The sequence below is a fragment of the Staurois parvus genome, unplaced genomic scaffold, assembly GCF_062004578.1.
Source record: "Staurois parvus isolate SC_StPar_1 unplaced genomic scaffold, SC_StPar_1.0 ptg000403l, whole genome shotgun sequence".
Lineage (NCBI taxonomy): Eukaryota > Metazoa > Chordata > Amphibia > Anura > Ranidae > Staurois > Staurois parvus.
In genome coordinates this window covers 852,794-924,882 of record NW_028318199.1, presented here as the reverse complement: position 1 = coordinate 924,882, position 72,089 = coordinate 852,794, and the positions used below count along the sequence as shown (strand labels likewise).

General features: G+C 43.1%; 1 long non-coding RNA gene across 1 annotated transcript; it reads right to left on the bottom strand.

Annotated features, from left to right (window-relative positions):
* Positions 1-18,697: 18,697 nt before the first annotated feature.
* Positions 18,698-22,919, bottom strand: LOC149455101 (uncharacterized). The gene is made up of 2 exons (XR_016314099.1): positions 22,758-22,919; positions 18,698-18,823 (listed from the first exon to the last, which is right to left on the bottom strand). It is a non-coding gene; the product is annotated as an uncharacterized LOC149455101 (long non-coding RNA).
* Positions 22,920-72,089: the final 49,170 nt, after the last annotated feature.

The window sequence follows — 72,089 nt, the reverse complement described above, 5'->3', positions numbered from 1 at the left end:
TTCCCTCTTACCCCAAGTCACGGCTGCATGTGCGCGCCTTGGTTAGCTAGTCACTGTGGGCGTGAGCGTGTGGGTTGGATCCGTGACAGCCCATTTTTCGTTCAAAATAATAAATCGGACGATTTTCACACTGTTAGTGGGGCAATGACATAAGCCAATTTTCACAGTTCCTCCTCATTTCTTTTATCGGTCATGCTGGAAAATGTGTGAAAAACGGACGATTTTTGCAATCATTGGTGGCAACAGAACGACCAATGTTTCGTTTTCGGACAAAAAAAAAGAAAAAAAAAAAATCGGCCGATAAACGAACAGTCTATGGCCTGCATAACCCCATTGCATAGATGTGCAGCTTCACAGGCAGGGTCAGGGCAACCCTCAGGCATGTTATTTAAAGAAATATTACATTTATTAATGTTGCTCCTAAAGCTGGATTTTTAAAACATGTTTTTTGCTTAGGTACATATTTCCCAGGGCAGTGCCCAGTGTCATTTTTTGAAAATCCTTTTCCTATTAACTTCCTTTTTACTATTAACTATTAATTTCCATTAATTTTTAATATTCAGCTCCCATTGATGTTAAAGGGATTCGGATTTGGAATGACTTTCAGTGATGTTCACAGAGCCTTCATAGAGTCTTATCAGAAATGCTTGTATCATATTAACTATCCACAATAATTGAAAAGGAAATATATAACAACTCAAGTAACACCATATTTTAGTTATATTTTAGCTATATACTAGCTATGTATTTGTTCCAGCATTAATTTATTGCATGGCGGGATATAGAAGGGTGCTGGGCAGGGGCGGACTGAACTCATGGGGCCCCCGGGCAATAGGGGATCATGGGGCCCCTGTTCCTCGCCAACACCCAAAAAAGCCTATGAAAAGGTACCAGGGGCATCTCATGGGGCCCCCTACTGACCCCGGGCCCTCGGGCAGTGCCTGAGTATTTGAATGGTCAGTCAGCCCCTGGTGCTGGGGTGTGCTGCACCCCCCCAGATTTCACTTGTGCCCCCCAGGCTGACCACCCCATGGATATTCTGCCTGGCCTCTGAGCTCCTCTCCTCATTCCCGTACTTAGGGCTGAGAGGTCAGCCTGCAGCAGGGAACTAAAGTGAAAAGTCTAGAGAGAAGTCATAGCAGCAGGGAAGAGAGAGTGGGGAGGAGATGCCGGCTCTGCTCTACTCTCCTCCTCCTGTCATAACAGTGCTCTTCCATGTAGGAGGTAGAACAGGATTGTGAGTTCAGACTGAGCATGGTTTGAATACCTGCCCCTATCCACATTTCCTTCTGCCAGGAGATGGACAACCCTTGGAAGACATAGGGGGCGAGTAATCAAACTGTGTGTGTACAGCCTGATGTAAGAGCAATCCTGTGTTATCTGTTGCATGATATGTCATAAGGGGGAGAGCACAGCACAGGTGACCTCCTCCTGACCCTGTAGCGATTTCCCGCCCATAAGTTTGGGGGTGGGGTGGAAATTACAGATGGGGGAATTGTACTGGGACCACAATGGGAGAGGAAGTAGGAATCATTTGTGCTTGGGTTGGGATGAGAGATGGGGGTTATTTCTGCTGAGAAATGTAATTTGGTATGGGGGGATTTTTGATTGGAGAAGGAATGGAAGGGGATATGTGCTAGGAGGGGGGATTCGGAGCATTTGTTTGACCCCCTGTACCCTGCCCTGCTGACCCCTGTACACTGCCCTGCTGACCCCATCCTCCATCCTACTTACCCCTTGTCCTCCATCTTGCTGACCCATGTACACTGCCCTTCTGACCCCCTTTCCACTTCCCTGTGACCCCGCTTCTTTGCCATACTGACTCCTGTCCTCTAGCCTGGTGACCCCTGTACACAGTCATACAGACCCTTTTCTGCCATGCTGATCTCAGTCCTCTGCCCTTGTGACCCATGTTGTCCACCCTGCTGACTCCTGTACAGTGCCCTGCTGACCTGTGCTCTCCACCCAGCTGACCCCATCTTCTGCCCTACTGACTCTTTTATACTCCCCTGTTGACCTCTCATCCTATGACCTGCTGTACACTGCCCTGCTGACTCCCTGTCCTCTGCCCTGCTGACTCCTGTACACTGCCCTGAAAACCCACTGTACTCTGCCCTACAAACTGTTCACCCTATCCTCCCCCCTGCTGATCCCCTGTACACTGCCCTACTGACTCCTATATACTGCTCTGCTGACCTCACGTCCTCTGCCCCCGACATTTGTTTACTACATTGCCACATCATACAGGCTAGATCCGGCTCTGCTTTATTGTCCTGTTTTTTTGTAGGTGGTTGACCCAGTTGGCCATTGTTTTATTTACTAAACAAAGTCAGTTTACTTGTGAACCTGTGTTTAGTTTGTCAAACTCTGTAAAATGCAGGGCCAGAGAAGCAATATGATTAATTACAGTAAACTTCAGCAGTGTTAAGTAATAATGCTCTGTTTATGTATGGGTTTACACTGAGATACAAGTCAGCCACATAAAACTTGAAAAACTAGAATGTCAAGTAATAGCTATATGCTGAAAACCAGGGGGATACAGTATTTACATCACAAAGATCTGTTAAGTAATGTTCTGTTTATGTATGAATAGTTTTACACTGAGATACAAGTCAGCCACAAAAAACTTGAAAAACTAGAATGTCAAGTAATAGCTATATGCTGAAAATCAGAGGGGTGTTTACATCACAAAGATCTGTTCTAGGATTTTTACACTTCTAAAATTTATCTTACTGAAAATATTCTTGAACATTAACCACTTGCCCTCCAGAGGATTCCCCCCAACCCCCTTCCTGACCAGGCCATTTTTCCATTATGGAAACTGAGAATTGCGTGGTCATGCAACGCTGCACCCAAATGAAATTTACATCCTTTTTTTCCACAAATAGAGCTTTCTTTCAGTGGTATTTGATTGCCTTTGCATTTTTAATTTTTTGCACTTTAAAAAAAAAAGACTGACAATTTTGAGAAGAAAAATTTTTTTTTACTTTTTGCTATAAAACATGTCCAGTAAAAAAAATTTTTAAATCAAATTTTGCCATAAATTTAGGCCAAATCATATTCTGCTACATGTCTTTGCTTTAAAAAAAATCCCAATACGTGTAAATTAATTGGTTTACGTGAAAGTTATAGCGTTTACAAATGGCATTATATATACTGGGATTTTTTTTATTTTTACTTATTTTTATGGCGGCAATCAATGTCTTATAACGGGACTGCAGGACTACTGCGGCGGGCATTCTGACACTGGAGGGAACTTACTTGGTGTCACTGACATCCCCAGTCACACCAATACAGTGATCAGTGCTAATAAAAAGCACTGACACTGTACTAATGGCACTGGGCTGGAAGTGGTTAACATGTGGGGCGATCAAAGGGTAAACGGTGTGCTGTGTACTCTTTTACTGTGGGCTGTGTGTGTGCTTTTAACCAACAGGGCAGAGAACTGTATTGTTTACATACAGTTAGTTCTCCCCCTCCGTTGGTAATGCTCCGCAATCACCAGGTGCCGGCAAGTAATCAGTGGCCTGGACCCGGTGATTGACAGCTGAGGCCATGAATAGCCAGTAATGGAAATTCACGTGTATATATACGTGATTTTGTGCATCCCTGCCACCCTTTAGCATTATATCTGCTATAGGGCGGCGGGAAAGCAGTTCATTTTCTCTTGTTTCAGCAACGTCAGATTTACCCCATATTTATAGAATAATTTCTGTTGACAGTAGTTAACCATAAAGGGGTTTTAATTATCCTTTCTCATTACATAACAAAAATGTTTCATGTTTGAGAAGTGAATCAGCTTATGGAAGTCTAGGGAAAAAAGTTGGCTTTGGAACTGAACCCTTTGTTTACATTAGTGTGTTTTCAGATGTGGCTTGCATAGTTGACATTTCAAAAAAATTTCTAGGGACACTTTTTTTACTGTGCATTCAGCAAGCCATTATAGGTGGAGAATGTCTTTTAATTTATTAATTTAATATGGGCGTGGTTCTACAAGATGCATTCTGTTAACCTTATGGCATACTTTAAATAATCAAATATACAGTATGAGACCTGTTGTTATCATGGTTAAAGAAAAGCAAAAATATACAAAACAAAAAACACTGGTACATTGACATGTACATTGATCCCAAGGTTTTAAAGGAACACTGCAAGCAGTGGATGGTATTCCAGGAGAGGGGTGTAGAGGGTATGACAGTGGGCTGTATGACCAGGAGAGGTGTGTGGAGGGTATGCCAGTGTGCAGTATGTACAGGAGAGGAGTATGGAGGGTATGACAATGGGCAGTATGTACAGGCAAGCAGTGTTGAGGGTATGACAGCAAGCCATATGTGTGGGGAAGCAGTGTGGAGGATGATGGGTAATAAATGCAGGAGCAATGTGAAGGGTTCAGGGGAGTTAGTATGGACAGTAGAGGAGTGAGCAGTATGTATAGGAGAGTGGTATGGAGGGTATGGTGGCATGTGCAGGAAAGGAAAATGGAGGGTATGCTGGTGGGTATTAGTGCAAGAGTGAAGGGAATGATGGCAGTCAGTGCAGGAGATTAGTGTGGAATGTATGACAGTGTATCAAATCCAGGAGAGCAGTACAGAAAACGAATGCAGCCATCACATGATTGATTGTTGATAGCACACCATGCAACTGGAAATGCATGGGCCAAACTATATGGTGCAGCAGCCCCTGTGGTTTGGTGTTGCATGTTTTTGGAAAAGATTCAGTGGCTTCTTTTCTGTGTTGCCCACAGCTCATTGTAATGAATAGGCTGCCTTACACATGACGCTTGAAAAACAGCCTTGCATTTGGTTGCATCTGTATGTGTGATCCAAGCCTAACTGTGAGTAGTTACAAAATAATAATCCTTGATAAACATAAATTGTTCTCTAAATAGTGTTCATAAAATTGTGCATCCATGCAAACAGCTCCGCTCTCTTTAACTGGGGGCTGTTATTCTTTATCTACTCAGTTTTTAGTTTATGTGCTCAGTTTACAATTTTCATTGTACATAGTTTGGATAACACAGGGTTAAATAGCAAAGCCATAAATTGACTTCACATTATCTGGACATACAGAGTGCTTTGGATGCCAACTGTATATAGGCACAATGGCCCTGATTTACTAAAGTGAATAGACGGCATCTAGGCACACGTCCTTAGGCTAAAGTCTACTTTTCATTGAAATCCGTCTACTTTTAGATAGCAAAGACATGTACTAAAGAAAACATCTAACAAATAAATGCTAAAGCGAATTTACTAATGGACACAATAAAGGAATCCGTCTAAAAAAGCAGACATCCTAGAAGCATGTCTAAAGGAATGAAAAATCACTGTAGAAACATGTTCACATTGAAAATTTGCTTTCCCAAATATCTGGACTTCACTTTAAAGAATATATTCCTTTTAAAACAAATTTTTCAGTGGGTAAAAAATAGATTTTTTTTTAGGGGATTCATGATTGTCAAGAAATAGACGCCTTTCCAATGTCTATGCACTGCTAGAAATGCGCATGTGCAGAACAAAATTTAACCGTCTACCACAGGCGCTCTTCTTTTGGACTGTCTTATAGTAAATCTCTGTGTGGAGTCTTCTGGAAGACAGCAATCATGACCCTCAACTGAGTTTCAGAAACAGCCTTTTTTTAGTCTTTTTTTGGGTGGTGGTGGCAGGCATCGTGATTGAATTTGGATCTACTGCGGGGGGCATACTTTTAGTGTTTTCTTTTAATGAACGACTTGTAAAAGGCTGTCTTTTTTCACACTACACTTTTTTTTTTTTGTGAATGGGTAGCAGTACCATGTACCCCATACTCATTCACATGGGGGAGGGGCTGGGATCTGGGGGCCCCCTTGCTAAAGGGGGCTTCCAGATTCTGATAAGCCCCCCACCTGCAGATCCACACAACCACAGCCCAGGGTTATGGGGAAGAGGACCTTGTCCCCAACAACACGGGACAAGGTGCTTTGGAGAGGGGAGCCCCCCTGCCCCAAAGAACCCCCTTGTGTTGAGGGCATGTGGCCTGGTATGGTTCGGGGGGCTCTCACTCATCCCCCCCCCTTTCCTTACCTGCCGGGCTGCATGCTTGGATAAGGGTCTGGTATGGATTTTGGGGGGGACTCCACACCATTTTTTTAATTCAGTTTGCCGTGGGGCTTCCCCTCAAAATCGGAACCGAAGGGCTTGGTATGGATGGAAGGGGGAACCCACGCCGTTTTTTTTTTATTTCTTAATTTTTGACCTTTGTTCATTTTTAGATTCAGCTGTCAGTGGGGAACCCTGCTTACAACTGCAATATGAGCACATGCTTTTAAATACTAAAAGGCCACATGACTTGATAAAACAACTCATGTAGTATTTTAATAGCGTTGTTTAGGGTATGCAAACGGTTTAAATAAAATGCTGTGCAGGATCCTACCGCGTACTTGGATACGGTAAGATTCCATGTAGTGAATTGTGCCCATTGTGAGCACTCCCCCCCACCCACACTCTCTTATTCTCTTTTACTTTGGAATCTTAGCTCTTGGCTTGACAAACCCTTCCCAAAAGAAGAAGATTGCTAACCAGCAATATCAAATAAATCATTAGTCCAGGCCCTTATCTTGCTTCTTATCCTTTATAATGATTTTCTGTGATGGTTTTACATGACATTTATTCATATTTCTGTACATTTCGCTCGAAATGTTGTGAATTTGATATATCATATTTCGAAGATCTAGATAATATTTATTATTGTGCCTAAAATATATGTCCTCGTATACCTCCCCAATTGTAACTGTTGAAATTTGTGACAAAGATAAATCTCCACAGCGATAATCTCACAACTTGTAATTCCCATTATTAATCATTTGTAAGCAGCGTTTCGGGTTTCTAATATATTAATTTTTTTTGCGACACATTTAATGAATGCTGGTACATTTCTGGAAGCATATATTTTCTCCAGTATACTGTATATACTTCTGTCTGTACTGTCCTTTGCATTGATCATGCACAGGGACTTATGTCTGGCATATATCTTTATACACTAACCATGCCTAGCGCCATTTGAGACATGTTTCTTGTTACACTAAGCATTCCCAAGGACTTTGCCATTTCAGAGTTTGTGCCTTGTGTAACTTAGCATGCTTATGGACTTTGAATTTGGAGAGATATTACCAAAATGGTGGTCTAACTGCACTTTTTTTAGCAACATTTAAAAATAAGCTTAAGCCGGTTGGTTCCCTCAGCTGTCCACAAGCAGCACAAACCAAACCAGCGCTACTGGAAAACTCAAACTTAAAATGAAAAGGAATACAAATGTTATGCTGTTTTACTAAATGAGATGTGTTGGGTATATGTATTGCAATCTCATATGTTCACAATATTATCCCCAAAAATGTGTTCGCCCCTGTCAATGTTTGTCGGGTTCACTTTGCAATAGTGGTGTCACCCTCTCTTTTTATTTACAGCTTTTTACAGCTGATTTTGGTACACATAGCACATTTTGGAGGATAATAGGACAATATTAGTATTACAATCCTTTGTAGTGGGATACATAGAACCAAAACACATCTGAATTGGCAATCTAGCACAACATTTGTGCCACATTTGAGATATCTGGCCTGTTACACTGACCTTGCCCAGGGACGTAGGGTTGATTCACACCACAGAAATGCAGTCTGGATGTGTGTGACAGCACAGTGGTTAAGTGGTTAGCACTGCTGCCTCAGAGCACTAGGGTCGTTGGTTGGAATCCAAGGCAATGAAGTTGCATGTTCTTCCTGTGTGGCTGCCCTCACACAGACATGCTCGCAGCATCTTTGGCTTAATTAAAATACACACCAAAACTACAATGATCATGTGTTTATGGTTTAGGAGCATCTGCTGATACTTGCCTTGTTTTTAATACAATACTTGTTTTTAAACAAATGTCAATTGCTCTGCTCTTACAACGCCTAACTTGAATATCATTTGCTTGCTTATTTAGACCAAAATGCAACTTTATGCCAAACGTAATCAGAAATGTATGTGTGGGGGACTTGGGGAGGTGTTGGTTGTGATATTTGCACTTTATTATGCTTTTATTTAGATATTTTGTTCTTGGGACTGTTTTGTGGATAGATAATCCTGCATCTAACCAACTGATGGTGTGTGCTAAGTTTTTATTGCCCTGAAAATGTTGCCCGATTCATATTACCCGTTTGTTTTCTACTGTACCTTGTTAAAGTACTGTTCATAAGGTGTGATCTTTTATATTGTAAGCTCTTTTGAGCAGGACTGTTCTATTTTAGCAACATAAATTCTATTGGTTTCTTTTCCCCAAGAAATTGAATGTACTTGTTGCTGCTGTCAAAATAAATGTTGACTATGTATTGCATCAATAAACCTTTGCACTATATATTTGATTTTTTTTGTTGATTGCATGTTCTAGTTGAATGTATTCACACTCACACCACTTTTTTGACTTATATAATAGTATGCACAAATATTTAATTGCACATATGTAAGTATTTGCAAACACCCAATCAAAAGCACCCTATTGCACCACAAAATTGAATGTTATATACCAATGAATGCAGCAAATGGATAAGTAGTGTTCAATGTGCAGCTAGCCATTATTTTGAAACAATCCTAACAGTAATTTGTGACTTAAATGTGCTGCAAAAGAACATATTTTCACCAATGTCATATCCACAATCGTACATACAGGGAAAACCGCTCTGGTGTACAACAAAGTGCCAGAGAGACTGCCAGACCGGAAATACGTCATCACGTTTGCGAAAGGACATTCGCGTGCACCCGGAAGTAGTAGTGAGAGCTGGAAAGACAGATTTGCTAGAAAAAGATATGGTGATATCTCTGTTATCTACAGAGGAGCTGCTGCTCATTTGCAAAGTAAGTGTGGCCATTGCTCTAATGTTCATAGCATGTGGGGGTGATGTGATAGGCAGATGCTGTTTTGTTTTTTACAGGCCAATGTGTAGATTTAATCCAAATTAAAAGGTATGAGCTAATAACAAACTTATACAAAAGTGTATGTCATCATCCAAAAAACATTAGTGTTTTAAATAAATTAGAGTGTCCAAACATAAATTAGTGTCCAAAAAAATATATATATCTTCAGTGACTTGAACCAATTGTGAGAAATCCACCACCAAAGGAGATTAAATGAACTCACCAGAGCTAATGGCTGGTCAGATTATAAACCAGCAACAGCGCTTGTGCTCTGGGAGCAATGAACCCGATGTCCAAATTGATGACCCTTGATGACGTCGGTGTGACGAAACCGGTTGGGCGTAGCCTATTTGATGTGGATGTTAGAGAGCCTTGCTGGTCTGTGCTGTATGGGAGAGATCTGCGGTGAGCGTTAACTGTATCTCAACCCTTTTTTGCGATTGAAGCTGGTGTCTGTTGGACACCTTGTTTGTGAGTTTCCTTATACCTTTTTTATTAAAGAGATAAATGAAAAAAACGTATTGCACCATTATGTTCTCTTTTTTGTCCCTGAGTGTACTGCATGCTCTCATGGAGGTATGAGACAGAGTGGAGAAGTTCATCATAAGAGCTTGGGCTGCAAAGTTGTTTGGCTGTGATTATTATCTGGAAGTATCTGAAACATCACCATATCTATTTGGACATCGGGTTCATTGCTCCCAGAGCACAAGCGCTGTTGCTGGTTTATAATCTGATCAGCCATTAGCTCTGGTGAGTTCATTTAATCTCCTTTGGTGGTGGATTTCTCACAATTGGTTCAAGTCACTGAAGATATATATATTTTTTTGGACACTAATTTATGTTTGGACACTCTAATTTATTTAAAACACTAATGTTTTTTGGATGATGACATACACTTTTGTATAAGTTTGTTATTAGCGCATACCTTTTAATTTGGATTATTGTTGCCAAAATTTATTTTGGGTGGGATATGCTGCTGACACTTTGGTGTTTTTTGTAAGTGGCGCTTTTTTCTTCTTTTTTAATTTGGCAATGTGTAGATTTGCGGGGGCTAGCTGCACATCACTTAGTGCATGTGTGCATAGACACCTTACTTCCTGTTTATCTGCACATTAGCTCTCTGGTATTAGTCACAGATCTTAAGCATCCCAGCACCTGGGCCTTCATGTTTAGACTTGACATAGGTGTGTATAATGTACGCATATGCGCCAAGAGCACTTTTTCTTTGTGCTCCAGGCACATTTCCCAGGGCCTCAGCCAAAGCTCCCAAGCATTTTGTTCAAATTGGCAGTTTCTGCCAAAAAAAAAGTAGAACAGGCTGCATTTTTTCTGCACAGAACTATACGCATCAAAAAATGCACCAGAACACTCCAGAAACGCACTGGAATGTACATGTCCCTAATTAAATTGAAGAAAAAGAGGGGAAAAAATTAAATGGAATGCATAAAAATCGCACTGGAACACGTCAAAAAGGCACCGGAACAAGCTAAAAATGTGTCAAAAATACGCATTCAAAAATGCATCCGGAACACATCTACACTGCGTTTTTATAGTGTGAACCAACCCTTAGGACTTGTTCACACCATTTGTGCTGTAGAAACGCATGCAAGAGCATGCATTTTCCTGCAAAGCAAAGAAATGTAATGTCCTTTGCAGATGTGCGCAGACACCATGAATGCTTAATTGCACCTCTACACATCTAGTAAACACAGATGCATTGACAGCCACCAAAACGCATGTTACCACACTACTGTGTGGTTAAGTGCAACACACATTTAAAATAATATGCCTGCAGTATTTTTGCATGTTCCCACATGTTAGGCAGCCCACTGAAATTAATGGGATGAGGAGAAAAAATTGTCAAAAATGCCACATTCACACAGGTCCTCTGGCCTGTACAGCATGAATGAGTGGGTTGCTGATGTGGTTGGAGCCACCTGTTACGCTATGAGGAAACAGCAGCTGTATGAACACAGGTTTTAATCTGACAGGTGTGGGGAAGTGGCCCTGAATGATTACTGTCTGTGTTCAGGGCTATACACCAGCACCCATATGCCTGTCAAATTAGGACCTGCAGAATTTGCATAGTGTAACATAGCTTGCCTGCAAATGGCTTCAGCCACATAAACAAACTACTGATTCACACTCTACAGCCCACAGCACCCATGTGAATGAGCCCCAAGACCTAAATTGCACACAGAGCTTTATTTATTAACTCAGTACAGTTTCATTATTTAGATTTAACAGGAATTTTGTTGGGATTGTGTACATTAATAAAGTTTTTAGTGTATTTTTACCATAAATATAATTTTGATATTTTCTTTGGCAGTGGGGGGGGGACCTGTTAGGTAGGCTGCAGTGTGAAAAAAGACAGGAGACAGTCTTTGACAAGTCCTTTGTTAAAAGAAGGAAAATAAAAGGATGTCCCCCGAAGTAGATCCAACGTCAATCACAATGTCCGCCGCCGCTGACCTGAAAAAAGAAAAAAAAAAAGTTCCACTCCTGATGCTGGCTCTCGGCCGTCTGACTACTCCGCTGGCTTGAGAGTTCTTAAATATGTAATGTGACCCCGCCCCGTGTGACATCATTGACCGGAGCATGCTGGGTCAATGATGTCACATGGGGCAGGGTCACATTCATGATGGCCCTACCGCTTTACATATTTAAGAACTGTTAAGCCAGCAGAGCAGTCAGACAGCCGGGAGCCAGTGTCAGAAGCGGAACCTTTTCCGTTGGATCTACTTTGGGGGACATTCTTTTATTTTTCTTCTTTCAATAAAAGACTTATCAATGACTGTCTCCTGTCTTTTTTCTGTGAATGGGTAGCGGTACCATGTACCCCATACTCATTCACATGGGGGGGCAGGGATCTGGGAGCCCTCTTGCTAAAGGGGGCTTCCAGATTCTGATAAGCTCCCCACCCGCAGACCCCCACAACCACAGGCCAGGGTTGTGGGGAAGAGGCCCTTGTCCCATCAACATGGGGAAAAGGCACTTTGGGGGGGAGCCTCCTCCACCTCCATGTTGAGGGCATGTGGCCTTGTATGGTTGAGGAGGGGAGACACTCACTTCTTCCCCCGACCTTTCCAGACCTGCTGGGCTGCATGCTCGGATAAGGGTCTCGTAGGGATTTTGGGAGGGACCCCACGCCATTTTTAAAAAAAAATGTTGGCATGGGGGTTCCCCTCAAAATCCTAACCAGACCCAAAGGGCATGGAATGGATGGAGGGGGGGACCCCATGTAATTTTTTGTAATTGCCTGCTTTTTTTTTTTTTTTTTTAACATTCAGCTGTCAGTGGGGAACCTAGCTGACAGCTAATTACTCATAGGTTGTTAGGGACTCGACGAACCATTTTTCTCTATTGGTGAATAAAAAATGCAAAAGCTTAAAATGGCTAAAACACTGTGCAAAATCACGCTAAAAAACCCTATGCTCAGATGTGAATGGAGCCTTAGAGTCCAGTGCATTAAAGTACAGTGCGTTAAAGTGTACATTGCTTTACAGAGTACAGTGCGTTACACTGTACAATGTGCTACAGTATACATTGCATTACAGAGTACAGTGCGTTACAGAGTACAGTGCGTTACAGTGTACAGTGCATTTAAAATATTGTATGGCGTTTTTTCAGTTTTGGGCCATTCAAAATAAAATAAGTGCGGTGTGCATAGAAATTTGTTCTTATGCATTTCAAACTATAATCCGGCCCCCTCCAATGTGAAGGTCAGTGAACTGTCACTGTTGTATACATTTTCGGACCCCTGGTGTAAAACAGGATGGGCCAATTAAGTAGAGAAGGATACATTTGTCTACAGGTAATAGTGTTGTATAGCACATTATTTATTGTTTGTAGCTAAGAATGTGAGACATGTATTCTCTAACAACATTGTAAACTTATCTCTAGTGAAGTTGGTGCTCTGAGAGAATGATGGATTGCCATGTGCATCCTATTTATAGTAACTTCGCCATTGGCGTCCATACGTGCGTTATTGCTGGGCGGGTATATATATGCGCGAGTGCGCTCTCAGCCCCCGTGGGTGAAGATGACGGATGAGGATAAAGTATTTGTACACTGCGCTTACTGTCAGGAATGGACTTGCCAGTAATGGTGGGACTCACCTGCCTTGTGGGCTGCAGTACCAGGGCTGGCCAGCGGGTGCTCCCAGCAATCAGAGACTCAACCCTGCAGCCAGCCAAACACCTGAAGCTGATTATGCAGGTGTATTTAAGGGATGGCCAGACCTGCAGTCTCTGCCTTGGTGTGTGGTTTTCCTGGGCCCCTGTATCTTGTTATTGGAGGTGGTGCTGCCTGAACCCTGTAGAGTTGTGATCGCCCACGGAACCTTCCCCTTGCGGGGTTGTCCTGTGTCGGTAGGAGTATGGCAGCGGTGCCACCAGATGCCCCTAACACCATTCGGGTGTTAGTTTCAGAGAGTCGCCGTGCTGACTGCGGGCTCTATTATATCCAGAAAAAGATCATCATGGATTTACTCGGAATGCCCATTGAAAGCATTTTTTGTCTGCAAGCTTTCCCATCTAGCGGGATGTTTGATGTGACCTTTTTTCGGCTGGCGGACCTGCAGACGTGTATGCTAAGACGGAATGAAAAGGCTGATGACCCGCAATTAGAGGGAATTCCTTTTCTGAGGAATGAGTCCAAACACCGGATGCCATTGACTGTCCAAATGTACAATCCATTTGTACGAGAAGACGAGGTGAGGACCTTTCTGCATAAATATTGTTCATTTGTGTCGGTTGGAGTGAACCAAATGAACATTTTGGGAACCTTTAATGGTCACCGCCGTTACTATGTTCAACTTAAGAAGGATGATGGAGGCATTGGCGGCTGCATGCACCCCCCTCAGGCTTTCTCCATAGGGGCTAATAGGGGCGTGCTCTGGTACCCGGGGCAGCCGCAATTCTGCAGGGGCTGCTTCTCCTTTGGGCACACCCGGGATCAGTGCGATGTTGGAATTGTCTGTAGGAATTGCTATCGTCCCGGACATAAAACGGCTGAGTGCCAGGAGGGCAGAAAATGCCATTTGTGCAGAAGCGAGGAGCATTTGGCCCGGCAGTGTCCCCGGCTGAATGTGCCCTCTGAGGACTCTGGTCACAATATCAGTGGGGCGGTTGGTGGGAGGGCCCCCTCATATGCTGAGGTGGCTAGGAGAGTGACCTGTGCAGAAACAGTGGAGGTTCCTGCAGAGAAGGAGGAGGCAGGTCAGGCAGAGGTGCCCAAGCCTGATGATACTGCAGTGGAAGCTCAGGTCCTGGCAGTTGGGACCTTTGAGCCCCCGTTGTTTACTGAAGTGGAGGGTGGTGGGGCGATGAGTACAGCTGATAGAGTCCTGGCAGTTGGGAACGTTGAAACCTCGCTGGCTACTGTGGTGGAGGGTGGTGGGGCAATAAGTCTGGCTGATTGGGTCCTGGCAGTTGGGACCGTTGAGCCCCCGCTAGCTACTGCGGTAGAGGGTGGTGGGGCAATAAGTACAGTTGAAGAGATGGACTTGTCCTGCGATACCCTGAAGAGGAAGCAAGAGAGTCAAGAGTCCTTACCTGCTTCACAGAATATACTGGAGTTTCCAAGTCTGGAGTTAGACTCTGATTCCTCTATCCAATCGTCGGAGTCCTTTGCCAGTTGCAGCCATGTTGAAAATTTACAGGCAATTATGGGCTTCAAACTCCATCCTTCTGATGGAGGGGAGGGGGTGGGTGGGATGGGAGGAGTCGCAGGGGTTGCTGTGATAAACAAAGGGAGGAGGTGTAGAAGCAAGAAGCTTGCTAGTTGACAGCATAGCCCTGATTGTTGTTAAATTTCTTTCTGTCTAATGAATATCTCTGTCTCCTCTTTAAATGTCAGAAGTATAAGATCGGCACCAAGACGGGCAGCTGTATTGAAATACTTGTCTCTAGTACCTGGAGATATTTTATGCCTACAGGAGTGCAACTTAAAAGAGGAGCCGCACCGAGATTCATGGACGCACGGCACCGCGGTGTGGTCAGAGGGATCTGATGGCAATGCTGGGATTGGAATCCTGTTCAAGGGCTGGCGCTTCAAAATATTGAAAGTTGTGCATATTGCAAGGGGGAGGGCGGTGTTAGTGTGGGTGGAGGTGGATGGTTTGGTGTTCCGGGTGTTAAATGTCTATGCCTCCACAAAACGACAGGAACGCATTGAATTGTTTGAGAACCTGAGATTTTTTTGCGGCAGTCGTGAACCCTTAATGGTCTTGGGTGATTTCAATTGTACAGTTGGGGCTGGGGATAGGAGGAGGGGTGGGGGTGGTGGGGGGGTGGGGGGAGGGGGAGTGGATAAGTCGGGTAAAACTTTATTAGAAATTTGTTCAGATTTTGGATTGGTTGATGTTGGGAAAAACAAGGGGCATACCTTTTTTGCTGAAGGCCGAAACACAAGCTCACGTATAGACTTTCTTTTTGTCTCCAGAGACTTCAGTCCTGAATCCTTTGTGGTGCAGCCAGTAGCGTTCACGGACCATGGCCGAATCGAATGCAAAGTGAGTATGGAGTCAGATAAGGTGTATGGTAGGGGAGTGTGGAAACTGAATGTGGATTTGCTAGATGATGTGAATGTGAGAAGAGAGTATGGGAGTTTGTTTGAGAGATGGGAGAGAAAACGATTGGAGTTTGAAAGTATAGTTGAATGGTGGGAATGGGTAAAAATGATGACTAAGCGTTTTTTTGTAAGGAAAGGGTGTGAGAAAGTGAGAAGAGAGCGTGAAGAGTATGAATGGTGGCAGAAGCGGTTGACATATTTGTTGGAAATAAGCGAATGGGGCGAGAATGTGAGAAGCGAGATTGCACAGGCACGAGTGAAGGTTGGGAGTTTTATGAAAGCGAAGGGTAAGGCAATAATTGCACAAGCCAGAATGGTTGTGAGAGAGAATGACTAACGGTGTACAAGGTTTTTCTTTAAGAAAGTGTATAGACGGAAGAATGAGATTGTTAGTGTGGTGGATGAGAGTGGGAGTGAAATAAGTGGGAATAAGAGGGTATGCAGTGAAGTACGGAAGTTCTATAGTGAGTTGTTTTCTGTAAGAAGGAGAGATGAGAATGTGGAAAAAGAAGTGATTGGTGAGGTTGAGGAGAAGTTGGATGAGGAGGAAAGAATGGCTTTATGTGAGGATGTGAGTGTGAGTGAAGTTGAAAGATGTTTGAATGGGATTAAGACTGGAAAGACTCCGGGTATGGATGGTTTGCCAGGGGAGTTCTATCGTGCGTTTTGGGGGGTGATCGGGAAGCGTGTGCATGAGGTATGTGTGACTATGCTGGAGAGTGGGAGATTATCCAAAAGTATGGCAGAAGGTTTGATAGTTTTATTGTACAAAAAAGGCGACAGGAAGGACCTCAAAAACTGGCGGCCTATATCTTTATTGAATATTGACTACAAGATAATTGCGAAAGTGCTGGCTGAAAGAATGCGTGGAGTGATTGGTAAGATGGTTGGTGAGAAACAGGTGTGTGCGGTGCCAGGGCGAATGATTGCTGAAAGTTTGGGATGTTTGTGGGACGTTTTGTGGGATAGTAAGGAGAGGAAGCAAGGGGCGGCTGTGGTTACGATTGATTTTGAAAAAGCTTACGATAATGTTGCGCATGAGTTCATGTATCGAGTGTTGGAAAGAATGGGAGTGCCTGAGAGGATGATGAAGTGGATTAGGTGTCTGTATGCGGGTATCATGAGTAGAGTGCAGGTGAATGGGTGGTTGACGGAGGGAGTGGAAGTGAGAGCGGGTGTGAGGCAGGGATGCCCTTTGTCCCCTGTCTTGTTTGTATGTGTGATTGAGCCTCTGTTGCGGATGCTTGAGAGAGATAAATGTGTGAGAGGTTTGATGGTACCCGGGAGTGGAGGGAGAATGTTGAAGGTGATTGGATACATGGACGATGTGACTGTGGTATGTATGGATGAGAGGAGTTTGAAGCGTGTAAAGTTGTTGTTGAATGTTTTTTGTGCTGCAAGTGGTTTTAGGGTGAATATGGAGAAGAGCGAATGTAAGTTTTTTGGTGAATGGAGGATGAGTGGTCAGTGTGATTGGAAGGTGTGTAAGGGGAGCGTGAGGGTGCTGGGTGTCAAGTTTGATTGTGATTTGTTTGGGCGTGAAAGTCGGGAAGACGTGATGGGCAGAGTGCAATCCAAATTGAACTTTTGGTCTCTAAGGACCTTATCCTTTGAGGGTAAAGTATTAGTGGTGAAGGCTGTGATCCTGCCAATCTTGCTATTTCTGTACTTGGTGTTCCCCGCCCAGGACAGGGTGCTGAAGGAATTGGTAAGGATGATGTTTCTGTTTTTTTGGTCCTCCCGCACAGAAAAGTTGAAACGGGAGAAAGTGGTTAAATGTAAGTTGAATGGTGGGAAAGGTATGGTGAATGTGGAAAAATTTTTGTTTGTGAAGTATGTGGGTATGTGCGTGAAGATTAGTAAGAAGGAGAGTCTAAGTGGATGTATGGTGAGGTATGTTGGAGGGAGCGTTTTGAGGAAGTATGAATGGGGTGAGAGTGATTTGCGTAGACCTGTTCGCTTTAGAGCTCCATGGTTTTACGTCAGGATCGAGAGAGGGATGGAAAAATTGGGGATGAAGGATGTGGAGAGGTGTTTGTGGAATGACTGTAAAAAAGTGTCGAAAGTATTGGCTGAGAGTGAACAGATGGAATGGATTGGTGGGTTGACTGTTAGTGAATGTAAGCAAATGTGGAAGAACATTTGTATGGAAGGGATGGATAATAGACAGAAGGATATTGGATGGATGGGGGTGCATGGATGTTTGCCTGTGAGAATGTTTCAGAGGAGAAGAGGAATGTCCGATACCAAACGTTGTCCGAGAGAGGGTTGTGTGGGGCGTGAGAGCGTGTGCCATGTTTTCTGGGAGTGTGGGTTTGCTAGAGAGGTATGGAAGAAGTTGGAGAGGATGATAGGTTTGGCTGGAGTTAGAAAGTTGACGTATGAGATGATGTTGTATGGGTTGTGGAATGTGGGGGTGATAGAGGGGAGAGTGCTATGGATGTTGATGGGTTGTGTGAAAGAGAGTTTGTGGGATGTCAGGAATTTGGGTTTTTTTTAAGACAGAATGGTTGAGTGTTGATGAGTGTGCGGCCATGGTCCGTGGTCGTTTGTATGCTTACGGTCACTATGATCGGCTTAAACTGGGGGCTGAAGAAGCCGAAAGGATTTGGAAATTTGGGTGTTGGAAGAATTGGACTGCTGCTTAGGGGGATTGCAGAGTAGGCCTATTGATGGCCTTTCTTGCGTCCTCTGGAGGTTCGCAGTGCTGCGATGATCTGGTTCCAAGTCTTACCAACACTTCTGGAGTCTGAAGGGGAGGCGATCGTTTTTTTCTTCTGTCTTCCTTCTGGGGTCCCAGGGAGGTACAGATATAAGAGGATTACTGTTCATGACGTGATGCTGTGTTATTATTGTGCTTCTAACATCTTTGTTTTTTCTTTGTTTAAGGCGGCATTCTGAGCTACAAGAATGGGTGGGGTGGATGGTGAGGGCGAGAATAGGTGTTTTCTTGTATAGTTGTAGGGATAGTTATGTTTTGTTTTTTTTTTTTGCTCCTTGTCTGCAATTTCACGAAGTTCTGTCATCTAAAGAAACAGCTTACAAGTGGAAAAGCACAGTTTCATTTTTCTGAATGCAATGGAGAAAATTGCAAGCTTGTTTGATGTATGCTGGAAATGCCTTTTTTGTTCCTTTTGTACCTTTTTTTTTTTGTATATATTTGAAAAAAAAAAAAAAAAAAAAACGCATGACACATGATGTAAATGTTAATGCTTTATTTACTTTATTGTTTTGTTTATTGTTTATTTTTAGTATGATTTTGTAAATATTGCAGTTTTTTTGACTTTGAGGTATTCTGTTTTCTTTTTGGTTGATGATGATGGAATCTGTAAAAAAAAAAAAAAAAAAAAAAAAAAACTATTGTTATTTTTGTGAAATTGTTGTTTGAAATTTTATAATAAAAGAATTAAAAAAAACCTGCATTCCTGTTCCTGGCTCTGTCCCTCTGATTCGTTGCTGACCCTGCCTGATCAGGACCTCTGCTGACTTCTCCTGTTTGATCCCTGGCTTGTGACCCCGACCATTCTCTGCCTGACCCCCTGTTCCTACCTGCCTGATTGTTATTGACCCGGCCTGCCTGACGACGCTTGCATTGTATGTATTATCTGTGGGTGGTTTGGTTCGTTGGCACTGTGTTATGTTTTAGTATTGCACTGCGTTTATGTATTGTTAGTGTTAATAAATTATATTGTTTATATCATATCTGAAGCCTGCATTTCCCTGTGTCAGTTCACATACCTCTGGTCATACCCTGGAGCCCTGACAGCTTACGGTGTTTATTCAAGCATTTTGTGAGGCGGCTGAACAGGAAGATGTGGCATATCCAAGCTGCTGCTGCTCCTTTTTCCTGCTTATGTCAGCCACGACTTTTCTGGAAAATATGCGGGACTCTGATATCTGTTGCAGGTTTAGTTTAGGAAGCACTTGTGCACCTCTATAAGACCATCTGTGGTTGTGGGGGTCTGAGGACGGTTGGCTTATCGGAATCTGGAATCCCCTCTATCAAGGGGGCCCCCAGATCCCAGCCCCCCCATGTGAATGAGTATGGGGTACATGGTACTGCTATCCATTCACAGAAAAGACAGGAGACAGTCTTTGACAAGTCCTTTATTAAAAGAGGAAAAATAAAAGAATGTCCCCCAAAGTAGATCCAAAGTCAATCATGATATTTTGGGGGGACCCCCACACCATTTTTTTTTAATTTTGGCAGGGGGGGTTCCCCTCAAAATCCATACCAGACCCGAAGGGCTTGGTATGGAAGAGGGGGGGGACTCCATGCCATTTTTTTAAATTAGTTTCTTATTGCCGGCAATTCTTTCTTTTACATTTGGCTGTCAGTGGAGAACCTGTCAGGTCCTATCTGGGCACACAGATCTGGCCCACGCATAATTGGGTATATTCTAGCAAATGAGAATTCGGGATGCTTTCTAATACTAAGGGGTTAGTTAATGCTTGCTTCAGGGCAAACATTACTAATAATTGTTGCATTTTCAGTAGAAAACATGTCTGATTCCTAGATACATTGAGGTACATAGCAGAGGTTCAAGGTATTCCACAGAAGTTATTGTTCTTCCTAACTACACAGGTGGCACAGACACAAGCATACACCCATGGTCGCTGTTGGATATAGAGCCTACCTAACAGCCCCCCCCCCCACCCCCAGAGAAATTATAAAAATTATATTTATGGTAAAAATACACTAAAAACGTTAATGTACTCAATCCAAACAAATTCCTGTTAAATCTATATGATAAAACAGTTAATAAAGAAAGCTCTTAAGTGTGTAATTGAGGTCTTGGGCTCATTCACATAGGTGCTGTGGCCTGTAGAGTGTGAATCAGTATTCTGTTTATGTGGTTTGAGTCGCTTGGAGCCATTTGAAGGCAACCTATGTTACACTATGGAAATGCTGTAGGTCCTAATTTGACAGGTATATGGGTGTAGGTGTACAGTCCTGAACTCAGACAGTGAGCATTCAGGGCCACTTTCCCACGCCTGCACACCTGTCAGATTAAAACCTGTGTTCATACAGCTGCTGTATCCCCATAGCGTACAAGGTGGGTCCAGCCCCATGAACAACCCACTCATTTATGCTGTACAGGCCAGAGGACCTGTGTGAATGCTGCTTTTTTGACTTTTTTTTCCCTCAGTCCATTAATTTCAATGGGCTGCCTAATGTGTGGGAACATGCAAAAATACTGCAGGAATATTATTTTAAACGTGCGTTGCACCTAACCCCACAGTAGTGTGGTAACGTGTTTTGGTGGCTGTTATTGCATCTGTGTTTACTTGACTTGTGGAGGTGCAATTAAGTTTTCATCATGGTACCTTCACACATCTGCAAAGGGCATTGGGTTTCTTTGCTGTGCAGGAAATTGCATGCGTTTCTGCATCAGAAATGGTGTGAACAAGTCCTAACGGCCAGGTCACTCTATAGAAATGCAGTCTAGATGTGTTCCAGATTTGCTTTTGCATGCACATTTTTGATGTATTTTAAGCATGTTCCGGTGCATTTTTGACGCATTCCAGTGCATTTTTTCCCCTCTCTTTTTCTTCAATTTAATTAATGACGTGTGTTCCAGTGCGTTTTTGTTGCATTCCAGTGCATTTTTGGTTAGTTTTACCGCATTCCAGTACAGTTCTGTGCAGAAACAATGCAGCCTGTTCTACTTTTTTGTTTTGCACCTGGAACGCACTGGAACTGCAAGCAATGATGTGAACTATGACATTGACAACCATATAACCTTCTTTCTGTGCATTTTGGATGCAGAAAAAAGCAACTGAAATGCATGTAGTGTGAACTGGCCCTAAAGGTTATTATAGGTAAGGGAACAGGACTGACCAGGAATTGTGAATTCAATCAGACTAGTGGTGAGATAATTAGGAATCCTATAATAATGCTAGATTTGAGCTGTAGGTGATAGGAAATGAGACACATTAACTAGATCAGTAAATAAATAGTTAAACAAAAAGAGTTGAGCAGTGATACATAGATTTGCAGAGGGAACAGGTGATGACAGGGGGAGGGGGTCAATTTGTATAAGGAGAGAGGTTTGTAGCAGTGAACAGAAAGGGATCAGCAGCCTGGAGGAAAGAAACAAAGTTGCAATTAAATATAAACAGAAGGAAACATGAAAGTGTCAAACTTGTGGAGCAGAGTAAGAGCGCCTCTAACATCACAACACTGAGCCGCTGTGTGATAGAATGACAGGAGGCTAACAATGGAATTTAGCAGCTGTGGATGGGCTTGACAGCTGCCTGGGCCACCCTCTGCAGCTGATGGGGACAGGAGGGCCGGCATGCACCAGTCAGCTCTTGTAGTCCCTCTCCACTTTCTAGTCAGTAGCCAAAATCTTAATTGATCGATCAATATTCCTGGCACTGACAGAACCCTGGAAATTGACCTCCACAATAGTCTGTAATGTCAAGGAGCTTACAATCTAAGGCCACAAATTCATACATATACTAGGCCCAATTAACCTAACGGCATATCTTTGGAGTGTTGGCAGAAACACACCCAAACAGAGAAAGCATGCAAACTACAGACAGGTGTGGCCATGACTGGGATTAGAACCCATGAACAAAGTACTGCAAGCCATGAGTGCTAACCACTAAGCCACTGTAGCAGACTGCTTTTAAGCTGGAATGTACAGTAGTAACATGATTAAAGAGAATGAAGATATATAATTAGATTGGGAAATTATAACTAGACATTCAAATTATTTGAGATATAACTTTGAAAATGTTTGACATTCAAAAATAGGATGTATAACTTTGTAACATTCATTAGGAAATGCATTATTTGGCGATCATTTTTGGAGGAAAAAAAGGCAAGTTAATTAATAGAGGTGACAATAATAGCAGCAAACACAGAAAAAAATAAAAATCCATTAGAACAAGGCACACCTACGAGTTTTCTCATCTGGCATACAAATAACGGACAAAGCCTGCGCTTGTGCCACATAGGCACCATATCCAGCATTGCTCCTACAATTGCGTCTAGTAGGATCAGAGAATTATCAAAAACAATTCAATCTGCCCCTAGAAGTTTTTATGCTGACCACTGAAAGGTCTTAATTGACTTAATTAGGTCTGGCTGAATGTTCAAAGTCTGTTGGGCACTAATCTTAGTAAATCAATATATGTGTGTACTGCAGACTGACTCAGCCTGTTACCTCACACTCACTTTCTCTTCCAATGCTTCCTGTCACCCTTCTCATGTCCTGAAAACAAAATTCTCCACTGTTCTGACCTACTTACTTCCCAAGACTTTTAGAACAGCTCACCTCCCTCCCAGGAAGTTAGGGTCAGCAGCGACCACCAGTAACTCTGCTCTGGGCTCTTTCAGCACTGGCGATCGGAAGGGGGGAGGATCGAATTGAAGGATGACACAGAGTCAGTGTGCAGGAGACTGGGGGAGACAGGAGATTTGGAGCTTCTAAATACATACAACGCTGTCAGTGTATGTATTTAGAAGCAAAGACAGTGCAGCTGCCCTAACAACTCAGATTCCGGGACAAAGCTGGCAGCAATGATCGCTGTACTCTGACAAGGCTCCCCACCCACAGAACACAATAGCTCAGCAAGAGTGATTCCCCCATTCACATCAAATGTGTGGATGGGGAAAATCGATTAATTTTTTTTCAACCTGGTGGAATGAATGAATCACATATGGCCTGCCTAATGGGTTCAACATCTATATTGTAAATATTCAATAATAGTGAAAATAGTGTAGCGTTCACCACTTCCATACTGGGCACCTTCCAGGCCAATTTGAATGACAATTGTCATGCAACTCTATACCCAGACTAAAATTTTATCATTTTGTTCACACAACTAGAGCTTTCTTTTGGTGGTATTTAATCAGTACTGGGACTTTTATTTTTTGCTAAATTAACAAAAAAAGACCAGAAATTTTTGAAAAAAAATTGTTTCTTTGTTTCTGTTATAAAAGTTTGCAAATAATTTATTGTTCTTCATAAATTCAGGCCAAGATGTATCCTGCTACATTTCTTTGGTGAAAATAGCCCAAATCAGTATTTATTATTTAGTCTGAATGAAAGTTATAGAGTTCACAAGCTATGGGATATATCTGAAAGTTGATCAATCCTGAAGTACTGACAGCCAATTTAATTTCTTGGGGCCCAAAAATGTCAGAACAGTACAGATATCTCCCAAATGACCCCTTTTTGCAAAGTAGACAGTCCGACGTATTTCATAAGAGGCATGGCGAGTTTTTTGAAGATTTTTTTTGTAATTTTTTTTGGAAAATGAAGAAAATATTTTCACTTTTTTTACATACTGTCAACAGTGCAGTACAGCATCAGCATATAACTGGTGATCAGGGATACTGTCAGGTGACAGTACAAAAAAAAAATTATAATTTTATTTCACTTTTTTTTGTTATTTTTTTATTAACTTTTTTCTCTTTTTTAAGATTTGTTTTCATATTACACTATGACCAAAGTAGTATACCAATAGTAACATTGCACTACTTTGGGGAAGTGATCAGTATTTTTTTACACAATTTGATTGCTTATAGCAAATAATTTCTTTGCTGTAAGTAAGTATTTTAACTGAATTAAATTGATTAATTCAGGTTTTTTTGTTGATTGTCTACGGCTAATCACATGACACAGATGGGCTGCAATTGGCCCAGCCTGTGCATGTGATCACTGTGACCATTCACAGCTAGACACACTTGTATACAATGGATGGCATGAAAGGAAGCCATCCATTGTATACAACTGTCATGTGACCTGCTGTGATTGGTCCGAGGTACACGGCCGGTGACAGATCTCGCCAAAGCATGGACCTGCGGGTACACGCACAGCGAGATCCGGGAAGGACGTCATATGATGCCCTCCCAGAGGGACGAGATGTTCGCCCAGCTGTCATTTGACCATAGGCTGGGCGGAAAGTGGTTAAAATTGAATGCAAAGATTAGATTTTAGATGCTTTTTCTTCTTTTGACACTGGTTGGTAGCAGCCGGCACCAGCCACAGGGTATCAGGTTGAAGGGGAAAAAAAGCTTGATTCTCCCATCAACACATTCAGTGTTGATAGGAGAATCCTACCTGCTGTGCATGTTGATAGTGGGAGGTTTTCACAGCCAGCAGAAAACAGTGATTACTTTTGTCGGCTGGTTGTACTGAAGTCGATTGATAGAGATCAACTTCAGTACAAGCACCCTGCCCATAGATTTGACCAGTTTTCTGATGAACTTGTCAAATTTTTATCCCTCTATGGCTGGCTTAAGTGTACAATATGTATATCCAGTAATCCAGAAGTTGAACTTTCTTGGTACCAGAAGAAGTGTTTTTTATCTCAATGCGTTTCACATATATAGCTTCTTCAAGAAAACAGGCGGAGAAAATTTATCATAGTTATCTGCCGAACACCTAGGTTGCTGGCCATATGATTAGACTAGATTGCAATCCATGCAACCCACACTAAGAGAAGAACACTAAGCCCAAGGGCCAAAAATATCAGCTCCTGGGCTTTTGATCTTGCTACACAGTGCTCTATAATAGCAGTTATAGCAGAAATCTATAAAACCAATACGTTTACATTGTGTAAGCTTATTGTACAATTTTGGCAACACAGAGATGAAAGAACATCCTTCCATGCAACGGAATGGCATCATCTCAGCCATGTCAATGAAAACTGCTGGGGATCAATATTCAGAAGCAGAATGACTGCAGATATCAGCAGTCAACAAGAACCTCCAGGACACTTCAGCGCTTAAGTGAAGGTAAGTATAGTTTTGCTTTAAAGTGTAATTCCACTTTTTTCAAATTTGAGAAAAACCCGCTATGTCTTTGTTATGTGTTCCAATTCAGAGCTGTGGTATCTGTAGCAACCAGATGCATGACTAAAAATGAAGAGTGGGGCACAATGGGGGCGTGTCCAAGATGGCGACCGGGCCGTCTGCTTAATCCGGAGCTCTGGCCGAGTCGCACATCATCCGAGGCCATCCGGGAGCAGCGGCCATGATCGGAGGTGCGGAGGTCCCGCTGAGGCTGCGGTGACATGGTGGAGGGGTGCGGAATCGTTTTGGCCCCCCTCTGCGGCATCGGCCTTTTGAAGCCATGGGACTCGCGCCGTCCGGATTCGGGACCCGGCAGCAGGGTGAGTGCAGTCTGGGAAGGAGGGAGGTGAGCGCTGGAATAAACTTCACAAGATCTACAAGATGTCTTATCGATTGAGTCACTGACTGTGGTATCCAACTGAGGTTGAAGTTATCGCTATCTCATCACAACTGTAAGTTACAGAGATCACACTATCAGTGCTTAGATTGAAGAGACAGAACAGTCAAAAGATCAGTGGAATGCTTCATATGAACCTGGCTAATCAAAGGGTCAGTGAACTGTCTTCATAAGAATCCTTGCTAGCTAGAATACACAGTGAGATGTTACATGGATACTGGATATAACAGCTATAGGGAGTGCAGCCACCTCTACACAAGTCTGTACATGCCTCCAAGTATATCCAAGCATAACACTCATCAGTGTCAGGACAAATTATTGATGTGAATGTTTTACAACTGCAAGTTTATACACTGCATGTGTATACATTACCACACAACTCTTGCCTGTGAACTTATAAGCAAGAAAAAGAAAATCTTCCTGCAGCCATTGCCTAGGAAACCTGCTCACCCACAGAAAAATTGATACATTTCTCTGTAAACTCTATCAACCCCTCTCCTTGCTAACATGATGTTTCAGGAAAGTAATATACAGTCTGGGGAAACTAATACACAACCACAATCAAAGCTTCATCCAGAGCAGGACTTAGATAAAAGAGAAAAACACTTCAGAAATCCAACCTGGAAAGTGCAAGAGAAATTTAATACTGATAAAGAAGAATTGCTGTCTATTATTAATGATTTATGGTCTAATACTGTTAAATGCATGTCTGCTCTCTCCCAACAATCTTATGAGCCAATACAACTAGAGGGCACTATCCAGCAATTGAATGTTGCTTATGAGAATTATCAAAGACTGTGTGTTAAATATATTGCTTTGTTAAAGCGGTACAACTCTCAAGGGTCATTGGAAGAATTGTTGAGTTTTGAGGAGCTCAATCTTGAAATAGACAATTTAGTGGTGCAAACAAAGACAAAGGCAGAAGTGAGAATAACACAGCTCCATGAATCCAGATCTTATTGCTCTGCTTCAATGAGAGAGCTCTTAATCTCTGGGGTGACAACATCGGCAACACAGTGTTCGAGGTAACCACTAAAGACAATGAGTTGGCAGCTACCATAGAAGACACAGAATTCTTGAAAACCATGAGTAAAGAGTTCTACCAAGATGATTCCAACAGTTGGATAGCACCTCTACCATTTCGTACCCCAAGAAAGAGACTACCAAACAGGGTACATGCAGAATCATGGTTTGTTTCTTTAAATCGCAATTTGAACCAGAAGCCTGAGATGAAAAAGCACTTTGTGGACTTTATGCAGAAGTTGTTTGAGAGAGATCATGCTGAGCCTGCACCTCCTCTTATGGAAGGAGAAGAATGTTGGTATATACACCATGCTTTGGTGTCTACCACCCTCACAAGCCTGATCAGATTAGGGTGGTCTTTGACTCAAGTGCTCGTCATGAAGGCGTCTCCATCAATGACAATCTTCTCAATGGGCCTAATCTGAACAACAATCTCATAGGAGTTTTACTTCGCTTCAGACAAGAGCCAATTGCTGTTATCTCTGACATTCAGCAGATGTTCCACTGTTTCATCGTCCGTGAAGATTACAGAAACTTCCTCAGGTTCCGATGGTACCGCAATAATGATGTCAATGATGAAGTCATAGACTATCGAATGAAGGTACATGTTTTCGGTATAGAAGCTATTGACCTTCTTACTAGAACCCAGAACATGCTTGCCACTGCAAACTGTAGACTTCACAAAATCATCTCTAACAGCAACAAGGTCATGATAGCCTTTCCTTCTGATGACCATGCTGTCAGTGTGAAGAAACTCCAACTAGGATCTGACCTTTCTGTTACACAACGCAGTCTTGGATTGCTTTTGAATGTTAAACAAGACACATTCACATTTCAAGCATCGGTCTGTGACAATCCCTTCACAAAGCGAGGAGTATTGTCTACAGTAAACAGCATTTATGATCGGTTTCAATACACTTCTCACCATTCAGGGTAAGATACTGCCGAGACAACTTACTTCTGAAAGCTCAGACTGGGATACCCCTTTACTCAAGGAGAAACAACAAAGGTGGTAATCCTGGAAACAATCTCTAAATCCTGGATAATGCACTATGTTCCCACTAGCCTTAACCCTGCTGACTGCGGCAATCATGCAGTACCTACTGCTGCATTTTGAGACACATCTTGGCTCTATCCACAATGAAAGAAGGTTCTGCACACCTTTACTCCAGGCCTATAAAGGAACTAGTACTTCTTTTGCCCAAAGAGGAAGACAAGTCATCAACCTGATTTAAAGGGAGGTAAGAAGGAATCGTGCATGTTGCTGCCTTCCCATCTGAATATGGATTTCCATGTCTCAGCCTGGACTTTGGAGACCAACATCTGCAAGTATTATGCTAAATGTTTGCATTGTTTTCCCTTGTTCTTCCCTTCCCTCTTGTTTTGCAGATGTTCCTGGAAAGAATCCTCATTAATTATATTGGACTTGAACTAAAGTTTTTTATAATAGAAATCATAGATTTCGACGGGGAGTGTCATGTTTCACATGACTGTCATATTGACTGTCATATGCCTTTAAATGTTTTAATATTTTGTCTCTGCTCCTCCCTTTCCTTTGGTTTAGTTAATGTTGTATAGATAGCCCTTCCCCTTTCCCAGGAATGCATTGCAGCAAGCCTCATGGCATGGAGCAGAAACAGTATGATCTTTTGACCTATCGAATGTTCATTGTTGTAAGATTCTCTCAGTTTATGGAATAAACTTCACAAGATCTACAAGACGTCTTATCGATTGAGTCACTGACTGTGGTATCCAACTGAGGTTGAGGTTATCGCTATCTCATCACAACTGTAAGTTACAGAGATCACACTATCAATGCTTAGATTGGAGAGACAGAACAAAACATATAACCACACATCGAATTCAGACACAGAGCAACAATTGTATTCCTTTTAATTTTGCTTTAGCAGTGGTATTGTATGTGGTTTTTGAAGACAGCTGTGGGAGTTTTGATTTAGATTTTTGTTAGATGCTAAGCACCAAGTCAAGTGCAATTGTTCTACAATTTAGTTAATATATCTCAAAAGTCTAAGTCCCTGAGCATGCTCCATGTACATGGCAGTTCATAAATATGTATATATACTGTTCCAAAAAATATATTAAAACATGGTACTAGCATTATTTAAAAAATGAGAAAAGATAAATATTGTATAAGAAGCAAAAAAAACATAGCTAAATAAAATTACAAATGAAATGGAAAACTTCTTACAATATGTATGTTGATGTTTCTGTGCATAGGAACACTTCTATAGTTACAAGTATTGATGTATACCATTAAATATATATAAATGTCAGCTTGTTTAATAATCACGCTTTCACAAAAACAGGTTCACTCTTTTGAGTGACATTTCCAGGCTTGTGGATAAAAGCATTTACTATAGCACTTCCCAAAAAACAACAGAGTGAAGGCACTTTTTAGGTTTCCTTGTCTGGGCATGCTCAGTCATGTCACTACTGAGACATCTGAACTATGTCAGTGCCTGTTTGGATATTTGTAAATATGTCACTTTATACAGACAAATTTAGAATTCTTTAAAATGTTCAACATTTGTATAAATTGTTTGAGATCATGTAAATCATTATCATCATTAAAAATATTTTTCTCTGCTGTAGACCTTTAAGAGGTGAACTCATTTAGACAGTTGCATAGTTTTGTGCCCATTAGCAAATTCCGATTTGTGTCTATTTGTTGATGGGTGCTTTAGTAAATCTTTACTTTGTCTAAAAGTAGATGGTAGAGCAAGGAACTGCGCCCATTTGCCGACAAGGTTCTTTAGAAAATCAACCCCTTTGTGTCTTGCAAGACTGTTGGAATTGTTTATTTTTTTTGTTAAGATGCCCATGTAATGCTTTCTATATTTGTTAAAACTAAAAGAAGGTTTGGGAATGTATTTGTGATCATGTCAATGATGTACGTGGGGGGGGATTTTGTAAGCCCGGTAGCAAGGCATTTCGCTACAGAGCATGACTGCAACTCCATAGGCATGCGCTTTTTAGCTGTTGAAAGGATTCATCCCCACCCTAGGTGGTGGAGATTTTGATAGTACAATTCCACAAAGAGAATGCAAATGGTTTATAGCCTAAAGGCATGTAAAAATGTAAATTAAGGTTATGCCCCTTTCTTATAATGTGGCATGATTTATGGTTATATTCCAGGAAATTAAATATAGTCTCTAAAGTGAACACCCTTTGTAGGGTAGATTTTTAATTTTTTTTGTATTTCTATACTATGATTAATATTTGCTTTTGTTGTTTTATTATATGGTTCTAGACAAACTTGGAGGTTTGGAAGATCTGGGGTATGTTGTTTTTCTCTCCTCCACTTGTGTTTGATATTTGGGGGGGGGGGGGGTTTACTAAGGATAATGGGTGTTTCACGCCTGCACATTCAATTTGAATTATAGGTCAGATGTTTTGATTATGGCCTGTATGGGTCTGTTGTTTTGTATTTTATTGATGATTTCTGGGTATTTTTTGGTGGATTCTATGTCTGACGTGGTGTTTATATGAAGGTGCAAATATGGTATTTCTGGTTTGGCACCTCTGCAGGGTCTGAGCTATTTTGTTCATGATCCTATGCTGCAAGTCATGACGGACTGTTTCTGCGAGTGCTCTAAGATGGCGCCTGTGACATTTCTGGCCTTTTCTGGGTGTCCTAAGATGGCATGTGTACCCCCCACCTCACCCCCTCAGTCTCTGCCCGAATCACACACCTACTGAGCGACATATCAGACTGGATGTCGCTCCACTTCCTTAAACTGAACTTCTCCAAAACCGAGTTTCTTGTCTTCCCCCCAGCCCGGACACCACCCCCCATTGACTTCTCCATCACATCCAACAACGCCACCATCAAACCCGCCCTGCAGGCCAGAGTACTTGGTGTCATTCTGGACTCCAACCTATCCTTCCAGCCCCAAGTACAATCTTTAACAAACTCGTGCAGACTCTACCTCCGCAACATCGCCAAAATACGCACGTTCCTAACCCCAGAAAACACTAAACAGCTCATCCACTCCCTCATCATATCACGACTCGACTACTGCAACTCCCTCCTCACTGGCCTGCCTCGCCGCTGGCTATCCCCACTTCAGTCGATCCTGAATACGGCTACCAGACTCATTCACCTTTCCAACCGCTCCATCTCCGCCACATCCCTCTGCCAATCCCTCCACTGGCTTCCGATTGCGCAACGGATCAAATTCAAAATCCTAACACTGCCCCCCCCAACACTCCGCACCTTTGACCTTACTACCATCGTGGAAGTCTCCAAGATCCTCTCTTATTGCGCCGCCTCACCACCTGCCCCCTCGACCCTATCCCCTCACAACTCCTATGACTTCCCTCCCCCTCCATCCTACGCTCCCTCACCCACATCTTTAATCTCTCCCTCTCCTCCGGCACTTTCCCCTCCCCTCTGAAAAATGTACACATCACCCCCATACTTAAAAAGCCCTCCCTGGACCCCAATGACCCGAACAACCTCAGACCCATCTCCCTGCTCCCATTTACATCTAAACTCCTCAAGCGCCTAGTCTACACCCGCCTAAGCTCTCACCTCAACGACAACAACCTCCTCAATCCCCTACAGTCCGGCTTCCATCCCCTACACTCCACCGAAACTGCCTTACTCAAACTCTGCAATGACCTGCTAACCACCAAAGCTAATGGCCACTCTTCAGTGCTCCTACTCCTTGCCCTCTCTGCGGCCTTTGACACGGTCGACCTCCTCCTCCTCAAAAAACTACACTCCCTCGGCATCAGATTCTGCTCTCTCCTGGTTCTCATCCTACCTGTCACAACGCTCTTTCAGCGTTACCTATAATGCTACCACCTCCCCCTCTCTGTTGGGGTCCCTCAAGGCTCTGTCCTCGGGCCCCTTCTCTTCTCCATCTACACCTCCTCCCTTGGCCAACTCATACACTCTCATGGCTTCAACTACCACCTCTATGCCGACGACACACAAATCTGTCTCTCAACCCCCTACCTCACCCCCTCGGTCTCTGCCCAAATTACACACCTACTGAGTGACATATCAGACTGGATGTCGCTCCACTTCCTTAAACTGAACCTCTCCAAAACCGAGTTTCTTGTCTTCCCCCCAGCCCGGACACCACCCCCCACTGACTGCTCCGTCACAGCCACCATCAAATCCGCCCTGCAGGCCAGAGTATTTGGTGTCATTCTGGACTCCAACCTATCCTTCCAGCCCCAAGTCCAATCTTTAACAAACTCGTGCAGACTCCACCTCCGCAACATCGCCAAAATACGCAGGTTCCTAACCCCAGAAACCATTAAACAGCTCATCCACTCCCTTATCATATCACGACTCGACTACTGCAACTCCCTCCTCACTGGCCTGCCTCGCCGCTGGCTATCCCCACTTCAGTCGATCCTGAATACGGCTACCAGACTCATTCACCTTTCCAACCGCTCCATCTCCGCCACCCCCCTCTGCCAATCCCTCCACTGGCTTCCGATTGCGCAACGGATAAAATTCAAAATCCTAACACTGACGTACAAAGCTGTCCACCATACTGCCCCGTACTACATCACTGACCTAATAACCAAGTACCGCCCAGCACGCACACTCCGCTCCTCACAAGACCTCCTTCTCTCTAGTTCCCTGGCCTCTTCCTCCAATGCCTGCCTCCAGGACTTCTCCAGGGTGTCACCCATCCTCTGGAACTCCCTGCCCCAACCCATCAGATTATCATTTACTCTCCTCTCCTTTAGGTGCACCCTGAAAACCCATCTCTTCAGGGAAGCCTACCCCACCCCCTGCTAACTTGCCGACCTCCTCCACTCTTCCTACCACTCCATCCCCCACAGCTATCTCCTCCTGTGCCACCATCCCCTCCATCCTAGACTGTAAGCTCGAAAGAGCAGGGCCCTCAATCCCTTCATGTTTTGCATTGTATTGTTATTGTTCTGTCACATGTTCTGTCCCCCTTTGTAATGTACTGCGCTGAGCGAACTATTGGCGCTTTATAAATACTGTATAATAATAATAATAATAATAATAATATATAGGACTTCCAATTTTTTCTGAACGTAACAGCACTGCCGATGACATTGCCATATTGGTTTCCCTTTGCTATTGATGAATGTGTGGAGTGTCCCATCGCCATGCCCACACCAAACGACGTGGGGGAGGTTCTTTTTGGCAGGACTTGGGGGACGGGAGGGCCAGTAGGTGTTTCCAATTATCAGGCATAATATATGGTGGCACATTTTCACATCTGCGGCCTATGAAATCTTGTTAAATACAGTTGATGGCTTGGTGAGTAATGTTTGCTGCGGATTTTGATTGCAATTCATTGTGATTGATGCAATTCGTAGGGGCATCTCCACTACACAAACATCTATCCCACTTAGCATACCTTATACTAAACTTCCCTCAACACTATTCTCTTTTAACCTTGCTACTACTGAAGAGGTCACTAAAGTTTTCTCAGAAGCCCGTCTCACCACGTGCCCCCTGGATCCTGTCCCCTCTCAACTACTACGGCCACCCTCTTCTTCTGTCCTATGCTCCCTCACTCACATCTTCAATCTCTCTCTCTCTAATGGCACCTTCTCCACCCCTCTAAAGCATGCACAGATCACTTCCAAAAGCCCTCGCTGGACCCCACCGACATCACCAAACTTAAGACCCATCTCCTTGCTCCTGTTTACCTCTAAATTCTTAGAACGCTTAATCTACAATCGCCTGAGCTCCTACCTCACTTACAACAACCTTCTTGACCCTTTACAGTCTAGCTTTCGATCACTACACTCCACTGAAACTGCCCTACTAAAACTCACTTATGATTTACTAACTGCTAAAACCAATGGCCACTACTCCATACTCTTACTACTTGACCTCTCTGCAGCTTTTGATACTGTTGACCATCCCCTCCTTCTCAAAAAAACTCCACTCTCTTGGCCTCCAAGACTCTGCTCTCTCCTGGTTTTCCTCCTACCTATCGCAGCGCTCTTTCAACATTACCTATAACTCTGTCTCTTCCTCTCCACTTCCTCTTTCTGTAGGGTTCCCTTAAGGTTCTGTCCTTGGATACCTTCTCTTCTCTATCTACACCTCCTCCTTTGGTCAATTGATAAACTCCCATGGCTGTTTTATTTCTACTCCTCACCTCGCCCCTTCAGTCTCCTCTCACATTACTAACCTACTTAGTGACATATCAGCATGGATGTCAATTTACTTCCTCAAACTTAATCTTTCCAAAATGGAGCTCATACTATTCCCTCTAGCTTTCTGATTTCTCCATCAAAATCAATATTACAGCCAACAGTCCCTCCGTCATGTCAGAGTACTAGGTGTAATCCTAGACTTCCATCTGTCCTTTCAGCCCCAAATCTTGTAGACTTCACGTCCACAAAATCTCCAAGATATGCCCATTCTTAACCTCTGAAACCACTAAGAAACCTATTCACTCCCATGTTATCTCTCATCTTGACTATTGTAACTCCCTCCTCATTGGCCTACCTAATTGCAGGCTATCCCCTCTTCATTCTAACGTGAATGCTGTTGCCAGACTCATCCACCTTACTAACCACTCCATATTTGACATCCCTCTCTGCCAATCCCTCCACTGGCTTCCCATTGCCCAACGAATAAAATTCAAAACATTAACAATAACATATAAAGCCATTTATAACTCTCCCTCAAATTAAATCACCAATCTTGTCTCCAAATATCTCACACAAACCGTCCTCTCCGCTCCTCCCACGAACTCCTGCTCTCTAGATCCCTTGTCTTCTCCTCCCATGCTCATCTCCAGGACTTCTCCAGAGCCTCCCCCATCCTCTGGAACTCTCTATCCCAATTGTAGCAAACTTGCTCATCAGAGTTGGACGCGGAGTTCCCCTTTTTCTATTCCTCAGCCCTCATTCCCTACCCCCCTCCGTTCCTGAGAGGCAAACATTATCTCCTGAGTGACAGATGGTGGGGGGTCAACACAAGCTAGGCATTCCTAGTTTGGTACCAGCCGTCTGTGCAAGTGTAACCTTTTTCACCCATCATAAAAACAAATAATGCAGTTTCTCTCCGGACTTGAAAGAAAATTGAACATTCCTCAAGTCAGGCTCCCCCCCCCCCCCCCCCCCCCCCCCGATGTTTCATGTCATGGATTATGACAGATGTGGGTTCTAACTCAGAGTTCTCCTGACCCCTCCCAACACAGAGCAGAGTCAGAGCAACCCCCCCCCCCCTTTAAGAGGGATTTTTAAAAAGAGACAGGCTAGCAGGCCTGGAAGTTGAACACACACATCTCCAGAGTGTAACACATCTCCTCAGCTGAACATCGTAACAAAAGGAGATCAAAGAATCATCCTACTCTGCAACTTGGATCTGCAAACCAAGGCATATGGGCAAGTAACTTAACCCTGTAACTTTCTTCCTAATATCCTTCGGTCACGAGTTGGTGAGAAGGTCTAAGGTCCGATGCTGCGGGCGGGACGTATTACTGGTGGTCTCGGTTGTGCGATTGACGCATGTTGGTGGCGGCGATCGTGCAATTGTGACACCAATCTATCCAACTATCGCCAACTCTGACCACTTTTAGGTGATCTCTGAAAACATCTCTATTCAGGGAAGCCTATCCTACCTTCAGCTAATAGCGGAATCTTCTATTCCTCCCATCAGTTCATCCCCCACAGTTATTACCTTTTGTACCACCAGCCCCTACCTCTTATATTGTAAGTTCCAAGGAACAGGGCTCTCCTAACCCTCTTGTATTGAACTGTTTCATTGCTGTATTGTCTCCCTTTATATTGTAAAGTGCTGAGCAAACTGTTGGCGCTATATAAATCCTGTATTATAATAATAATAATAATAACAATATTTATGAACAATTATAAAGCGGTATTAAACCCAAAACAAAAAATTTAATAGATTGCAGCTTACCAATCCTTAGAAGTGGTGACTGCATTTGTTTTCTAAGTTTTTTCCCCCCTCTGTTTTCACCTGGTGATCTGACCAGTAACATACCAGCTGTTTTAGCATGCTCTCACTTTGGATGAAGGAGCACAGGGAGTACAGCATAAAGCAGTATTGTCAGCCTAAGACTAGGTTCACACCTATGCAGGATGCGTTTGAGCCTTTTCTGCATTGCTATTTTGTACTTGCGTTTTTGCTGCTATATTTAAAACGCTAAAATGTGTTCTGCACCTGTGCATTTATATCCATCCATAGACGCTGGAAAAGTGTCTAGTTCTTCACTGTCATGACTTCCTTTAAAAAAAATATTTTTTACACATTTTAAAATTTTTTTGAAATGTAAGATACTGTTTAAAGTGAAGTTCCGATATTTGGGAAAGCAAATTTCAATGTGAACATGTCTCTGCAGTGATTTTTTTTGTGGTGTTAGACGTGCTTCTTAGCAAGTCTGCTTTTTGAGACTGATTGTGCCTGGTTAGTAAATTCAATTTTGCATCTACTTGTAGTAAATGTCTAAAACTTGACAGTTGCTATTAAAAAGTAGACGTTAGCCCACGGAAATGCGCCTAGGCACATTAGTAAATCAGGGCCACAGTGTCGGAAAAGGCTTGATCTTCAGGTGGTGATGTGTGGCATAAACTTCTAATGCTGAGCATAAAATGCCCCCAAAAGGACCACTTTTTGGAAAATAGACACCCCAAATTATTTGTTGGGAGGCATGTTGAGTTTTTTTACCACAAGTTTTTGGAAAATGACCACCAAAAAATGGGTATATGTGGAATTACTCACCAAAATATATTCTGTTATTTCTCCCGAGTATGGGGGTACCACATGTGAGAGAGGTTTTGGCAGTCTAGCCAAGTACAGGACCCCAAAATCCAATAAGCATCTTCAGGATTTTAACCACTAGCCTACAGGGCACTTATACCCCCTTCCTGCCCGGGCCAATTTCCAGCTTTCAGCGCTGTTGCACTTTGAATGACAATTGCGCGGTCATGCAACACTGTACCCATATGACATTTTTATAATTTTTTTGTGACAGATAGAGCTTTATTTTGGTGGTATTTAATCACCTCTGGGTTTTTTATTTTTTCTTAAACAAACTAAAAACCACTGAAAATTTTGAAAAAAAAAGGCTGCACTGATGGACACTGATAGGTGGCACTGATGAGAAGGTACTGGTAGGTGGCACTGATGGGCATTGACAGGCATCACTGATGGGCAGCACTCATATATGGCACTGATAGGCGGCACTGACTGGCACTGTTAGGCGGCACTGATAGGCGGCACTGACGGGCACTGATAGGCGGCACTGACGGGCACTGATAGGCGGCACTGATAGGCGGCACTGATAGGCGGCACTGATTGGTGGCACTGATGGGTGACACTGAAAGGCAGCTCAGATGGGCACTGATGTGTGGCATTGATGTGGCACTGAAATGTGACACTGACAGGTGGCGCTGCTGGGGCTACACAGATCATCAGGGCACACTGATCATCAGTGCTCTGATGATCTGTGTACATGTCCCCTCCGAGGAATGCTGATTACCGGCTCTCCTCTCCTCATGAGCTATCAGCGTGACAGCTCGTGGGGAGAGAAATGCCGATAATCGGCATTTCCCTGTTTACATGTGATCAGCAGTGATTGGACACCGCTGATCACATGACCGAGCTGACATCTTCGGCTCTTTCCATGGATCGGTAATCCGCTGTGTCCGAGGGACACAGCGCACCGCCGATCGCCGTATTGCGCACTCTGGGAGACGCGCATGTGCGGTTAGAATGGGAGGACGTCATACGACGTCCTCCGAGAACGAGAGAACCACCTTGCGTGCATTATATTACTATGGCGGGTGGGAGGCAGTTAAAGAGCTCTATTTCCTCATTACACTTCCTGACTACCTATCACAGTTCTGGAGGCACTGAAATGCCAGGATAGCACCAAGTCCCCCCCCACAAATGACCACTTTTTGGAAAGTAGACACCACAAGGAATTTGATAAGAAGCATGTATTTTGCTGATCTTGTTTGTTGCCACAAGGTTTTGGAAATTGAAGAAAAAAAAACAAAAACATATTTTTTCTTTTTTTATATTTCAAAACCTTGTGAGAAAAAATGAGATCTGCAAAATACTCACCATGTCTCTTTTTAAATTTCTTGGCGTATCTACTTTCCAAAAAGGGGTCATTTGGGGGGGGGGTGCTATCCTGGCATTTCAGGGCCTCCAAAACTGTGATAGGTAGTGAGGAAGTGAAATGAAGTGAGGCACCTTCAGGCTTTCAAAGTGGTCATTGGATTTCAGGCTCCTGTGTGTGGCTAGGCTCCCAAAAAGTCTCACACATGTGATATCCACATACTCTGTAGAAGTAGCAGAATGTATTTTGGGGTGTAATGTCACATATACCCATGGCTTGTGTGATAAATATATAATTTAAATGACAACTTTGTGTAAAAAAATAATAATTTTTTGTCATTTTCCAGAAACTTGTGGAAAATAAATTTTCCATGGGCTCAATATGCCTCTCAGCAGATAGCTTAGGGTATCTACTTTCCAAAAAGGGGACATTTTGGGGTGTTTGTGCTATCCTGGTATTTTAGCACCTCAAGAAATGTGATGGGCAGTCAGAAAGTAAAAGCTGTGTAAATTTCATTATCTAGTAAATAAACCCCAATATGTCTCTCAGCAGATAGCTTAGGGTGTCTGCTTTCCGAAAAGGGGTCATTTGGGGGTGTTTGTACTATCCTGGTATTTTAGCACCTCAAGAGATGTGATGGGTGGTCAGAAAGTAAAAGCTGTGTAAATTTCAAATTATCTATACCATAGTTTGTAGATGCTATAACTTCCACACAAAGCAATCAATGTACTCCTATTGGGATTTTTTTAACCAAAAACATGTAGCAGAATACATTTTGGCTTACATTTATAACTAACTTTGAATTTACTATATATTTTTTATAGCTGAAAAATGTTTTTCTTTTTCAAAACCCTGTGACAAAAATGATATCTGTAAAATACTCACCGTGCCTCTTATCAAATTCCTTGGGGTGTCTACTTTCCAAAAAGGGGTAATTTGGGAGGGGAGGTTGTACTGTCCTGGCATGTTAGGGCCTCCGAAACTATGAAAGGTAGTGAGGAAGTGGCATGACGAAATATGCCCTCAGAAAGCCTGGAAGTAGTCATTGGATTTTTGGTGCCTGTATGTAGGTAAGCTGCCAAAAAGTCTCTTGCATGTGGTATTCCCATACTCGAGAGAAGTAGCAGAATGTGTTTCGGGGTGTTATTTGACATATAGCCATGGCATACGTGAGCAATATATCATTTAACCACTTGAGCTCCTGAGGATTTACCCCCCTTAATGACCAGGCCTTTTTTTGCTGTTTGGCGCTGCACTAATTCAAATGATAATTGTGCGGTCATGCAATGCTGTACCCAAACAAAATTTACGTCCTTTTTTTCACACAAATAGAGCTTTCTTTTGGTGGTATTTTATCACCTGTGCGCTTTTTATTTTTTGCGCTATAAACAAAAAAACCACGAAAATTTTGAAAAAAAACAATATTTTCTACTTTCAGCTATAAAAAATATATCGTAAACTCAAAGTTAGTCATAAATTTAAGCCAAAATGTATTCTGCTACATGTTTTTGGTAAAAAAAATCCCAATAAGTGTATATTGATTGCTTTGTGTGAAAGTTATAGCGTCTACAAACTATGGTATAGATACTGTAATTTATGCCTTTTTTTGCTATACAGCGCTGCACTAATTCAAATGATAATTGAGCGGTCATGCAATGCTGTACCCAAATGAAATTTACGTCCTTTTTTTCACACAAATAGAGCTTTCTTTTGGTGGTATTTGATCACCTGGGCGCTTTTTATTTTTTGCGCTATAAACAAAAAAACCACAAAAATTTCGAAAAAAAACAATATTTTCTACTTTCAGCCAAAAAAAAATATATCGTAAACTCAAAGTTAGTCACAAATTTAAGCCAATATGTATTCTGCTACATGTTTTAGGTAAAAAAAATCCCAATAAGTGTATATTGATTGCCTTGTGTGAAAGTTATAGCGTCTACAAACTATGGTATAGATAATTTGAAATTTACACAGCTTTTACTTTCTGACCACCCATCACATCTCTTGAGGTGCTAAAATACCAGGATAGTACAAACACCCCCAAATGACCCCTTTTCGGAAAGCAGACACCCTAAGCTATCTGCTGAGAGACATATTGGGGTTTATTTACTAAAGCTGGAGAGTCCAAAATCAGACTCCCTTCTGCATAGAAACCAATCAGCTTTCAGGTTTCATTGCCAAAGCTTCATTGAACAAGCTGAGGTTAGAAGCTGATTGGTTTCTATGCAGAAGGGAGTCTGATTTTGGACTCTCCAGCTTTAGTAAATAAACCCCATGGTGTCCATGGAAGATTTATTTTTTTTCCACAAGTTTCTGGAAAATGACAAACGTTTTTTTTTGGGTTTTTTTTTACACAAAATTGTCATTTAAATGATTTATTTCTTGCACAAGCCATGGGTATATGTGGAATTACACCCCAAAATACATTCTGCTACTTCTACCGAGTATGAGGATACCACACGTGTGACACTTTTTGGGAGCCTAGCCACATACAGGAGCCTGAAATCCAATGACCACTTTGAAAGCCTGAAGGTGCGTAACTTCATTTCACTTCCCCACTACCTATCACAGTTTCGGAGGCCCTGAAATGCCAGGATAGCACCAAACCCCCCCAAATGACCCCTTTTTGGAAAGTAGAGACTCCAAGGAATTTAAAAAGAGGCATGGTAAGTATTTTTCAGATCTCATTTTTTCTCACAAGGTTTTGAAATATAAAAAAGAAAAGAAAAAATATGTTTATTTTCTTTCTTCATTTTCCAAAAACTTGTGGCAACAAATGAGATCTTCAAAATACTTATCATGCTTCTTATCAAATTCCTTTGGGTGTCTACTTTCCAAAAAGGGGTCATTTGGGGGGGTTTGGTGCTATTCTGGCATTCCAGGGCCTCCGAAACTGTGATAGGTAGTCAGGAAGTATAATGAGGAAATAAAGCCCTTTAAAAGCCTGAAGGTGCTTATTGGATTTTGGGGTCCTGTACTTGGCTAGACTGCCAAAAAGTCTCTCATATGTGGTACCCCCATACTCAGGAGAAGTAGCAGAAGGTATTTTGGGGAGTAATTCCACATATACATACAGTGGGGATCGAAAGTTTGGGCACCCCAGCTAAAAATTTGTATTAATGTGCATAAAGAAGCCAAGGAAAGATGGAAAAATCTCCAAAAGGCATAAAATTACAGATTAGACATTCTTATAATATGTCAACAAAAGTTAGATTTTATTTCCATCATTTACACTTTCAAAATAACAGAAAACAAAAAAATGGCATCTGCAAAAGTTTGGGCACCCTGCAGAATTTATAGCATGCACTGCCCCCTTTGCAAAGCTGAGACCTGCCAGTGTCATGGATTGCTCTCAACCATCGTCTGGGAAGACCAGGTGATGTCAATCTCAAAGGTTTTAAATGCCCAGACTCATCTGACCTTGCCCCAACAATCAGCACCATGGGTTCTTCTAAGCAGTTGTCTAGAAAACTGAAACTGAAAATAGTTGACGCTCACAAAGCTGGAGAAGGCTATAAGAAGATAGCAAAGCGTTTTCAGATGTCAATATCCTCTGTTCGGAATGTAATCTTAAATGTAAATGTTTCTTAAATGGCAGTCATCAGGAACAGTGGAAGTTAAAGCAAGATCTGGAAGACCAAGAAAAATATCAGACAGAACAGCTCGCAGGATTGTGAGAAAAACAATTCAAAACCCACGTTTGACTGCAAGATCCCTCCAGAAAGATCTGGCAGACACTGGAGTTGTGGTACACTATTCCACTATAAAGAGATACTTGTACAAATATGGTCTTCATGGAAGAGTCATCAGAAGAAAACCCCTTCTACGTCCTCACCACAAAAATCATCGTTTGGACTTTGCAAATGAACATATAGACAAGCCTGATGCATTTTGGAAACAAGTTCTGTGGACCGATGAGGTTAAAATTGAATTTTTTGGCCGGAATGAGCAAAGGTATGTTTGGAGAAGAAGGGGCACAGAATTTAATGAAAAGAACCTCTGTCCAACTGTTAAGCATGGGGTTGGATCAATCATGCTTTGGGGTTGTGTTGCAGCCAGTGGCACAGGGAACATCTCACGAGTAGAAGGAAAAATGGATTCAATAAAATTTCAGCAAATTTTGGATGGTAACTTGATGCCATCTGTGAAAAAGCTGAAGTTAAAGAGAAGATGGCTTCTACAAATGGATAATGATCCTAAACACACCTCGAAATCCACGGGGGATTACATCAAGAGGCGTAAACTGAAGGTTTTGCCATGGCCTTCACAATCTCTTGACCTCAACATAATTGAAAATCTATGGATAGACCTTAAAAGAGCCGTGCGTGACAGACAGCCCAGAAATCTCAAAGAACTGGAAGACTTTTGTAAGGAAGAATGGGCAAAGATACCTCAAACAAGAATTGAAAGACTCTTGGCTGGCTACAAAAAGCGTTTACAAGCTGTGATACTGTCAGGAATGGACTAGCCAGCAATGGTGGGACTCACCTGCCTTTTGATCTGCAGTACCAGGGCTGGCCAGCGGGTGCTCCCAGCAATCAGAGACTCAACTTTGCAGCCAGCTAACACCTGGAACTGATTATGCTGGGGTATTTAAGGGATGGCCAGACTTACAGACTCTGCCTTGGTGTTGTGTTCTCTTGGGCCCTGTATCCTGTTCCTGCTCTCTGTTCCTGTCTGATTCTCTGCTGACCCTGCTCTGATCCCTGGCTTGTCTGACCATCCCTCTGCCTGACCCTCTGTACTACGCTGCTTGCTACCTGTTCTGATCCCTGGCTTGTGACCCTGACCATCCCTCTGCCTGACCCTCTGTACTACGCTGCTTGCTACCTGCTGAACCTGGCCTGTGACCCCGACCAATCTCCGCTTGCTCCCCCTGTACCTACCTGCCCTATTGATATTGACCTGGCCTGCCTGACGACGCCTGCTTGTATGTACTGTTATCTGTGGGTGGTTGGTTTGGTTGCACTGTATTATGTTTTAGTATTGCACTGCGTTTATGTTTGTATTGTTAGTGTTAATAAATTATATTGTTTATAACATATCTGAGGTCTGCGTTTCCCTGCGTCAGCCACACACCTCTGGATGGATCTGGATGAGGTTGTGTATTTATATCTGCTAGTGTTTGATGACAGGGAGTATGCTTATCAAACTCTGAAGGAGTATCCCAGGGATCAACTACTAGAATGTATACGGCTCGCTCATGTTCTAGTAGATCAGGGCACAGAGTTCTCTGAGGTGCAGCCTTTGATTGAGGTTTGTGCTGAGTTGGTTTCATCTGGTTCCCCCAAATGCAGGGATGAATTTTTGCCACCATTTAGTGCAGACCAGGTAGAGTCCCTGGTATGGTTATTAGAGGATGATGTGGGTTACTTTCTGGAGCGTTATTCCACATGTTCACCACAGACACTAAGAGATTGTATAAACGCAGTGCAGTCTTTGGTCAGACAGGCTTTGTGTAAGCTCAGCTTTGTTCAACCCCTACTGCAGACATGGACAGACTTGTTGCACCCAGCCTCAGTCAGCTTACAAAAACCCAGTCCTGCTTCTAACTCTACTCCTGTATTCCCACCAGCTCCTCCAGTTACAGCCCAGTATACTTGGCTATCTACCGCATGTCAGTACCCTGTTCCCACTCGCTGCACCTATCCTGCCTTTAACCATGTAAAAAAGCCCTCTGTAGCAACTGCTCCCTCTCCTGTTCCATCCTCCAGTTTTTCTCTGTCTCCAGCTGCTCCATTCCTTTGCAGACCTGCGTTTACTTGCAGTGCTCCAGTAGTTAAAACCAGAAAAAAGCGAAAATTCTTTCCAACTAATACCATCCTGCCAGTATCCAAACCAGTAAACCTGCCTTCCGTGACTCAGCCTGAAGCCTCTACTCAGCCGGAAGCCTCTACTCAGCCGGAAGCCTCTACTCAGCCGGAAGCCTCTCTTCAGCCTGATGCCTCTCTTCAGCCTGATGCCTCTCTTCAGCCTGATGCCTCTCTTCAGCCTGATGCCTCTCTTCAGCCTGATGCCTCTCTTCAGCCGGATGCCTCTCTTCAGCCGGATGCCTCTCTTCAGCCTGATGCCGCTACTCAGCATGATGAACTGATCCAGCCCGACGATCCTATTAGGCCAGTTGACTCGATGCCCGCTGTTGATCCAGATGATCCGGTACCTGATCCAGTGCCCGCTGTCGTGCCAATTGACTCAGAGCCCGCTGTCATACCTGGTGACCCGGTGCCCACTGCCTTGCCAGATGACGCGGTGCCCGCTGGCAAGCCAAATGACCTGATGCCTGGTGACCCAGTGCCCGCTGTCATACCTGGTGACTCGGTGCCCGCAGTCTTGCCAGACGACTCGGTGCCCGCAGTCTTGCCAGACGACTCGGTGCCCGCAGTCTTGCCAGACGACTCGGTGCCCGCTGTTCCGCAAGTTGACTCGATGCCCGCAGTCTTGCCAGACGACTCGGTGCCCGCAGTTCCGCCAGTTGACTCGATGCCCGCAGTCTTGCCAGACGACTCGGTGCCCGCAGTTCCACCAGTTGACTCGATGCCCGCTGTTCCGCCAGTTGACTCGGTGCCCACTGTCGTGCCTGGTGACTCGGTGCCCGCCGCTTCGCCTGAGGGCCCGAGACCTGTCGCTCCATCTGGGGGTCCGGCGCCCGCCGCTCCGCCTGAGGGCCCGAGACCTGTCGCTCTATCTGGGGGTCCGGCGCCCGCCGCTCCGCCTGGGGGCCCGAGACCTGTCGCTCCGCCTGGGGGCCCGAGACCTGTCGCTCCACCTGGGGGTCCGGCGCCCGCCGCTCCGCCTGAGGGCCCGAGACCTGTCGCTCCATCTGGGGGTCCGGCGCCCGCCGCTCCGCCTGGGGGCCCGAGACCTGTCGCTCCGCCTGGGGGCCCGAGACCTGTCGCTCCACCTGGGGGTCCGGCGCCCGCCGCTCCGCCTGAGGGCCCGAGACCTGTCGCTCCACCTGGGGGTCCGGCTCCCGCCGCCCCGCCTGAGGGCCCGAGACCTGTCGCTCCGCCTGGGGGCCCGAGACCTGTCGCTCCATCTGGGGGTCCGGCGCCCGCCGCCCCGCCTGAGGGCCCGAGACCTGTCGCCCCGCCTGGGGGCCCGATGCCTGTCGCCCCGCCTGGGGGCTCGGTGCCTGTCGCCCCGCCCGGGGGCCCAGTGCCTGCCGCCCCGCCCGGGGGCCCGGTGCCTGCCGCTCCGCCCGGGGGCCCGGTGCCTGCTGCTCCGCCTGGTAATCCGATGTGCCTCTGCCCGGAGTCCTGCCCGATGTGCCTCTGCCCGGAGTCCTGCCCGATGTGCCTCTGCCCCGAGTCCTGCCCGATGTGCCTCTGCCCCGAGTCCTGCCCGATGTGCCTCTGCCCGGAGTCCTGCCCGATATGCCTCTGCCCGATGTGCCTCTGCCCGATGTGCCTCTGCCCGGTGTGCCTCTGCCCGGTGTGCCCCTGCCCGGTGTGCCGCTGCCCGGAGTCCTGCCCGGTGTGCCAGTCTTTGATATCCCGCCAGTTACCAGACCCGGGCGGTGGAACATTTTGCCCAGCTAGGACTGTTTGGAGCGTCCTGAGGCCGCTCCTTGAGGGGGGGGGGTACTGTCAGGAATGGACTAGCCAGCAATGGTGGGACTCACCTGCCTTTTGATCTGCAGTACCAGGGCTGGCCAGCGGGTGCTCCCAGCAATCAGAGACTCAACTTTGCAGCCAGCTAACACCTGGAACTGATTATGCTGGGGTATTTAAGGGATGGCCAGACTTGCAGACTCTGCCTTGGTGTTGTGTTCTCTTGGGCCCTGTATCCTGTTCCTGCTCTCTGTTCCTGTCTGATTCTCTGCTGACCCTGCTCTGATCCCTGGCTTGTCTGACCATCCCTCTGCCTGACCCTCTGTACTACGCTGCTTGCTACCTGTTCTGATCCCTGGCTTGTGACCCTGACCATCCCTCTGCCTGACCCTCTGTACTACGCTGCTTGCTACCTGCTGAACCTGGCCTGTGACCCCGACCAATCTCCGCTTGCTCCCCCTGTACCTACCTGCCCTATTGATATTGACCTGGCCTGCCTGACGACGCTTGCTTGTATGTACTGTTATCTGTGGGTGGTTGGTTTGGTTGCACTGTATTATGTTTTAGTATTGCACTGCGTTTATGTTTGTATTGTTAGTGTTAATAAATTATATTGTTTATAACATATCTGAGGTCTGCGTTTCCCTGCGTCAGCCACACACCTCTGGTCACACCTGGGAGCCCTGACAGATACTTGCCAAAGGGGGCAGTACAAGATATTAACTCTGCAGGGTGCCCAAACTTTTGCAGACGCCATTTTTTTGTTTTCTGTTATTTTGAAAGTGTAAATGATGGAAATAAAATCTAACTTTTGTTGACATATTATAAGAATGTCTAATCTGTAATTTGATTCCTTTTGGAGATTTTTCCATCTTTCCTTGGCTTCTTTATGCACATTAATACAAATTTTTAGCTGGGGTGCCCAAACTTTCGATCCCCAATGTATGTCTTGTGTGAGCAATACATTATTTCAATGACAATTTTGTGTAATTTTTTTTTTTTTTTGTCATTTTCCAAAAACCTGTGGTAAAAAAAATAAATTCTTCTATTGATTCAACATGCCTCTCAGTAAATAGTTTGGGGTGTCTACTTTCCAAAAAGGGGTCATTTTGAGGGGTGGGGGCATTTTATGCCCAGCATTAGAAGTTTATGCCACACATCACTCATTCTTCTAACCACCTGAAGACCAAGCCTTTTCTGACACTTTTTGTTCACATTAAAAAAATCTGTATTTTTGCTAGGAAATTAAAGTGAACCCCCAAACATTATATATTTTTTTAGAGCAGACACCCTAGTAAATAAAATGGTGGGTGGTGCAATTTTTTATCTCACATTATTTACAGAGCGATTTTTCAAACGCAATTTTTTTAAAAAATATACACTTTTTTTAATTTTAATGCACAAAAACACAATATATTGGCCAATTATTTGGTATGATATAAAAGATGATGCTATGCTGAGTAAATAGATACCAAACATGACATGCTTTAAAATTACGCATGCCCTGTGCAATGGCGACAAACTGCATACATTTTTAATATCTATAGGCAATGCTTTAAAAGCCTTTACAAGCTACCATTTTAGATTTACAGAGGAGGTCTAGAGCTATAATTACTTCCCTTGATCTGACGTTCATGGCGATATTTCACATGCAGGGAGTAATCGCTGTTTCCATACTGGCACAGGGTCAACGGTCACGACTGCAGGTGTGCGCGTGCGCGGATGGGCGAGGGTTTTTTTTTTTTTTTTCCTTCTGATTTATTTAATTATTTTTACTGTCCCTTTCATTTTTTTTTTTTTTAATCATTTTTAATGCTATCTCCCGCAGCTTGCAAAGGCAATCCTGCAGCTAATTAACCACTAGGAATGCTTTTACATGAAAGCCCATTGCTGGCTGAAAAAAATGATACCAGGATGATGCCTGCAGCATCACCCTGGTATAACCATTCAAAGCCCAGTGATGTACCAGTACGTCGCTGGTCCTTGTTGGGTGTATATGTTATGTTCTTTTTTTCTTTATGCAGCCTGTGGGCTGAATGAAAAAAAAGAGAAGAAATCTCTGCCAGAAAGTGTGTGGTATGCCCACCATTAGAAACCTCCCTGCATCCACCCACTTCTAATGGTGGGCACACATGAAATGTGCCAACAAATATAAAATATATCTGCCGAAGCATAGGGGCCATCCACCCACTGGCCACCCCAGGCCCCCATGCTTTGGCATATATTCTCTTTTTTTTTAACTGCGGATGAAAAATCTCATCCGTCAGCACTGCCCACACCTACTTATGTCTATTCTGAAAGCAAGACCCTGTTGCTGTCAGAATAGACAGGTCAGTGCTGCAGTTTGACATTCCTGCAAAGAAATCAACAATGGTTAACAATAAAACATAAACTCAATAAAACAACTTTATAATTGAAATATCTCTGCAAGGAAAAGTGTGTGGTGGTATGCCCACCATTAGAAACCTCCCTGCATCCACCCACTTCTAATGGCGGGCACACATGAAATGTTGCAACAAATATAAAATATATATGCCGAAGCATAGAGGCCATCCACCCACTGGCCACCCCAGGCCCCCATGCTTTGGCATATATTCTCTTTTTTTTTACTGCGGATGAAAAATCTCATCCAACAGCGCTGCCCACGCTGACTTATGTCTATTCTGAGAGAAAGTTCCTGTTGCTGTCAGAATAAACAGGTCAGTGCTGCAGCTGAAAGCATTCCTCCAAACAGAAATGGTTAACAATAAAACAGTAACAATAAAACAGTAAAAGTAGAACAATCACAAAAATGACAACAAAAAAACCTAACTATTTTTGGTTTTTAATTTTTTTTTTTGGGGGGGGGGGATTTGTATTATTTTTTTTTTTTTTTAACTTTTTTTTTCAAACTTTAAACATTTTTAAAACAGCTGGTAGGGTCTCTCCAAATGCGATAGCCAGTTTCCTGACTACCTAACATCTTTCGAGACCCTGTGTAAATGTGCCCTGATCTGTGCCGTGCTGTACCCCATACTAATAGTCAACTAGTGTATGGTAGAGGCGGAAGCAGGACTTGACGCAGAGGCCAGGTTGGCCAGGACAGGAGGGAAAAGAATAGCGGCTGTCACGCCTATTTCCACGTTTGCTGCAGACACGACATCTTTTTTGGGGTCTTCTTTGGGTTGGGGTACCAGGAATGGTATCTGGAAAATGTCTCTCATGCAGACGGCTAACTGCATCTGGGAGAGGGGTTTGGGGCGCAGCACCTTCTGGATACAAAAAGGACCTGATGTTCTCTAACTGGAAATTTAGGTATGATCCACTATGTCCAGTTGCTTTATAGAGAACAAAAGCGTTATATACAGCCAATTGAAATAAATAAACTGACACTTTTATGTACCAGTGTTTGGCTTTTCGGGAAACTAAGTACGGCTTCATCATCTGGTCGTTGAAGTCCACCCCTCCCATGTTAAGGTTATAATCGTTGGACACAGAGGGGCTTCTCAACAACACCGGCTGCCGTGGTAATTTGGACGGTCGTATCTGCGTGAATGGAAGACAGGAGGTAAACATCCCGTTTGTCCTTCCACTTCACTGCGAGCAATTCTTCATTTCTCAAACAGGCTTTTCCCCCCTTTTTAAGACGGGTATTTACAAGCCGTTGGGGGAAGCCCCGGCAATTAGATCGCACAGTGCCACATGCGCAAATTCCCAGATTGAACAAATGTCTAAATAGTGGCACGCTTGAGTAAAAATTGTCCACGTATAAGTGGTACCCCATATGGAAAAAGGATGACGCCAAATCCCAAACTATCTTGCCTCTGCTCCCCATGTAGTCTGGGCATCCGGGGGGCTCCAAGTGCTTATCTTTTCCCTCGTAAATCCGAAACTTACATGTATAGCCTGTTGCCCTCTCACAAGTCTTATACATCTTGATCCCATATCTGGCACGCTTGCTGGGGAGATATTGTTTGATTAGAAGGCGGCCAGAATATTGAATGAGGGACTCATCGATGCAGATGTTTTTATGGGGAGTATACACATCTGCAAATTTTTGGTTAAAGTGATTTACGAGGTGCCGAATTTTGTGGAGCCTGTCAAATTCAGGGTCACCCCGAGGACAACTGAGTGTGTTGTTGTAGAAGTGCATAAAACGCATTATCTTCTCATATCTATGCCTGGCCATGGCAGCAGAGAACACGGACATGTGAACAAGCGGGTCTGTGGACCAATACAACCGCAATTGATTTTTATTATTAATGCCCATGTTGAGGGTTAGGCCCAAAAAAACTTTAAATTCGGAAACCGTAATGGGTTTCCATGCGAATGGTCTGGCAAGGTATGAATTTGGGTTGGTGGTGATATATTCTCGTGCATATAAATTGCTTTGATCTACAATCAATGCATAAAGATCTTCTGTGAAAAACGGCTCAAAAAAATCAAGGGGAGTATTTAAATTTGCTGTTTCCACCTGAATTCCGGGTTGGGCAGTGAATGGGGGAAGTAAGTGTGCTGCAGAATTTGTGGGCTGCCAATTGGGATTTGCAAGCACATCCGGAAGGACACTAGGGGCTCTACGGGCCTGTCTGCGAATTCTTGGTGGCCGCGGGACACTACTTGTGCTCGCCACCGCACCAGCTTGTACTGCACTTATGGGACTCGCCACGTCACCAAGTGATACTGCAGTGCTGGTATGTATACGACCAGGATGTACTAGGCCGCTGGTGCTCGCCAGTTCACCAAAAGGTAGTGCGGCACTAGTACTGGCACTCTGCTGCATATGAGAGTCATCATGCATTTGTACCACCTCAGCAACCTGGGAATGGGATCGGGTACACCTGATCTTAGCAGGGACCTCTTCCTCGTCGTCTGAGTTATCTGTCAGGGTGCCACTGCTGTCTATGGGTTCGTATTCTGAGCCTGATTCTGCCAGTGAGTCTTCCCCTTCGCTCTCACTTGACATGCTCAGAATCCTTCACTAGAGTACCTTTGCTTGGACATTTTGGCCACTAAATTTACAGGTACCTAGTGCGACTCACGGGAAAAAGAGCGCCTGGCTGTCAGGGACTGCTTGAACCACTACAAAAAATTTACCAACAAGTGCTAACAGAGATCAGGCCTGATTCTGTGAACACTGCAGTTTTGTGTGTAATATGTATCAAGTGACAGTTATCTACTGACACTGCACTTGCTGGGGGAGAAGCGGGGGGGCGTAGGGGCTAAACGCAGGTGCTGGCAGGTGTCGGGGCTGATCCCGCTAACGCTGCATTTTTGGGGATATTATAGTAATGTTAACGCTGGTATAGCGCTGATCTGATCAAAGATATTGATCCAATCAGACACTATACTAGCAATGGAGGTTTAGCGTGCAAGTAAGCGTGTTCCTGGCAATCAAGGGGTCAAATGTGATTACTTGTGTACTAGTGGCAAACTGGCGCTATCTGGGAGGGGCGCTAACACTATCGGAAGTCGCCAGGGACACTGATACAGTGATCAGTAAAAATCTGTTCACTGATCAATGACACTGGTGACAAGGCAGTGAAGGGGTTATCTGGGGGGGGCGATCAAGGGGCTAAACGGGATTACTGGTGCACTAGCGGGCAAACTGGCGCTATCTGGGAGGGGCGCTAACACTATCGGACGTCACCAGTGACACTAATACAGTGATCAGTAAAAATCTGTTCACTGTAATCAATGAGACTGGTGACAGGGCAGTGAAGGGGTTAACGGGGGGGGCAGTCAAGGGGTCAAATGTGATTACTTGTGTACTAGTGGCAAACTGGCGCTATCTGGGAGGGGCGCTAACACTATCGGAAGTCGCCAGTGACACTGATACAGTGATCAGTAAAAATCTGTTCACTGATCAATGACACTGGTGACAGGGCAGTGAAGGGGTTATCTGGGGGGGGCGATCAAGGGGTTAAATGGGATTACTAGTGTACTGGCGGGCAAACTGGCGCTATCTGGGAGGGGCGCTAACACTATCGGAAGTCGCCAGTGACACTGATACAGTGATCAGTAAAAATTGGTTCACTGATCAGTGACACTGGTGACAGGGCAGTGAAGGGGTCAACTCAGGGGGGGGGGTGATCAAGGGGTTAGACGGGATTATTGGTGTACTAGCGGGCAATCTGGTGCTATCTGGGAGGGGCGCTACAACTATCGGAAGTCGCCAGTGACACTGATACAGTGATCAGTAAAAATTGGTTCACTGATCAGTGACACTGGTGACAGGGCAGTGAAGGGGTTAACTGGGGGGGCGATCAAGGGGTTAAACTGGATTACTGGTGTATTAGCGGGCAATCTGGCGCTATCTGGGAGGGGCGCTAACACTATCGGAAGTCGCCAGCGACACTGATACAGTGATCAGTAAAAATCGCTTCACTGATCAGCGACACTGGTGACAGGGCAGTGAAGGGGTTAACTGGGGGGGGGGGCGATCAAGGGGTTAAATGGGATTACTGGAGTACTGGCAGGCAAACTGGCGCTATCTGGGAGGGGCGCTAACACTATCGGAAGTCGCCAGCGACACTGATACAGTGATCAGTAAAAATCGCTTCACTGATCAGTGACACTGGTGACAGGGCAGTGAAGGGATTAACTGGGGGGGGCGATCAGGGGGTTAAATGTGTCCTAGAGTGTTCTAACTGTTAGTGTAGTGCTTTGTACTCACTTTTTTTATGTCTTCTTCTCTGTCTGGAACGGAATGTGTCCAGGCAGAGAAGAATGACATCATATCCTGTCCTGTGTAAATGTCAACACAGGACAGGATAGGACAGGGACCGATCATCCGATTTCAGCCAGACATCACTGGCTGAAATCTAATGATTGATCCCTTCGGGATTTAATATCCATGTATTGGGATTTTGTTTTACCAAATACATGTAGCAGAATACGTTTTGGCCTAAATTTATGACTAACTGAGTTTATTGGATATTTTTTATAATTATATATTTTTTAAAGCAGAGGCCCTAGAGCAGGGTTAGGCAACCTGCGGCTCTCCAGCTGTTGCAGGACTACAAGTTCAATCATGCCCCTGCAAGTCATAGCTGTAACTGTCAGTTTTGTAATGTTGCAATGCCTCATGGGATATGTAGTTCCACAACAGCTGGAGAGCCACAGATTGCCTACCCCTGCCCTAGAGAATAAAACGGTGGGTGTTGAAATTTTTTAAGTCACACTGTATTTGCGCAGCTATTTTGCAAACTCAAATCTTTTGGGAAAAATACACTTGTTAGAATTTTAATGCACAAAATCACAATATATTGCACAATTGTTTGATAAAATATAAATGATGTTACGCTGAGTAAATAGATACCAAACATGACATGCTTTAAAATTGCACATGCCCGTGCAATGGCAACAAAGTTCATACATTTTTATTATCAATAGGTGACACTTTAAAAGCCTTTATAGGTCACCAATTTATATTTACACAGGAGGTGTAGTGCTAGAATTACTGCCTTCGATCTGACGTTCGCGCCGATATCTGCATGGTGCAACCGCTGTTTACATACTGGCACGGGGTCAACGCTTGCTCACGTGCGTGCGCACACGGGAGGCAAGGGTGCTTTTTATTTCTTTTTTTACTTTTTATTTTTTTTATTATTTTTACACTGTCACTTTCATTTTTTTTTTATCACTTTTAATGGACATTGTCATAGATTTATTTTTGAGAAATCTGGGGTCTATCAGACTCTAGATATCTCCACTGCCCTTACATTATCTAATCTCACCAAGATCGGTGTGATCAGATGCTTTCCCAATTTACAAATGGTACTGTTTATATCCTGCGAAACTGAAGTGATGAAATGCTTGTAGCTTCTGGTCTCTTAGACTATAAAGAAGATTGGAGCCATTCTGGTCTCTGAACAGCTCTATGGTCAGCCAGCAGCTGCATTCAGGAGAGTCCAAGAAACCTGTGGAAAACAGCAGGGGGGATGTCCATTCCCACTGCTCATAAAAACAATTCATCAGCTAATTTGCCACTAGGATTGCTTTTACATGAAAGCCAGTTAAAAAAAAATGCTACCAGAATGATGCCTGTAGCTGCAGGCATCATCCCGGTAAAACCACTCAAAGTCCAGCGACATACCAGTACATTACTGGTCCATGTTGGTCATACAGTATATGTAACAGCAGAGAACACGGGCATACAATGAATTAGCTCTGTAAATCAACATGACCACAATTCATTCTTTCTGTAATTCCCATGTTGAGGGTTTAGGCCCAAAAAGAGTTTTAAATTCAGAAATCGTGATAGATTTCCATGCAAATTGTCTGGAAAGAGCTGAATTTGGGTGGGAGGCCATGTATTGTTGTGCATATAAATTGCCTTGGCCCACAATCACTTGGTAAAAATCTTCCGTGAAAAACAGCAGAGGGGCTAAACGCTAGTGCTGGCAGTGAACGAGGTCGATCCTGTTAACTCTGCGTTTTTGGGGACACTATACAAAGCAGGCACTAGTATAGTTCTGTATGTGATCAATATCTTGATCTGTACAAACACTAAACTAGTGTTCAGTGATCAGCGACCTATAGCGTGAGTGTGATAGTGTGCGGGCAATCTAACGCTAGCTGACCCTGGCTGGGTGGGGCGCTAACTAACCCTGCCGTTTCTGATGTCGCTAGTGGCAGGAATGCAGTGATCAGTGAAATATTCTATATACTGAGACTGTACTAATGGCACTGGTTGAGTGAAGGGGTGATCAAAAGGTTAATAGGGGTCATCAAAGGGTTAAATGTGCTAATGTAACGTGTGTGTGTGTAAAATGTAGTGGTGCTTTTACTTGGTGCGGTGTTCTCACTTCTCTCCCTGGACCGGGGGGGGGGATCAGTGGGGGGCACAGGTACATTCACACCCAAACATAGGAAGCAAGATTACCTCGCTGTGCCAAGAGCCACTGCTCACCCGCGGGTAAGCGGTTGCCAAGTAGTTAAAAAAAAAATGTTCTATGTTTTTTCTTGTTTAATTTTTTTTTATTTTTTTTAAAATACTTTTATCAGAATAGTACAATGTTATCACAGTAACATTGTACTACTGGGGGGGGGGGGTTTGATCAGGGATTTTTTTTTCTTTATTACACTTTGCTTTGCAGGAGAAATAAAGATAATTTCTCCAGCAATGCAAAGCTTGCTGTCAGAACTGAACTCATTCATGAATAAGTTAAGTTTTGACAGCTCAGGATAGTGATCTGTGATTGGCTGGAGCTGGTCACATGGTACAGGGTGCTGGGATTGGCCCCTTGTATCATGTGACAGCTGTGGGCCAATCACAGCTCACTAGGAAGAGAAGTAGTGCTGTTATGAATGAGATTGATTCAGCTTTGATCTGGACATAGCAGTCGTGAGGGGGGAGCTCTCAGGCGCCCTGTGTTAGTACAGCCAGAGTGACATATGGGTATGATGCTTTGCCTGTAGCTGCTGCTGTGCATCGTGCGGGAAGTGGTTAAATCTGTCCAAACAAGAGTCTAGTAAACATTCCGGGTAGGATAATGTTTGAAACACAAAATCATAATAAATAATTATAAAAAATACTACATTTAATTCAATAATGTAATCAAACCAAAAACACTGAAATTTGTCCAAACAAGGGTGCAATATTACTAGACACTGCATTTTGGTTTAGTAAACATCCCGGGTATGAAAAATTTTGAAACATGGGACTGCACAAAGTCCGACATCACAATCAGGACAATGGAACCTGGTTTACTTTCTGATTTTCTTTCCACTGTCATTTCGCTTCAAGCAGCAAACATGCACATCCTTGTAGGTGCTGACTTTTTTTCGGTTGGTGGGATGTAGTCCACAAAGTGACGTTCCGGGTTGACAACACCAACAGCACAATGACTTCTATTCACAGCTATTGATGGTGTTCGGTGGTTCACAAAGATACGTTCGGCAACTTTCCAAATTAAGTCAGAATTAATTACAGGCTTGTCACTCTTTTTTTGGAGCAGAATGTAGGCATTTCACAAGCATTGCTCAAGTAGATGCCTGAAGATCTTCTTGTAGTATTTCTTTTGCTGTTTCCTCATTGCTGGGAAGAATGTCATTGCTTGATCGGCTCTGTCGACACCTCCCTGTTATTATAGTCTCTATTTATCACTATTTGTGGCTTCATGATTTCTTTCCCACCTTTTGTGCGTACCAGAACAGTGGAGGTATTTTGAATTGTATTCATTAGGCACACACATTTCTTGTCACGCCATCGCAGTGCTATCATTTTGCCTTTCTGCCAGGCAACCATTTCTCCAGTCTTCAGCTTCTTATTGCCAAACATTGGCAGCATGTTGCACCGGTTAGCCCTAATGGTTCCATAGACATCTGTTTTGTTTTGCAGAAGAAACTCATAAAGTTCAGGAGACGTATAAAAGTTGTCAGTTGTTATGCAATAGCCCTGATTTAGCAATGGCTCAATGAGTGAAAGAACGGAAGATGTTGCCATTCCATAGATGCTGTATTTTGGATTGAATTTTGTTCCTTTTCCAGTGTTTATGACTGAATTCCAAATGTAGCCAGTTGTCGATTCACATAGTATGTAGGTTTTTATGCCAAATTGTGCTCTTTGATGCAATGTATTGTACCCAGCTGAGCCTTCCCTTGTAGGCCATTATACTTTCATCAATACCGATATATCTTTCTGGCACATAGCTCTGTTGGAAATTCTTTAGAATTATTTGAGATACTCCCAAAATTTTGTTTAGTTTTGGTGCGGGATGAATAGTTTCATCAAATTCTTCATTGTTTTTGAAGTGTAAAAATTTAATGATCAGGGAAAATCTGTACTCTGACATGAATGTGCCAAAGTATGGAGTGGCAAGTAATTTATTAGTTGTCCAATACCAGTTCTGCAGGGGTTTCCCCACCACTCCCTGGAAATTTCCAAATGTCATCCTTGGTCACTGGTTCCCACTTTCTGCTTCTTGGAAACTTCCAATGTAGAGTAGCCAATTGTTGCTCTTGGTATCGGTTTGTCTCAGTAACTATTTTTTCAATAACCTCATCGGTCAGAAGTAATTGTAAGTATACCAAGGGGTTGTCGTGCTCAACGTCTACTTTTGTACCAGATGCTCCAGTAAATGGGAATCTTGGGGGCGCTGCCTGATCTGTATCACAGTCAATAGAGCACAAAGTTTGCACATCACTGAGCTCAGTTGCAGAATCGTCGCTGTGGTTACTTTCAGTGTCTGATGATGAATTTGCCCATGAATCACTATCACTCAATTCTGCAAGTGATTCTAATTCAATATTGTTGTTTTATAGCTGGTCTAGAACCTTTTTAACCTAAAGGGACACTTTGTGGATGCCATGGATGTTCTCAAGTTTCCAGGCAGAAAGAACATAAAAGTGCAGGCAGGGCACTGGACAAAGGACTAGGGACAAAGGTGAGGTGAAATGGTTTGATACAGTAATGTAATCCTAACAGATTACAATACAGTAATGTAATCCTAACAGATTACAATGTGTTGTGTGTATATCATGTTTTTACTTTTTTGAATTTCCCCGCCGGTTCCGCACCCCTACATCATAACGCTCGAAGGGAAGGGAACCCAGAAGATGGATGCCGGCATCGGCCGGAGGACACGGTCTGAGGACATCAGGGGATCGCAAGACAAGATAAATTACACTACAGTGTAATCCCGAGTGTGGCTCAGAATTACGGCTTTTGGTACTGAAAATTAACCCAGAGCCACACTCGGGATTACTGCTAGGGAGGTTAATAGTATGGAGGCTAAGTCAGAACATATTGGTCCCATAAAGGATGATCAGGTGAACTGTTCACTAGTGACAGGGAGAAAGCAACTGCATTAAATACATTCTTCTCCTCAGTTTATATGAATGAAATGGAGGGGTATACTAAACAAGACAGTAATGCTAGCAATGCAGGGTGTCAAGTCGCAGATAGGGAGGATTTTGACTAAGTGTTTTTTTAACAAGTTTTAAACAGTTTAAACATAACTTTTATCAAAGAGTAATTTATCCTTTATGACATTGGCCTGTGTCTGTGGCTAGTGTAAAACACACCAGCCACAGACACGGGCCAATGTCATAAAGGAAAAATAACTCTTAGAAATTTCCCTTCTATTCAAGTGGTTTTTTTATCAGTTCTGAATTGATCATTTGACAATTGCTTTCCTGCCCCATATCCCTTTAAATTTAGATCAGCTTATAGAGAAATTCTGAAGGACCCTCTGCACACTGGTATATACCCTTTCAAGCAAACTATGCAACAAATAGGGATATTTGGTTCACACATATTGCAATACATGTTTAAGCTGGCCAACTGCGTCAAAGTAATCCCTCTATGGCCAGTCCTACTCTGCCCTGCCTACGCAAGTGCTACTGTGGACACAATGCTAACATAGGGGAAAAGACACAATGGGGAGAGCTACAAGGTTCAGGTCTGGCTACTGACCCAACAATACAACAAACAAGAGATCCCTGTGCTCAAATCCATACAGCTAGTGCATGCATTTATCCATCAGGTGCCCCTTTAGCACCTGATGGATAAATGCATGCACTAGCTGTATGGATTTGAGCACAGGGATCTCTTGTTTGTTGTATTGTTGGGTCAGTAGCCAGACCTGAACCTTGTAGCTCTCCCCATTGTGTCTTTTCCCCTATGTTAGCATTGTGTCCACAGTAGCACTTGCGTAGGCAGGGCAGAGTAGGACTGGCCATAGAGGGATTACTTTGACGCAGTTGGCCAGCTTAAACATGTATTGCAATATGTGTGAACCAAATATCCCTATTTGTTGCATAGTTTGCTTGAAAGGGTATATACCAGTGTGCAGAGGGTCCTTCAGAATTTCTAGAGTTAATGTGGTTACACCCCTTTAGCACCTGATGGATAAATGCATGCACTAGCTGTATGGATTTGAGCACAGGGATCTCTTGTTAGCTTATAGAGAAAGTCGCAGACAAGGTAGGATTTTGACTAAGTGTTTTTGAAAAAGCACTAAAGCAGTTTAAACACAGCTTCTATTTATTGATACATGACATTGTACTATTGCTGTATGGTAAATTACTGCTTCTTGGAATATCCCATCTCAATGCTATGTATGATTGATTAATGACACTGCTATTGCTGTATGGTAAATGCTTTCATAACCTTTAAACGTGTCTATTTTTGGTGATTGATTCTCACCTCCTTTTGCCTTTAGTGATCAAAGAATTATTATTCATTAATGACTTTGGCCTATGTCTGGTGTGTTTTTCTTTTAGAGATTTCCCTTTTATTTCCGTTATAGAAGTGTCTCTTATCAGTTCCTAATTGATCATTTGGCAATTGGTTCCCTGCCTTATCTCCCTATAAATTTATATCAGCTAACAGGGAAAGTCGCAGACAAGGTAGGTTTTTTAATAAGTGTTTTTTTAACAAGTGTTAAAGCAGTTTAACTAAAACTGTAAGATGATACAAGAAGAAGAATTATGCACTACTCCAGGAAGACTGCAAGCAAACCAACATTTTGTAAATCATTTTATATGAAGTCTGATTTCCACTCTCTTTTCCCCTCTAATATGCTCCCTCTACCCTTCCTTCTCACATTACTGTCTTCTGTTCTCAAATTCTCCTTACTTTACCCCTCCTCGCTATCCCTCAGCTTATAAATATATATATACACATACACACACACACACACACATATACAGGTGAAACTCAAAAAATTAGAATATCATGCAAAAGTTCATTTATTTCGGTAATGCAACTTAAAAGGTGAAACTAATATATGAGAGAGACTCATTACATGCAAAGCAAGATAGTTCAAGCCGTGATTTGTCATAATTGTGATGATTATGGCTTACAGCTCATGAAAACCCCAAATCCACAATCTCAGAAAATTAGAATATTGTGAAAAGGTGCAATATTCTAGGCTCAAAGTGTCCCACTCTGATCAGCTAAGTAAGCCATAACACCTACAAAGGGTTCCTGAGCCTTTAAATGGTCTCTCAGTCTGGTTCAGTAGGAATCACAATCATGGGAAAGAGTGCTGACCTGACAGTTGTGCAGAAAACCATCATTGTTACCCTCCAGAAGGAGGGAAAGCCTCAAAATGTAATTGCAAAAGAAGTTGGATGTTCCCAAAGTGCTGTATCAAAGCACATTAATAGAAAGCTATGTGGAATGGAAAAGTGTGGAAGAAAAAGGTGCACAAGCAAGGATGACTGCAGCCTGGAGAGGATTGCCAGGAAAAGGCCATTCAAAAGTGTTGGGGACTTTCACAAGGACTGAGGCTGGAGTCAGTGCATCAAGTGCATCAAGAGCCACCACACACAGACGGATCCTGGGCATGGGCTTCAAATGTTGTATTCCTCTTGTCAAGCCGCTCCTGAACAACAAACGTCAGAAGCGTCTTACCTGGGCTAAAGAAAAACAGACCTGGGCTGTTGCTCAGTCGTCCAAAGTCCTCTTTTCTGATGAGAGCAACTTTTGCATCTCATTTGGAAACCAAGGAACCAGAGTATGGAGGAAGAATGAAGAGGCACACACTGCAAGATGCTTGAAGTCCAGTGTGAAGTTTCCACAGTCTGTGTTGATTTGGGGAGCCATGTCATCTGCTGGTGTTGGTCCACTGTGCTTCATTAAGTCCAGAGTCAACGCAGCCGTCAACCAGGAGATTTAGGAGCACTTCTGTAACTGCAACCCCCACATCCAGCACCCTTACTCCTCTGGCATCAGCCACAATCCACTCAGTTTGATTTATATCCTCCTGCTTCCAAACCCCCCCCCCCATCTCATGTTCCCGCTTTGACTGTAACAAGCTCCCATCTACAGTATGCATCACCTTTTTATCTCTCATTTCTTTAACATACTTGCCATTCCTGAAACCTATCTTCAAGAATCTGACTCTGCTCTCCTGCTGCCCTCTCACATGGTGGACATACTCATACAATACCCAGTGGACAGGAGGTGGAGTTGGATTCCTTCTGTCCCGCACCTTTCAAGTACTTCATACCCCTCCTTCTGTATCTCTCTCCACTTTTGAGATCTACTGTATTTATCTGTTTTGTCTAATTTCTCTGAGAATTGCAGTGATTTATCGGCCTCCTGGACCAGTATAATGCTCTTTTGATGAAATCTCTGCCAAGTTACTCTACTTTATGTTCTCTGAAATACCCACTGTCATTCTTTCCCACTTTAACATCTTTGCTAATGCTAACAGCCTTGTTACATCTCAACTCCTTAACTTAACCTCATCTTTTCACCTAACACAATGATCACTAAATTTCCACTCACTCTGATGGTGACATCCTTGACTATGTATTCCTCTCACCTCTGCACTCCTGGCAACCTCACCAACATCCCCTTTCCTTTCTCTGATTACAGCCTCATCAGTTCACAGCATCATTGTCTTCAACCACTTATCCCTCCAAGCATCAAACGATTACTCAGAGAAATCTTTAACCCCTAAATTCTATATTCTGATACTGACTACCTCTATGACAAAATCTCACCACTGTCCTGTCTTAACCTGGCCACCTCTGCCTACAACAGTTAACTTTAATTTTCAGTGGACGCACTTGCTCTTCTAACTACATACAGAATCAAGCCCTGACCCTTACAACCTTGGCAAACTGACGATGCCAGAAATCTCAAGAAACAAAGCCTTGCTCTTGAGCAACTGTGGCATAAACCAAAATCCCTGCAAGAGTTCATTCTATACAAATCTGCCCTCCTAAAATACAATTACTGCCTCCAAGCTGCCAAAGCAACCTACTTTGTCACTCTTATTAATATCTTGTCATCCAGTTCTCATCTGTTCTTCTGTACCTTTAACTCTCTACTTTGTCCACCACCATTTCCACTCACTAACTCACTGGCCAAGAGATTGCCAATCACTTCAAAAACTAGATTGATGCAATTTGGGATGATACTCCACTGTATCTTCCATCACTATCATTGTATCCACACGTATCTTCCTTCACTGTATCAACATATATCCACATTATCACTGTATCCACACGTATCTTCCCCACTTAACATACCCTGTTTATCAACACATTTAATAGTTTATATAATACAATACAATACTACCTTGTGACCAGGCTACTACTGAAGAGGTTACCAAACTTTTCTCAGATACACACCTAACCAGTTGTCCCTTGGATCCTGCTTCTTCGCGACTACTATGGTCACCTTCTTCTTCTATCCTATGCTTTCTTACTCACAGCTTCAATCTCTCCCACTCTACTAGCACCTTCCCCCTACTTCTAAAGCATTCATAGATCATCCCCATACTTAAAAAGTCTTTCCTGGATCCCACCAATCTGAACTACTTAAGACTTATCTCCTTGCTCTTATTTACCTCTAACATTTAGAAAGCTGGGTGTGGCTTAAAGCTAGAGCTGCATGGCCGCACACTGAGTGAGCTCCAGGGAGAAGTCTGCTTTTGAGCCATTTAAGCGGTACACAGCAGGACGATCATGGGCAGGTTTATTAAGCCCACTTCACACAATCGCCCGCACTGTTCGCACTCCAGGTCTTCAGCACAACAGATCCAGGATCTTTTCCAGAAGAGAGGCACACAGACAAGCGGCCCTTCTGGGAACAAGATGGCTCCTATGCAACATGAGGAGGTGCACAGTGAAGAGTCCCTGCCAGCTTCTGAGGACATGGTAAGAGAGGACACTCACCCCGATCCCCCACTCACATATTCTTAGATGACACAGTTCGCTGCAGATCTGAAGAGATCATTTACAGCTGCCATAACTGATTTGAAGGAAGATCTTCTATCTCTAGGCTGGAGAAAGTTTCTGAAATACATGCCATACACCTGATTAATGTGAATTGCCACCTAGAAGATCTAGATAACAGAGGGAGATGGCATAACATCAGAGTCAGAGGCACCCCTGAATCTGTGTCTGCTGAACAGCTCATGTCAGCTTTACAATCCATCTTCAATAATCATTTAGAGCGGCCTGTGGACACTGTCATTGATTTTGAGAGAGCACACAGAGCCCTTAGGCTAAGGGGGATGGATGGCTCCCCTCCCAGGGACATTATTTGCTGTCTTGCCAATTTTGCATTGAAAGAAGACAGCCTTAAAAAAGCCCTGTACAATGAGTTCCATTACTTTTAACAGTGACAAACTTGCCCTCTTCCAGGATTTATCCCCCATTACGCTGAAAAATAGAAAAGCATTGCACCCCCTACTGGCCGTTATGCAGGAGAAGGGGATTCCTTACAGATGGTGGTTTCCTTTTGACTTTGAATGGCAAGCATTATCTGCTCAGACTGCCTGCAGACCTTAGCGGTTTCGGTGATGACCTCCAACTTCTGCAAGTGGATCTTCCTGAATGGCATGAGGAATTTCAACTTCCATCAGCAGTTTCTGCCACTCCACGCACGCCTCCGTAAACCCCTTCAAACGCACAGTTCAGGAAGACCAAACACCAGAAGCAGACTGGTCCTGGCTCTAGCTTGTCCTCTCCAAAGTCCAAACAGCACAGAGCTAGAAAAGATTATGATACCTGACTGTGCTTAGTCAATTTCTGCCCTCTCATCTCTTTTTGAAGTCCTCACTGTCCTCTCCCGTACAGAAGAGGGGTTGGGAGTTTGCATGTTGGGGGGTAACCACCGCGGTCTGGCCTCCCTTAATATGTGTTTATCCTAGCTCCGTGTCTTAATGCCTGATATAGGTAGCCTAATTAATGGTTGTGTGTTTAATCAGCCAGGTGCAGCTATTTTATATTGCTTACAGCCTGATGGCTGGAATGCTGTCCAGTATTGACCAGCAGGGCCCATATAGTCTATTAGTTATGTGCCTATTGGCATTTTGTTTAAAAATGTTTCACTTACATAAGGGTTATATTTACTGATTGCAAATGATTTTTGGACTTATGCTGCCCTCTGATACTGTCCTGGCAATTACCTGAAATATGCATTTTATGTTTAGGTTGTTGGCTCGGAGCTAAGACCTCCTTATATGTTTTGACATCTGTTTTATATCATTTTTGCCATCCCTAGGGTATATTTTATCATAGGCACTGTTTTTTTTTAGTGACGGAAGGCTTCGCTTGTGAAATAGCCCCTCCCACTAGCCTCGCAATTTGGCAGAGTACCACCTTTTGTTTCATATTACAGCTCCTAATATTCATGCCTACTTCTGATTTTTAATTAACCTTGCGATACAGTACTTTATCTCTACATAATTTTTCTCTTCCTTTTATAGGTTTGCAGCTATCACCTATTCTGGCTGCCTATAGGCAATCCCTGAAACCTCATCTCTTCAGGGAAGCCTGTCATATCTCCAACTAACTGAACTTTTATCAATTCCAGCAGATAATCCCCCACAGTTATAACCTCTTGTACCACTTGCCCCACCCTATTAGATTTTAAGTTCCTATGAGCATGGCCCTCTTAACCCTTTTGCATTTTATTGGTCCTGCATTATCTCCCTTTAGGACTTATGGACACAGGACTTGTCAAGCGCTTGGGCGTTAGTTCATTTTATTGGCTATAATAATTTATTCTGGCCATTGAAATGCATTGTTTTTCAAGCATTAACACTCTTAGCGTTAACATGCATTTAGGCATGTTTGGGCACATTTAGATGCGTTTACATGCGTCAAGCATTTTTTCTGCCAAAACGCTGCTGCTCCTGGATGCACTGGCCCTAGATGTCTTTTTCCTGCTGGTAAATGCTACTGCTACTAAAAGCTTCTAAAAGTCTATGTGTGCATGGGCATATAGGATAACATAGTGGGCTGTTTAGAAGCAGTGGAAAAAAACTCCTGACACCCCTAAAAGTGGCTGCAAAAAATGCCTTGAGTGCATGAGGCCTTATATTGTAAAGCGCTGTGCAAATTGTTTGCACTATATAAAACCTGAATAATAATAATAACTTGCCTTTGGCGATCTTGGAATCTATGATTTGTTGGACCTTATATTCTTGAGAGAAAGCTGCTTGAGAAAAAACAACTGAAGTCAAGCAAGAAAATATGTTTTTTTGTTTTTTAGATGAAAATAAGAAAAATGGGCAGCACAGTGGCTAAATGGTTAGCACTTCCGCCTGGCAGTACTAGGGTCAATGGTTTGAATCCCAACCCCAGCACCACCTGCCTGGAGTTTGCATGTTCTTCCTGTGACTGCGTGGGTTTCCTACGGGTACTCCGGTTTCCTCCCACGCTCCAAAGACATGCTGGTAGGTGAATTGGCTCCTGTCTAAATTTCCCTAGTATGTGTATATATGAATGTGAGTTAGGGACCTTAGATTGTACACCCCTTGAGGGTCAGGGACTGATGTGAATGTACAATATATATGTAAAGCGCTGCGTAAATTGACGGCGCTATATAAGTACCTGAAATAAAAAAATGTTGTGTTACACTATTTGATTTATTATTATTTCTCTGTGACCATCACTTGTTTATCATTGCTCTGTGCCTTTAACCACTTGCCCTACTGAGGATTTACCCCCCTTCCTGACCAGGCCATTTTTTTGCGGTACGGCGCTGCGTTATTTTAACTGACCATTGCGTGGTCATGCAATGCTGCACCCAAATGAAATTTACGTACTTTTTTCCCACGAACTGAGCTTTCTTTCAGTGGTCACCTGTGCATTTCTTATTTTTTTGCGCTATAAAAAAAAACCCCGACAATTTTGAGAGAAAACTATATTTTTTACTTTTTGCTATTAAACACGTCCAGTAAAAGAATTTTAAAAATCCAATTTCGTCATAAATTTAGGGCAAAATGTATTCTGCTACATGTCATTGCTAAAAGAAAAAAATCCCAATACGTGTAAATTAATTGGTTTACGTGAAAGTTATAGTGTTTACAAATGGCAGTATAACTGTTGGGATTTTTTTTCTACTAGTAATGGTGGAGATCAGCGACTTTTAGCGGGACTGCGGAGGACATTCTGACACTGGGGGGGAACTAACTTGGTGTCACTGACATCCCAAGTGACACCAATACAGAGATCAGTGCTAAAAAAGCGCACTGACACTGTACTAATGGCACCTGGCATGAAGGGGTTAATGTGAGGGGCAATCAAAGGGTTAACTATGTGCTGGGAGTGTTTTACTAGAGGGCACATACAAGTGCCTATTCACAGCATGCATATACACAGTGTAGTGATGCTCTTTGTTTTCAAGTTTATTTTACTTTTTTCTGCACATTATCTAAGATTGTGTAATTTATGAGTTGTTTTGTTTACATGCATATGGTAGTGTAGTTTTTTTTTATCAGAAGTGTTAATAGTTTGTAGGCAGTTGCTGCTGTTGTATTAGGTATTTCAGGCTGCCCAGGAGGGAAGAGGTTAACACAGTCTTGGCACCTTCCCCAGGCTTTTCTGGTTTGTGCCCTCCACTCTGTGTTTCTAAAAAAGAGGGGAAGGTTCGACTCAGTGGCTCTCTGCTGTGGCTGCATGGGAATATCAAGAGGCTCTACCAGAAGGAAGTAGCCTACGACAACCTATGAAGCACCCTCAAGAGAACATACCTGGATCAGGACGCTATCCCACCTTATGGACTTATACCTGGGGAAAATATGCGTTGGGCAGGCTCAAATTAGTCAGTGAGGGTGGGACTATTGTTACACCTTGGACTGTAAAATTGAAGTGTGTCCAGTATATTTATTAACTGTTCAAATGCATGTTCTGAAGTTACTATAAAGGGGTATATGGTGGTATTCAGCGTATTGTAAAGAACAGGGCCTGCTATGCACACATAGGGTGAAGAGGAGGACATGTGGTTGCTAAGGGTATCCAGCATAAGGGAATGACATAACACAGACAGAGAGACAACAGTACCAGCAAAGGAAAACAGGTTTTCTGCATAGATAGGAGAGCAGTTTGTCGTTTCCCTACTTAGAGGTCAGTGCCCCAGGTAACTGGGATCAAATCCACATGACAGAGACCCTGGGGACCTAGCCGCAGGTATGGGAGGAGTTAGCCATTTTGTGCATGCAGAAGGATTCACTTAGGAACATGGCAAAACCTACAGGCTATCACTGGAAGTGAGGTGATAAGAAGGCTGATCTGATGGGAAGGGACACAGGCTCAGCAGTGTCAAAATGTCACATTCCATTAAGGTACGTGTACCATGGGACAACACGGCTCATTTAGCAGGACCTCAAGTTACACTAACTGTGCAGTTCACTTCTAATTCAGCATGCTACCTTAATGTAGAGTTTATAGGCACATGCCCCCCACCTGGTTCCAGGCTTTCATTAGCGTGTACACCAGGAACAGAGAGTTACACCCCATGTGCATGGATGCGGTGGCCCTGCCCACATGTTTATTTTTATCAATTAACAAAATAGAAAGTACATCATGAACAGAAATCCAAATCAAATTAATATTTGGTGTGACCACCCTTTGCCTTCAAAGATGCAGTTTTTAATATATATTTTTATTAATATTTATAATGTATTTTAATAATAATTTTTAAACTCTACTCCTTTGGTCTCCATGACTGTGCTCTTCGTTGGGTCTCGTCCGACCTATCCCACCACACCTTCAGTGTGTTACAATTCTACATCCTCTTCTCCTCCTTGTTTCTCCGTTTTAGGTTCCCCAAGGCTCTGTTCTGGGACCCCTCCTATTCTCAATCTACACCTCCTCTCTGGGTCAGTTGATTGCCTCCCATAACTTTCAATACCATTTCTATGCTGATGACACCCAAATCTATCTTTCTACCCCTCAGCTCACTCCATCAGTCTAATCATACATCACTAATCTGCTAACAGACATATCAACCTGGATGTCACACCACTTCCTGAAAATTAATCTATCCAAAACTGAGCTCATAATATTTCCTCCCCTACGTGCCCCTTCCACTGAATTCTCTGTCAAAATCAACGGCTCAACCATCAACCTGTCCTCGCATGCCAGGGTGCTAGGACTCTGGACTCTAAACTATCCTTTTAGCTCCACATCCAATCACTGGCCAAAGCTTGCCACCTCAACCTCCGCAACATCTCCAAGATACACCCCTTCCTAACCAATGACACCACATAGCTTCTAACTCACTCCCTGGTCATCTCCTGCCTTGACTACTGCAAGTCCCTCCTCACTGGCTTACCTTTCCATAGGCCATCCCCCCTCCAGTCCATCATGACTGCTGCTGCCAGACTCATCCACCTTATCAACCGTTCAGTGTCTGTCAGCCCTCTTTGCCAGTCCCTCCACTGGCTGCTGCTCACCCAACAAATAAAACTCAAGACAGTTACAACAACTTGCAAGTGCAATGGAATTAGGAAAAATAATGTAGTGTACTTACTAGAGTGCCCATGCCACAAGCAGTATGTAGGAAGGACCACAAGGAGACTGAGGGACAAGCTCAGAGAGCATGTGCATAATATCAAGAGAGGTTATAAAGAGCATTCTTTATATAAACACTACAGGTACTTTCACAATAGAGACCCCTCATCTCTGAAATTTACTGGAATTGACATTATCAGACATCATTGGAGGGGCATTAATAGGCATAGAGCGGTTTCCCAGCTAGAAACCAAGTGGATCTATGAGATCCAATCTCTAAATCCACTAGGGTTAAACATAGATCTAGGCATTAATTGTTTTATAGATAATAGCTGAAATTTTTTTTTTCGATTGTTCTATCACCCCATAATCATGTTAGTGTTTTGTTTGATTGTCATGGTTTTATGTATTCTTGTAGAGGAGACATAGTGATACTATATACTACATACACAGAGTTACCTGACTCCTATTTTATTTCGTAGCCTCCCTAGCGGTCTGATTATGTCAGTATTTCTGTGCTCAAAGCGGTAAATTTTTTTGCATGGAAATATGTAGTTTTTTTTATTGTAGGACTGTAATTTTTAGGAATAACTCACTGAAATCTGTCCGCACAAGAGTCTAGTAAACATCCCGGGTATGATAAAATTTGAAACACAAAATCATAAATTATAATATAATAAATAATCATTAAAAAATAATATAATAATACATTTAATTCAATAATGTAATCAAACCAAAAACACTGAAATTTGAAATAGAGCACCAAGTTCACACATCACTGAGCAAAGTCACAAAATCATTTTCAGTGTCTGATGACAAATTTCCCCACGAATCATCACTCAATTCTGCAAGTGGTTCTGATTCACTATCGCTGTTCTCTAGCTGGTCTAAAACCGCTTTTGACCTAAAGGGATGCTTTTTGGACTCCATGGACATTTCTCAGTTTCCAGGCAGAGAGAACAGTAAAAATGCAGGCTGGGCACAGGGCAAAGCACTAGGGACAAAATGTATGTGAAATACCTTGATACAGTAATGTTTTACTATGTGATTTTAGTGTATTTAGTGAATGTCATTTTTTGACATTTTGAAATTTCCCGCCGGTTACGTCCCCTGTACATCCCGACGTCGTAGGGAACGGAACCCGGAAGACAGATGCCGGCATTGGCTGGAGGAAATGGCAGGGGACGCTGCAGGGGAGACATCGCGGGAGCGAAGGACAAGGTAAGTGCTGAAGGAATCCCAGGGCAACGTTCCAAGGTATTCCCGAGTGTAGCTCGGGGTTACTGCTTGTGGTGCTGAAACTTTACCACATGAGCTTTTATCATATTATACTTTATCTGGAAATTTTTTGGGAACGTTTTTATTGTATACTTCTGAATGATCATTCCTATATTTAATAAATTTATATTTTTTAAAAGTACTACACTATACGCCTTTTTATATATTACCTGGCTCTGAGCTAACTGCTCATACAGACCCCCAGAGGAAGCGTGGCTGCATGTGAAGCTGGTGTCTAGATGACTGGGCTGGCTAGCTGTTCCATTTAAAGGGGCTCCTACAGAGTCACATTAGTTCAATGCGCATAACCTATGTGCATCTGGTGAGTGCACATTTTATACATTTCTGCACGGATTCACAACACGAGGATTTTATTATGGGAAATACCTACGTAGTTGAAGTTTAACCACTTGTATTGCTGACCTAACTAAGTCAAGCCTGCACTTCTTTCTGAACACATCTCTACTCATTAGATGTTTATTTCACTATATGTATTTTACTATATATTGATAAATTTTAGCACTGCACCTTTTTATGTTTATGTACTTTTACTAGGTTTTTTGGAGTTTCTATGTCGGTGCATTTTGCAGCTGGTCACATGACTAATTTATATATATAATTTTACATATAATATTGAGCGCTCGCTATACATATTTTATTTGGTTCTAAACTTTAAATATTAACTGAATTATACATCACACTTTTTTTTAGATTTGTAGCCGATTAATTAATCGAAACAATAGTTGGCCAACTAATTGATTATGAAAATATTTGTTATTTGTAGCCCTAATTTAGAAAATGTAGTCTTTTGCACCTCATGGGAATAAAACTCTCTCTCCTCTTTTTTTGTTATTGCTGGTTGGAGCTTGTTTTAGTGAGTATGGACAGGAATGTTTCAGAAATCTGGGCTGGTCTGAAGGCCATATATGTTTACTGTAAATAAAAAGGCAACATTCTGAGTATTAAGCAGTGCATACACTGTGTTTTGCACATTGAGATTTGGATTTTTCTGCCGAAGCAAATCTCCTTTCATAGATTTCCAAATGAGGATAGCAGAGAATGATCCATTTCTTGATGTGGAATTGCAGAGATTTGATAATGGAAGTTGTGGTCGTTCAGAGGGACTTAGGAGTCGAAGTTCTATTATTCTATCTCAAGCAGCAGATCGGAGTATATTTCACACAAGAATATCTCCAACAATTGCACCTGAAAAGATTGAGTTTGTGTTAGGAGACCAAGAAGATGAAAATGAAGAAAGCAATTTCCTATTTACGCAGCTTAATGAACTTTTCAATGTACATGAAGATGTCACATGGAAAGAGACAGCAAGGTAATATAAAAATTATATACTATATATTTTCTAAATAATTTAATGTATTAAACTAACAATTATGCTGTAAAGTACTCTAGAATATATAGTAGATAAAAAGAGTAGTTACAGTAGTCAGACTGTCAATCAGGCTTTAACATACTAAAGCCTGTGCATACTAAAGCCTTTAGCATTGTGGCAGGCAGAAACAGTGTCATAAATGTGCAACTGTCACAAATGAGCAGTTGGGATGGATGGTGTGGTTGTATGAGGACTGCAATATGCTTTCATGTACTGTAACTTCTTCCACTATATGAATTCAGAACAGTCATTAAAATCTGGAATAAATCAATTTGATAATACCTAAATTAGGTGATACCTGTGTAGAATAAGTTGACTCCAAGTGCATATACAATTTTGAAATAATTATGATAAAAAATATTTAACTACATATTTAATCAACAGGAAGCAGTTCAACTAAGCCATCAAAAGCCACCAACTAACATATCTGGTCATGCCTGAGTGTATTTGGGTAGCAAAATGTTAAAGCGACCGTGTCAAAGATAAAAAAATTCTAAGGTGCCTTTGAGAAAATGTATTATGTTGAACTTTGGTGGCCTGCATTTTCTACCTTCCCTCTGTTGCAGTGCTGTTACAGCACTGCAACAAGGCAGCTAAAAAGAGCCACAAGGAAACAAAAAAGGTGCGTATAAGCTAGGTTCACTTTATCTTTTTTTTAACATGCTTGCTGCCTGACCGTCATCCTGATCTAATAACTTCATTACTTTTCTACATCATTGACCTTGAATAGTATGCAGATTTGCATTTCCAACTTCAGTAGCTGCAAATTTATTTTAGGTCAATTACCCAGGAAGAAGTGAAGCCAAACAGCAAGGTAACTACCATTTTCAGAAGATCTGAAATAGGACCTTACATTTTTCTCTCATAATATGTTTTCTGACTGCTTATATGCAACTATAAGCAGAGATTTAACTATGGTAACATAACACATATTTTAGTTCAAAACAGTCTGTTCTGTAGAGTTGCTAACTACACTGGGCAGTTTTTGCAGAAACTGTGCAGGGGTTAGAATGGATTTGCAATGATGTCTGTAAAGGTTCAACATAGCCAACTAGACAATGACAAACCTTTACAGGCATCATCATAGGCACCTTCTAACCACCTAAACATTTGTAGTAATAGTCACATTTAACTTGGGATATTGCGTTATATTGAAGACATTTTGCTACTTATCTAAGTAGCTTCATCAGTGCTTTTGAGGACAGTGAAGGATACCTTTTGGACATAGAGTTGTGAAAGAGGCTATGTACATCCAATTGGAAAATGCAGAAAGAAAATGAAAATTTTATTTTTTACAAAAAGTTGTCAATTAATCAGATATTTCTAGCACATAGCATGGACATACTTATAATTACACCCCAAAACACCCTGTAATACTCCCACGTATGTGGATACACCATGTATGAGAGTTGTTCACAGCCTAGTGACACAGGAGCACAGTCAGTGTTAGTAGGGACATAAATTACACATCTAAATTCCTGACTACCTGGAACATCCAAACAGTAGACACATCCACAAAATGACCACATTTTGGAAAGAAAATACCACAAGCTATTTTCTAAGAGGTATAGTGAGTTTATGAAAAAATTTAATTTTTGCCACAGGTTTTTGAAAAAGTAGAAAGAAAATTAAAATCTAAAAGAATGTCCCCCACAGTAAATCCAACGGCAATCACGATGTATGCCACTTCCGACCCGAAAAAAAAAAAAGTAAGGGGCGGGGCCACCTGAGGAGATCATCTGAGTGACCCCGCCCCATGTGACATCATTGATGTCACATGCGTGATGTCCCTGGGTGGCCCCTTACATATTTAAGAATTGTTAAACCACTGGAATAGTCAAACGGCAGGAGCCCCGCCTGCCTCAAAGCACCCCCCATGT